The sequence below is a fragment of the Schistocerca americana genome, chromosome 7 (genome assembly GCF_021461395.2).
Source record: "Schistocerca americana isolate TAMUIC-IGC-003095 chromosome 7, iqSchAmer2.1, whole genome shotgun sequence".
NCBI lineage: Eukaryota > Metazoa > Arthropoda > Insecta > Orthoptera > Acrididae > Schistocerca > Schistocerca americana.
The window spans coordinates 283,327,347-283,399,435 of NC_060125.1; positions in this window are offsets into that span (position 1 = coordinate 283,327,347).

Sequence of the window (72,089 nt, forward strand, 5' to 3'; positions counted from 1 at the left end):
ACATTTGGTAATTGTACCAAAATATTTCTTCCTTTGAGCCATATGGCGTACCTCGTCTGGCAGCCACTAGTCGCGGTTCCCCTTGCACATTTTACTGGATCTGCTTTTATCCTGTTTGAAGCGTAAAACGAAAAACTGAGGATATAAACCTGTTACCATTTCTATAAATTAACTGATGAAAAATATCCGGGCAAAACCTTGAAATGAAGCATTAACTACTACATGTCATGATAGATTGACCCGACAGTATGAAAGGAGGAGGGGAGTACTGTGTTGTCAGTAGTAGCGGAATGTTCCGCTAAGGAGAAATCGGAGACTTCTTTTTGGACATCATCTACGTAACAGGTACATTTTGGACACTGCAGTCCTGTAAAGCTAGCCAAGTCGACTGTTTGTAACGCTATTCTGTAGGAAGAACACCAGCTAAGTCAAGACCAGCCTGAACTCTGGTTCCGAAGGAAGGGGTCCGTCAAGCACTGTGGAGGGTGGTTGTTAAAATTCGTGTGTAATCACTGAAAGGAACCTCTCGTGCTACCAACAGACTCACTAGATCAATTACTGTGTGGAAGGAGTTGAGAAAAGAATGAGATACAATAGTCAGTTTCTGTAGTTGCCGATAAACGATGATTGAGGCGGTGTAAAGAGCGAAACCCCCGGACAGTGAATGACTTGAAATTAGTGTTTTGTAGTCATGAAACGAGTTATATGTGGTGGCAATCTGATGGACGGGTTTGGGCTTGATGAATGATCGGAGAACGTAACCTGCCACTGCTATAGTGCCAGGTAACAACGGGATGGTGTTACTTTTGGGGGTGTCTTTCATTGTTAGGATGTAGTACCCTTATCGCGATTTAGAAAACATTAAATGCATTTGGATATGAACAAATTTTACAGCATTGTTTGGTGCGTACAACATAAGAGAAATTCTTAGAAGATGACTATATCAGCATGACAGGACACGCTGCCATCAAGCAACAGCAGTATTTTTCTTCCAAGTGGCCGCTAACGCCCCACTTACCAGCCATGGAGAGTAGCGTATTTTCGCGTCAGTGTACTTTACCTCGCCTTGATCCTGCTGTCTGGTTAGGTGTGTAGTTCGACAACCTCCTTGATTGTGGTTCTAGTATTTGTTTCTTTTAGACTACTTTCGTCGTGGTGGGTCCTTCTCCTTCTGGAGGTTCTAACATCGGATTCTCAAGATTCAATGATGTCCGCCTGTTCCGCCGTGCCTGGGTTATTCCATCGTTATGTTGATTATCTGGTGTTAGGTAGAAGTTGCAAGAGTGTTGGGTGGCGTTTAAACTGTCACTAGTCTGAGTTGCCATCCAGTTAAGTGATTACTGCTCTTGGCTGCCTGTATCATCGATTACGCAATTGAGCGGCTTTCCCAGGTCGATCCTTGGAGCACTGCCTGAGCCTCACTTCTCTCTTGATTTTATCAGATTCTGATATTTGTCGATAAGGCCTTCAGACGTGAATGCAGTTTGTCTTAAGAATTTTTAATTCGATATTGTCTTTTAATATGATTGTCCTTTTTTATAATATTTTAGTAAGAATTTGCTTTCTAGGGCTTCAGCCGTCAAATGTTTTTTGAGATATTACTATTGGGGCTTTCAGCCGACAAATAATTTGAATTTCTGGTCAATGAGACCTTCAGCCATGAATGCAATTAAAGAATTTTTAATTAGATATTGTTCAAATGGTTCAAATGACTCTGAGCACTATGGGACTTAATTTGTGAGGTCATCAGTCCCCTAGAACGTAGAACTACTTAAACTTCACTAACGTAAGGACGACACACACGCATCCATGCCCGAGGCAGGATTCGTTCCTGCCACCGCAGCCGTTGCGCGGTTCCAAACTGTAGCCCCTAGAACCACTCGGCCACAACGATCGGCTTAGATATTGTCTTAACAGTCAAATTTTATAATTGTTCCTTATTGTCAACCTTATATGTAATTCGTTCCAAATCAAGTGTACGTGATTAAAACAAAAAGAAAAAAAGGAAAAGAACTGAGCAACCAACGATAACTGAGTAGGGCCCCATCCACACCGAAATTTTCCTTTTCCCCAAGTAAACATGTTTCAGAAAGGTTTTGAAAAGCATTGGATCGTGGTTGGATCTAACCAAGTGAGCTGTCTGACAGTGAGAAATTTGTTAGACCGTCATTCTTAAATATCTTGGCAGATTAAAAGCATGTAGCGGCATAGGCTAGAATCAGGGACCTTTTCCTCTTTCGGAATATGCTCTACCGAGATAGCTATCAAAATACGACTGACAATTCGCCGTCACAGTCTTAGATATTGCCATATCGAATTATGGTTTACTTATTAAGTGTTGTGCGACCGCAACTGTAAGATTTAAAACAAGTCAATATTTTTAAGCTGGCATCATCAAATTTTTCATTGACCACTAGATCATGGGAGATGCGAACCCATCAGTGTAAAAGGAGACGGGGAGTGTTATCAGCAGAGAAGCAGTTCCAGCAGAAAGGATCGGTCAGGAGAGCTCAGTGATTTAGAATGAGGGCCATTAATTAGGTGTCGCCTGAGTAACAAGTCTATCAGTAACGTGCCCACCGTTCTAAAGTTGCCCCGGTCGCATGTTGGTGATGTGACTGTCAAGGAACAACGACAGATAAACCAAAACCAGACAGTCCTCATGGACTGACCGAAGGGGATCGCGTGTAATCAGTGGAAGGAGTTACTCCTGAGTTCTGAAGTGCTACCAGCAGTCAAACATAATGACTGAGCGTAGGGCGTCCAAAAGAATTTCACAGTGGTCATATAGCTCCTCATAAGCTTCAATTTGCACAGTCAATGTTACGTGAAGCTTGAGGTGATCTAAAGAGCGACACCACTGGACAATGTTGATTTCCCTAAATTTCGTAAGGAAAATTCCAGAATAGTTTCTTTGACAAGGGTATGACCGATTTCCCTAATCCGAGCTAGTACTCAGTTTCTAATGACCTCGTTGTCGACGGGACGTTAAGCACTAATTCCTCCTCCTCCGCAACTGGACCGTGGACGAGATGAATCGCGATTAATTTTATGGAAGAGTTTGGGTTTGATGAATGTCTGGAGAACGTTACCAGCCAGCAGTGTGGTACGGAGATGACGATTCTTGTATTAGCAAGAGACTGCGTCCCAACATAAAGCAGCATTTGTGACGCAATATTTTGTGATCAATAACATCCCTGAAATGGGCTGCCTACCTGGAGTTCTGATCTGAGTCCAACAGAATATATTTGGGGTGAGGTAGAACACTGACTTCGCTCCAGACTATAACATCCTACATAACTAATTTCTATCGTTTCAGCTCTTGAGCAGGCAATGGCTGCCATACCTTCAAAGACATTCAGACACCTGAAAGTGTCCCCCGTGGAGATCAGGTAGCCATAAAGGCAAACTGTCGACACACTCGTTATTGATTTTCACTAATGAATGTAAGGCTACTTTTATTACGTTGGCTTCACCAAAACCGAAAACGTCCAACAAACGAACAAAAATCAGCTTTAGATTTTCTCTCTTATACTATTTGTTCTTGTACCCCAAAAATTAGAGCAGGCTGCGCGAGATCTCACTGCAGATCACCGTTATCAGGAAATGAGTTGGCAGCTGGGTAGAGGGAATCAAAATGGGGAATACCTGCGAGAATATTTGCATTTGAGGCAACTGCATTATAGCCTTAGTGGGAACGGTGCAAATGGAGGTGGTTTTAATTTATTACCGGATCACAGAAAAATGTGTGAAGGCCAAGTGCATGCTTCAGTCTCTATGGTGTGTGTACTGTATACTCGATGAAATGCCCACGCAGTGGATCCACCGATATAAGTGCATCAGCTACGGAGTCATCTTTGAAATGATCTAAACTGATAATTATAAGAAGCTGATTGTTACTAATTACATAACATAATGTCCCATTGTTTCACTAAAAGGCGGAATGGAGCTCTGAAAATTTCAAAATAGAAGAAACCTCTGGATAGTCAAGCATATTTCATAGGACAGTCTTTATATCCCTGTAGGTATTCATTTACTAATTATTTCTATTAGAATGTCAAGAAACGCTATCTGATTACACAGTAAATCTCAAACGACGGTGCGTAAGAGCTGTACAAATACGAAATGAGTATCTACAGTTAGTTTATTAAGCGTATATTCCAGGTATTCAACTGAAAATCATATTCATTTTGCCCCTAAAAAAGAAACAGATTTCTTTCCCAATCTGTTATTTGACAGACTTGTCTCCTGCGTACTTATTTTCCCCTAAAATGGGCAATAAACCGGGATGATCTCGAAATTATATATCACTGCTCGTCGGTTAGTACAAAAAACTCTAGGTACCCTAATCCAGTGACATGCCTTGTTCCTTATTTCCGAGGGCATTCGATACAGTTTCTCACTCTCCTGTAACGAAACCCGTACTAATCTGCGATACATAATGTATGGATTCAAGCGTTTCTACTAAACAAAGCGCGAAATTTCATTATTACCGGAGAGAAATTGTCAGAGATAAAATTAAACGGTATAGACACATTAATGTTACCACCACCTGCTGCTTAAGTTCGTCCTCAACGTGCAATAATCACTCACTAATGGCAGGTGGCAGCACTAGCAGTTCTCGTAATGTGGAAACGGAGGGATTTATTTGACGTCCAAAAGAGCCATAATTGGTGGACACATTTCCGAAACACCTACGTATGTAAACAGTTTCTCGGTCGCCATGGTTAAAGTTTACTGTCAATGGCAAAATGGTGCTATCCAAAACCGATGCCGAGCCAAATATGGTGCAACATGGGCCATAGATGACAGGGGTGAGTGGACATGCGTACAGGCAAATAGACATGCAACTATTGCTGAACTGACTGCCCGGATGAAGCGAGGGGCTACCAACACTGTCTCCTCGACGACTGTTCGGGGAACATTACTGTGAAAGGCCGTCTGCAGCAGTAACCTTGTTGTTGCAGCCATTTTGAGTACTGTTCATTCGTGATGAAGGCTTGAATTTACACGCCCGTACCTCGACTGGATGTCCTCTGAGTGACGAAAAGTGGCCTTTTCAGGTGACACACGTTTTATGCTCTATCAGGCAGATGGCCTTTGGCGTGTACAATATTCAATGTAAACCAAGCAGAAAACGTCGGAAGGGTCCATGATGCGGAGGATATGTTCTGGGGAATGTTTCGGTGCCATTACCTTGGTGGTCTATTCAGTTTGAGAAGCACAATGGATCAAAAAAGGTGTGTAGATGTGCTCTGGGACCATGTCCACCCCCAAATACAGTTTGTCTCGCTCCGCACGACGGCATCGGTCAGCACGACAATACAACTTGTGTCGTAGTTCGCAGTAGATAAGAGTGGTTCGACGAGCACCAGAATGAGTCCACCGTACTACCATTGCCGCCAGAGTCTGTGGACCTAAACCAAATCGGAAATCTATGGGAGCACCCCAATTGGCCTCTTCGTACCATGGATCATATCCCCGAGGTGCCTAGTGCCGCTGGACATTGGCACTCTAATCAGCATTGGTCTACATCCCTGTCGGTACCTTCCAGAGTCTTAGTACTCTATTCCTGGACGTCCCACAAAAAGATGCTCAAATGTGTGTGAATTCCTAAGGGACCAAACTGCTGAGGTCATCGGTCCTTAGACTTACGCATTACTTAAACTAACTTAACTTAGGCTACGGACAACGCACACACCCTTGCCCGAGGGAGGACTGGAACCTCCGGCGGGAGGGGCCGCGCTATCCGTGACGTAGCGCCTCAAACCGCACGGCACTCCGCACGTCTCGTAAGCCTCCGCGCTGCAAACTTAGTTTCAGGATTCTGACAGATCTTCACACTAATACGACTGGGTAATGTAGTTAGGGCATACATTAACGGAGTGTCAAAGGCCACTGTCTTTCATAGAATATGTAAAAGACATAGTGGATAATGACGTAAGGTTCATGAGGCATTTCTCGGAAGATGCTGTTGCGTACAGAGTAGTCGTAACATTAGGAAACTGAAGCGAAATGCAGGAAGACCTACAGATGTTCAACGCTTGGTGCACCGACTGACAGTTGACCCTCAGATACATATTTTCATATAAATAAGCAGAAAACCCCTTATTTTGTAATTACACTATAGCACAACACTCATTAGTACAAACACATGCATTAAATACCTAGGAGTGCTGTAACGCCCCCTCTCCCGTGTACTTTGTTGTTCAGCACCTTTTGGCCAACCATAAACTGCTCCCCACAGACATCTCAGGCCGTAGCGACTGATTCTGCCTCTTGGGCGGAAATCCGGAAACCAACCGGAATTTCAGCGGATATACTAATTGGTATTTGATGTCTTGGCTGGATATTAAAAAAAATAAAGTGTTTCAATGTTTTAGTAAGCTCAGCCCCTTAGGAGTTGAACCGTGGATTAAAGTTTTTAAGAGAATATTTCGTTGTACTACAAAAAATTTTAAAGCTAAACACACGAAAACTGGTATTTCCACTTCTAGGTCAGACAAAGGAAAATGTGTTAAGGGATGAAAGTTTCTGTGGAGACAACACCACAAACAGCAAAGTGCATAGTTAATAAAAATCTTGGACTTCAGCTACCAGAATGGCTTCTTGGTCACAAGTACATTCGGGGAAGACCATAGTATTATGACTTTAATTATAGTGATAAGTTTACAAGGCATTGGAATTCTTGAACAGCGTAAAAGTTCGATTAAAGAAAAACGAGAGAAATCTGTACAGACCGCACAGTCTACGAGAGCGAAGCAGAGGGCGCTAATCTTGTCAGAACATACGAATGTTAAACAATAAGATATATTGCTCTGAAATTTAGAAACATATAGCCTACAGAGGACATCATTGACAATTTTAAATACTGTCATACAGTGAATGCGTGAACCAACATATATAACAATTAGAAGAACTTGCGCAATCTATGGAGTTCGGATGCAGTGCAGCGCTGAATTCGCGTAAGGATCCTGACGTATTTCAGAGAAGGCTGTTACTACTGAACTGGAATCCAACCCACAAATCCCCAGAACCGAAACTGCGAAGAGAAGAGCAAGAAGAGAGTAATGACCTCACTATATCACTCAGTATGGAAGAGTACTGGAGAAGGCTTTCAAACAAAGCAAGAATACAAAATCAGCTCCCTTGGATCACATACAAGTATGTATCGAGAAAAATCAAACATTTTGGCGTTACAGCAAAGCAATGGGTTCTCCAACTTTTCAACAACTGTGTGAGCAGAGGCCAAACTCAAAGATATGGTGGAAGAGACGAATAATTGCTTTTCTGAAACTTGACAGAGAAGGACATAATCCAAAGAACTTTGGATCAGTCGCGGTACTATGTGACGTTTACAAATTGCTGGAAAGACTGATTTTAAATCACCTACTGCCCGTAACTGACTCTCTGCTCATATATCAGCAGTCCGGATTTCGACCTGGAAGAAGCTGTATCGGAAACCTTCTGAATTTCACAGTATATATTAGTGGGGTTTATAGTTCTTAAGGTAACAGAAGTGGTATTCCTCGAAATTATCGGCAGCGCATGACACTGTCAATCACCAGTAAATACTAGTTACGGTCTACAACTTAACTGAGGATTTGAGCCTACCCAGACTTATCGCCACTCTCTCGTAGAATCCAAGGTTCTCAGTCGTCTAACAAGATTACCGTAGATGTTGCAGACTACAGACACATGGGCTCTTGCAGGGAAATGTCCTGCCTTCAATTCTTGTCAATCTATACTCGAATGACCAACCTGTAGCACCCAATAGCAGGTGCTTCTTGTGTGCCGATAACTTTGCTCTAGCTGCCCAGAGCACAGATTTTGAATCAGTAGAGAGCGCCCTCGCGGATGCATTTACGCAACTTTCTAGATACTACAGCACAAACCAACTTAGATCAAATCCCACCAAAGACACAAGCATTTGGTTTTCATCTGATAAACAGAGACGCTGGTCGTAGATTAAAGATAATACAGTCGAGTGTTGCACCGGAACACTGTGAGGTACCCAAATATCTAGGAGTGACGCTTGGTAGATCACTTATCTTCAAGAAACACTTAATCATCTGCAGGTCAAAATATCCTACCAAGAAGAATATTTTAAAGAAAACGGCCAGGTAAAAGAGTGGGGAAGGGGGGGGGGCGTCTCCAGGGTTTGGAGGCAAAGAGAGAGAGAATCGTCCACCTGAAACTATACGAGCTCCTATGATGGCACTGAGTTATTCTGAGGCAGAGTATGTTTGTTCTGTTTGGTGCAGTTCAGTACATGCCAAACAGATGGACATAGCTCTCAATGACAACTACAAAATGATAACAGGTTGCGTGAAATCCACTCCATGCGAATGACTGTACCATGCCACAGAATTAGCCCCAACTGCTGTTCTAAAATTGCTATGAATAAGGAAATAAAGTGGAGTGGAAAGAGATCATCATCTTTATGGGCACCAACGACACCCGCAGTGTCTGAGATCAAGTAAGAGTTCCCGTAGAACGTCGATGGACTTAGAACCACAGTTGAAAAAACTAGGTTGCAGTTATGGAGGACTACAATCTACATTCCCCCTGGCTAGATAAGAGTTATTGAGATTTAATCTCCTGGATACGTGAGTAATGGATAAATTAGAAACCTCTGAATAGATTGAGATTTGGAGTTGGACGATCAAAGGTTAATTAGGCACTCTGAGGCTACACTGATCAACACAATATGTAGTATGAGAGTGGCGAGGACCAGACTGTTCGTCATATGCTTCAATGCCGACTGTGTCCAGCCTCCTCGACATAAGATGAACTTCGTCAATCAAAAGGAAATGTAATGGAAGTGGCAAAGTTTTGAGAAAAAGAACTATGGTCATAACAGTGGGTAATATGTGTGTTAATGATAAGAGAAACAAAAGAACAGAGAAAACTGAAACCGTGAGGTCGAAATATAAGTGACATAAACGATGACTCAGCACATGGCGCTGTTTGTCATCTCACAGCTGAAGCGCTATATAGTCATGTCCACAGACTGTAAACAGTGATGGCCATCTGCGATTGCAGTTCCTACATTCAAGTATGTTGAAGATAATGAATAGGCCAACACTGCTCTGACTCACGGTGGCAAGTTCAAAGAGTTGATCGTGTACCAATATGAGTCGTATTGCAGCAGCCATTGGTCTGAAGAGAATCTGGCAAACTGATGGAAGGACGACTGCGCTCTGACGTTTTATTGGTTGTCAGCTTCCACACACCGGTGTGCATCCGATCTCAGAAAATAGGGATGCTGCCAGCCACTGGGACGGGCTATGGTTAAGGAATGGCTGCTGGGACCTAGAGAAGACACTGTTTCTTGTTGACGGAGGTTGTTCCCACTTCACTACCCCCTCAAGATTCTGGGTTAGAATAGACCCAAGGTATTCCTGCCTGTCATAAGAGGAGACCAGAAGAAGTCTCCTACTCTTTGGCTTAACCAGTTATGGTCCCATTCTAGGATTTGACTTCAACCTTTCCAAATTCTACAGAAATATGGCCATTTGGGGAAGGACGATTATTGGTATACCATGTACCCATCACGTGCTGTGCAACTCCACCCATCATCCGGCTATATGGGCCAGGACGCCTTTCATGGTGTGTAATTTTTATCAGTTGCCCACTTCTGCACCCATGATGATAATGGATCTTTGTGCAGCCAGTATCCTGCGCAGTAACCAGTCTGTTGTGGAGGAGTCTTGGTGTGGCCTCTTGGTTGTAGCCCCCAGGCAACACAAGGATTGCATTGCTGATGCCTGAGCTGCCAAGGAGTAAATGCCAATCATCTTGGGGCTTCATGACTCCCAAAAAAGGTCATCATGCGTGCTGGCCTTTGCTGTGGCTGGGTGGCGCCCACAGGGAGAGCTCCTGATCTCAGCGGTTGGCACCAGGGCAGATGACCTGCAATAAAGTGGACCAAGTATCTTTTGCTGGTGGCCAAATGACCAGAGCAGTCGCTGAGAAAGGAATGCTAGAGGTCAGTGCAGCGAAGTATGATCCAAAATCGTTCCCACCCTAGGTACACCATGGGTGGAATGTAAAGCTACAGGATGTTTTCTGACCACAAAGAATCTGTTTTTTGTTGAACACCTGAAGGATAAGTTTGGGGAAGTGGTGATGCTGTCCAAAATAAGAAATGGGTGGGTCCTGGTTAAAACAGTATCCCCAGCCCAGTGATAGGTGATGCTCGCCTGTGGCAAGCTGGGTGACATTTCCATTTCATTCACTCGCCATAAAAGCCTAAACCTGGTCCAGGGAAATGTTTTTCATCCAGACCTCCTACTGCAAATTGGAAATTTGTCGTAAAATCTTAAGAGACAAAACTCTTGAGGTCATCGGTCCCTAAGCTTACACACTACTTCATGTACCTTAAACTAACTTATGCTAAGGGCAACAAACACACCCCAATGCCGGAGAGAGGATTCGAACCTTCGGTAACGGGGAGCCACGCAGATCGTGACAAGACGCCTCAGAGCACACGGCCAGCCCTCGTGGCTCTCCTATCGAAGGATGACGAGGAGCTATGTGCCATCACATTGTCTAATGTGTCTATAGGGGACTGAAACATAATAGGGTAGCTACTAGTTCCTTCATCTTGGCGATTCGTTACCTAAGAGGGTCAAGGTGATGGTATGCTAATATTACGTAAAAACATACATCCCTCCCCCTGTGCAGTATTTTAAGTGCTAGAATATCAGGTACAAGTCATCCCAGTGCCATTCCAGTCCCCCTGCTCGCCAGACTGCATGGTTCTTCAACAGAGGGAAGTTATGGGCTACAAGACCCTGTATAGACTTACTTACCAAGAGGCTAAAATGAAGTTTGACCAGCAGAATCCCGTTCCATTTATTTCCTCCTATGCTTCAGCTACAATGACGTCGTCTTACTGGCGGCGGTTGCCCCCCATCTGTGCCTCCTACAGTGTACTGGCAGCACTAATTTCCCAACTCCCTCCTCCCCCTACCTTTCTAGGTTTTGCCACTGTCTGTGGCAATGATATCGATAATCTACTAACTCAATTCGACCTCTGATTCCTCAATAAAGGTGTCCCTACTCATTTCAGTGTGACTCTTTGCACATACTCGGCCATTGATCTCAGTTTGCAATCCTAGCCTTCTACCTGTATCCTTTGGACAGCTCATGACGACTTGTGTGCTAGTTTTCTTGTCACTTCCCTAGTGTCACTCACCTGTATACATGCCTAGATGGCCTCTTACCAAGGCTGACCGGGATGCTTTCATTGCTGCTACCACCACTGGCTCTTGATTGCCTGGTAACATCGACATGGTGATACAGAATGTTACTACAGCCATTGTTTTGCAGCTGAATCGGCCATTCCTCAGGTTGGCCCCAGCGAAAGACAGTGCCTTCGTGGTCGTCAGATATCGCTGCAGTCATTAGAGATCGTAGGCTGGCCGTCTAATGCCGTCTATCAATCGAGCACCTCACTGCCGTCAAATGGCCCCCTGACCAGTTCTGTCAACTAGTTAAAAGACAGGAGCAGAGTGCGTGAAATACTACGTCTTCACTACTGGTACACGAACCTCTCTTTCACAGGTTTACAGTAAGATCAGATCCATTAACAGATATTAGACCCTGCAGGTGTACCTGGGATTTCTATGCATGTAGCTGCTTATAACTAACACAGCCAAAATCACAGAACGATTTGTTGAGCATTATGCTTGAACCTCTGTGTCTGAGAACTACCACCCAACCTTTTGTACCCCAAAGCAGCATGTGGAATGACAATGCCTATCATTTACTACATGCCACGCTCAGCCATATAATGCTCCATTCAGTGAGTGGGAAGTTCTCAGTGCCCTTGCACACTGACGCAACACAATCCCTGGGACAGGTCGCATCCATTCCCTAATGTTTATCAGCGAATTACAAGCGCCATACCCTTGCCGTCTTCCACTGCATCTGGAGCGATAGCGAATTCCCGTCGCAATGGCGAGAACGTATCACCATTCCTATGGTGAAACCTGGTAGGAATCCCCTAGAGATGGACAGCTACCACCCAAGTAGCCTCGCCAACGTTCTGTGTAATCTGCTCAAATGTATGGTGAGATGGCGGTTGTGTTCCTTTTTTGAGTCTCGGGCCCTTATGGCTCCATCCCAGGGCCGTTTTCGGCTTGGTCGTTCCACCACTGGAAACTTGGTCCACCTGGAGTCTACCACCTAACCGCCTTTTCTCGACGTCATCACCTTATTGCCATCTTTTCTGACCTGACAGAAGTCTATAGAGAATGGGGTTCCACAGGGGTCTGTAGTGAGAGTCTTTCTATTTGGTGGCCATTAAGGGTCTCACATCAACTGTTGGATCCTCAGTATCACGCTTCTTGTATGCTGACGCCTTTAGCATTTTCTTTTGCTCATCTATTGGTGTGGCTGAACGTTGGCTGATGAGCTGATGAGATACGTATGAAAGGCGCAGTCGTGGATCCTCAACCACAACTTTAAGTTTTCAGCAGCCAAGACTTCCATCACCATCATAAACTTCGCCCACACCCACAAGTTTATCTTGGTGACCATTTCCTTATGTAGTTGACTCCCATCGCTTTTTAGCACTTTAAGTGTGTTTTCGACGCCAACTGCACTTGGAATCCCAAACTTTATCAGATTAAGCAAATTTTCTGGCAGACCATTAACATTCTTCGATGTCTGAGTCACACTGTTGCAGCTGTGCAAAGCCATTGTACAGTCCCATTTCGGTTGTGGAAGCCTGGGGTGTGACAAAATCGCCTTCAGCATTTCGAATGCTGGGCCATATATATCGCTGTGGAGATCGACTTGCCGTGGGAAATTTCTGAACATGCCCTGTGAATGACCTGCTTATGGAATCAGGGGTGCTGCTGGTCCTGGCGGAGATTCGAGTCCTCCCTCGGGCATGGGTGAGTGTGTTTGTCCTTAGGATGATTTAGGTTAAGTAGGGTGTGAGCTTAGGGACTGATGACCTTAGCAGTTAAGTCCCATAAGATTTCATACACATTTGAACATTTTTTTTTTTAATTAGGGTTTCCTCTATTGCAGATCAGGCGACATCAACTAATTACCAGTTTTACCGTGCAAATTTACAGCTTGCCTCAACAGCCAAATTACTACCTCCTTTTTCCTAACACAGAGACACATCTACTTCGATGGCGGCCTAGATAGGGAATTACAATTGCAGTCTGTGTCCGGTCCCTTCTCAGTTTTCCCTCTACCACTTCTCCTCTGGGTCCACTTACATAGACCTCCCTCGAGTATACCTTGACCACAGCTTAGTCTGGACCTGTCATAAGCCCCAAGAGACTCAGTTCATCCTGCGGCCCCCTGTCGCATTTTCTCTTTGATCTTGACTCTTCCAAGTGTTCAGAGATGGTTTACACTGATGGTTAAGACAGTTGGTGGTCACATTGGGTTCGCTTATGCTGATGCAGGACGTACGGAACATTGCTCCTTGCCAGATGGCTGCAGTGTTTTCACTGCAGATCTGGCAGCAATTTCTCGCGCTCATGATCATATCCATTCCTTTATCAATTGGAGCGATATCGTGAGTGCCTTCCAAGCTCTCGACCAGTGTTATCCTCACCATCCTTTGCTAAGGGACATCTAAGAGTCCTTTTACTTTCTCAAACAATATGGACGGTCAGTGGTCTCTGTATGGATTGCAGGACACGTCGGAATCTCGGGAAATGAACTTGACCACAGGCTTGCCAGAATGGCTACTCATGAACCGGGTCTGGAGATCGGCATACCGGAATCTGATCTTGAATCTGTATTACGCTGCAAGGTTTTTGTGCTCTGGAAAACGTAATGGCGTTCCCTGACTTTCCCACTAAGATATTAACGGCAAAGGAGACGACAAATGTATGTAGGTCCTCCACGCAAGCCTCTCACAAGGACTCCACTGTCCTTTGCCAGATCTGCATCGTCCATACTTCGCTGACTCACCGTCACCTCCTCTGTAGTGAAGGCTCACCTCAATGTCACTGTGTTTCACACTCGTAAGTGGTCCACATCTTTTTGGATTGTCCAAATTTTACCGCCCTGAGGTATAATTTTAACAATACTGAAATACCACGTGTTTTGTTAGTTGACAACAATGGTTGATCTAGTTTTAAGTTTCATTCAAGAGGGTTTTTCTTTCACCCAATGCAGGATGGTCGTCTGGCTTTCTCCCCCAGATCTTCAATGTACATGCATTTTAACTCTTCCTCGCTCCCTCTGGTGTAGTCTGTTCGACTTCGTGGTCGTCTTTTCACTTGGCTTGCGTTTTTAGGATGGAGATTTTAGTGTGTTGCAGAGTGGCTGGCTCATCACTCTGTTTCTTGTTATCAGCCAGTCGTGGCCGTCTGCTATATTATTTTAACGTATTCTACCGTATTGCCTTCAGATAATGTTTTCAGTTTTGGATTGTTATTTTTGTTTTCTCCTTCACTGTGGTTACACCCTTAGTTTCACTCATTTGGTCCCTTTCCCGAATTTAAGGTGATAGCATTATTTTGGGGAATGGTTTTAATCAGAGAGCTGTGTGACTAAGGAAAAAGGTGCTGATAACAATGCAGTTTAGTCCCATTTATTTGCACACCCATCAGCCAACCAAGCCTATCCAACAGTCGAAACATTGTCGTTTCAGTAGCACAGCGCCTCCTCTGAGAAGATGTACGGTCATTTGAATTCTGATCTGACTTTATTGATGTACCATCTTCAGTAAATAATCAGTTCCTGCCTGAATTATCGCATCCGAATTATATACTGGTATACTGTTCCTCAGTATGTCCGGAATTTATCGGTTACAGTCTCTCATCTCTCTGAAACTTTAATCATATGTAAATTCATATTTAATATTAGGAGAACTTGGAAATAGAATTGATAACTTCATAATTACCGATGAGTCAGTCGTTTAGAAAGAGTCTGGAATCTGCATTGACATGTATTTGTTTTAATTATCTGCGGTCATCTGCAGATAACTCAGACAAGCGCGTCGCATCACGGTACGAGACTTTTCAGGACTGAGGTAGTGCTGTATGTAACGTATTGCGAATAAACAGACAGAAAAATCAATCATTGTATGAATACACTATTGGAAATCAGTCACTGGACTTAGCCACATTCGTAAAATATCTCGTATTATGCGCACGTAGTGATCTGAAGTGGAGAACCACATAAAATTAATCTGAGGTGAGACAGCTGCCAGAGTGAGGTTCATTCGAGGAATCCTCATAATGCAAAGTCCAGCCACAAGAACCGATAATTACAAAAGCTTATTTCCACGAATACTTCAATACTGCACGTCATTCTGGGGTCCTTACGAAATACGTTTCATAGAGAAAATGAAGGAAATTATTAAAAGAGCATCGCGTATCAATACAGCTTTATTTATGAAGTGTACAAAACGGCACTGAAGTTCTCAGCAAATTCCAGTGTAGACAACAGGTGAGATGCGTTGTGGTTTACTGTTAAGATTTCATGGCGGAATCTTACTAGAAGAATCAACCCACGTAGTATATCTTGCAAAAAGACCAAAGAGAAATCCGAGGTCATACAGAGACTTATCACTCATCATTTTTCCTGAGGATCCTTCGAGGCTGGAACAGGAGAGGGGAGAAGTGACAGTGTTACACATAGTGTCTCTGCAATTGCGCAGAATGGATGTAAATGTACACTAAGATAATAAAAATTATCGGATAGCGATATGCAGACAGACAGATGGCCGTAGTATAGCGTACCCAAGGTATTAAAGGGCAATGAATTCGAGGAGCAGTCATTTGGGCTGAAGTGACGCAGTTGAAAGAATTTTCGACGTGGTTACGGCCGCACTAGGGGAATTAACGGACTTTGAACGCGGAATGGTAGTTAGAGCGAGGCGCATGGAATATCCTATTTCGGAAATCATTGCGGAATTCAGTATTCCGATATCCATAGTGTCAAGAGTCTGTCGGCAGTACCATCTATCAGGCATTACCTGTCACCACGAACAGCGCAGTGGCCGTCAATGTCCAATTAACGACCGAGAGCTGCAGCGTTTCGTGGAGTTGTCGGTGCTAACAGACGAGTACACTACATGAAACAACTGCAGAAATAGATGTGAAACGAACGACGAACGTATCCGTTAGGGCAGTGCGGCGAAATTTAGTGCCAATGGGCTATGACTGCGGACTACCGATGTGAGTACCATTGCAAACACACGGCGTCTCCTTCACCGCCTCTTGTGGGCTCGTGACAATATCTGTTGTACCCTACCTGATTGGAGGGCCGTGGCCTGGTCAGATGAGTCCCGATTGCTGTTGGTAAGAGTTGATGGTAGGGTTAGAGTGTGGTGCAGACCCGACAAAGCCGTGGACCCAAGTTATCAACAAGGCACTGTGCAAGAAGGTGGTCGCTCCATAATGGTGTGGGATGTACTGGCATATACTGGATCCTCTGCAAGTTCGACTATTGGCGACCAGTTGCAGTAATATACGGGCCTCATGTAGCCAAGCAACTATAGCATTTTGATGGATGGCCACGCGCATTGTTACTGGGCCACAATTGTTCGAATTCGGTTTGAAGAACATTTGTGGCAGTTGGAGCGAATGGACTGACCACCCAGGTCGCGTGACGTGATTCCCATCGAACTTTATGGGACATAATCGAGGCAACACTTTCGCAAATATGGACGGCTACACAGGTAACATGGCCCGATATTTCTGCAGGGAACTTCCAGCTACGTGTTGAGTCCATGCCACGTGGAGCAGCTGCACTACTCTATGCAAAAGGGAGTCTGGCACCATGTTCGGGGGTATCCCATGACTTTTGTGACCACACTGTAGACAGCACTGCAGTTTCAACAACTTTACTAAGGTGTATTGATTCAGACTTAGGCCATATGGAAAAGGCAGTTTCTAAAATTACTATTAGGTTAGTATTATTACGCATACAGTCAAAATGTAGAAATATAGTGCCAATGGAAACAAAAATAGTGACAATGTAATGGAATTTGGTGCGGAAATGTAATAGCCGTGTAATGACGAATGCAACAGCAGCGTGAAACTGGCAGACAGCCCCGAACTGCAGCGCCAGCAGATCAGCTGCAGACGTAACGCCACGGAACAGGGCGGCGATGGCAACTGCTGGCTGCGCAGAGCAGCTAAATCCAATTTGCATTCATACGGCAGAGGCGCCGTGCTGCGGGGTCGTGCACGGAGGTAGCCAAGGGGAAGGGAACAGGGCGGCTGGCGGTTGCTGGCAACACTGTCGACCTTGAAGCACGGTCTACTAGAACAGAGCGTGTTGCTCTCGCGAATTCAATTTGGGAGCAAGACAGCCGGGGAACTAGACTGGCAGCACAGCCGAGCCGCAGCGCAGGGTGGGAGGGGGTGGCTGACTGGTGGTGCTGTGCTGCGACGCCCACGCGATCGCGCGTGCCGACAGCTTAGCGAATTCAGCGTCATTGCCCTGGTTTTCGCTACACTGTACTTTTTACGCTCCTTCTGTTTATGATACCTATCAAAATACACAACGTCTAGTGGCTTCTTTCTTTTCGGAAGGACTGTTTTCTATGTGAATTACCTGCATAGTAAGAGCTACTGTATGAACAAATATCATAGATTCGCCCTCATGAAGATAACATACCTAAGGGATATGAAACTGGTCCATTCTTTTCCTGCAAGAATGTCAGAGTGTAATGCCACTTCCTCAGACGAAGAATGAAAAAGGAAAAAAATAGCAACCAATACCCCAAAAATTTCCCCAAAACAAGTTCCAAATTCCATGAAGGGTGAACAAGTAACCAAAGTTCCATTTAACACTATTACAGTAACACTATTATAATAACCAGCAATTGAAGCAGGAACATTATACTTGGTAATTTATCAACTTACAAAAGGAAGATGGAATCTCGGTAAGCACAAACTCAAAGTCATAGTAAATCGCTAAATCATTATAATTAAAACTGGCAAGGTGGAACCAACGATCTCGTGTGAGTACTCTTTGAGAATCGTGAGTGGTGGCTGAGGAGAGTTCGATCCATTGTCGCTACGTTCCGAGAGTTAGCCGAAGCTGGTCAGACTTGTTTGAATACTCTCATATGTAGGCCCGGTTCGATTGTTTTTCGAGGATTGATAAATGCGATCTACAGTGACGCAGTGAAACGAAGCATTGACTTCAACTATAATATCGTTTAGAGTTCAGATAGAGGACTACCTTGTATTAGACCGAAGTGAACTTTTTTATTAGATAACCTGAACTCACCATTAGTTAGGCATTCAACAGTGATAGACAATTCAATTAACTGCATTCGAAATTGCAAGCGGACTCTGGAACTTGGCAATAGTTTTAAAGTAGATAATTTATAAATTTTCTCCCCCCCCCTCCCCCCACCCACCACCCGGGAAAGCTTCTTCCTCTCGGCCTTGTTAGGAAGTGATTGTTATTGTGAAATAAACCACCCTTTCGTGCCAATTTACGCATCTGTGATTCCAAATTGCAAAATTGTTTAGAGAAATAACTGCGATCTTTTGCGTGCTGCGATATTATTTGACTGCAGCGCTCGGCGCATATGTAGAAACTCTTTCACGTTAGGAAGCAATCGCAATGTGGCGACTTATTAGAGATTTGAAATTACAAGCAAACTATGGGGAGGTTGCTGTCGGTGGAACTAAATTGAACTTATCATTAATATTTTTATAGCAACTGTTAAACCATCGGCCGACCGTGGTGGCCGAGCGGTTCTAGGCGCTACAGTCTGGAACCACGCGACCGCTACGGTCGCAGGTTCGAATCCTGCCTCGGGGATGGATGTGTGTGATGTCCTTAGGTTAGTTAGGTTTAAGTAGTTCTAAGTTCTAGGGGACTGATGACCGCGGAAGTTAAGTCCCATAGTGCTCAGAGCCATTTGAACCATTTTTGTTAAACCATCGAATATAAACGACTCAATTAAGATGAGTGGCGTAATATTGGTCACTAATTGGTGAAGTAAATATCACGCACACGTCGAGAGTTCAGTTCAGCACTGTTTTTTGTAACGTCATCTTTACCTAATAACAATATCATCGCTCTACCGACTTCGCCGAGATTCAGCCAGGTCCGATCAATACTAATCTATCAACTACCAACTAGAAAAACCGGTGACGTTACGAGAGATGGAGGCGATCGGTTTTACTTTACGAAAAAAAGTTCTGACGAACGCCTTGATAAAGCAAGAAAGAAAATTGGAAACACGTTAGTTGTAGCTGTTGGTAAACAATAAGCGTTCGGTAATCTGACACGGTACATCCTCTTCTATTGCTTTTCCCTTTGTGTCCAATCGGCGCAGAGGTGGCATGGCTATGGTACCAATTTGGCATGATTGATTTAAGGAGTGGCAAGATGCCTGTCATGTCACCACCCTCTTACCACCCTGGTAAGGAATATGCGCACCTCTACTTTCTGCACACAGTGTTATTCATAAGAAAAGTGAGCGAAAGTTTTCGTAATATCTGCGAGTCGTGTAACTGAAGCGGGGTTAGGATTCCGACCAAGTATTCACTTTGTGAGATGTGTGAAACCACCTAAAAACTACATCCAAGGTGGCTGACACACTGGCGCACGTCGTTAACACGCTGCTTGGATTAGATCGGGAGCCAGCATACCTCTCCATCCCAACTTTAACACACATGAGTAGCTGGGTGGGTAATCGGCAGTAGTATATATTGATCGAAATGCTCAGGACAATAAGTAATAGCTTGGAGAAAGATGAGTAATGTAAAACATGCACAAGACTCAAGATGGAGAAATAAGGCTGGAGGGTGAAGAACGTAGAGCTCAGGACTGGGATTATTAACAGGGTCAAACGATATCAATGATAGGACTCATTCTGTACGTTGCAATTACCAGTGAGAGTGAGGAAGAACTGCCGGACTATTTGACTGGAGAGCCTAAAGAATACTCACTGTAGATTCCGAGTAAATTGGAGGAAGGCGAAAGTAGTGAGAGTAGGAGACACGAGATGGGCGATAAACACAAAAATATGACTTCACGAAAGAGGTGAAGGGATGAAATTCTGCTACGGTGGAAGCAAAACAAAACATGATGAACGAAACGGACACAGGAAGCTGATTACCATAGGCAAAGTGGACATACCAGCCTGTGACTCAGAGATAAACTAATTACAATAACGTGGCATTTTGTTGTTGAACAAGTCAGTGAAAAGTTCTATTTAATGGAAAAAATTGTAAACTGTTGTCAGGAGTTCGGTTGTCCAATATACAGCAAGAGTGAATTTGCTCTGTGCTGGAATTTGTGCCTGTATAGCATAGTGTGCAGACGGGTTCCATCCAGTACAGGCATCTTTCCCTGCAGCTTTTGCAGGTCATGGGTAAGATAATGCAGTTCACTGAAATACAGCACAAGTACATGAGTAGTTCCATCAGTGTCACAATTTGGACACTCTGGTGCTATGAAGCAGTGGAGCAGTTCTTGCTCAGACAATATCCTTCATGAGGACGCTTTCCTAGGCTACATCACAGAAGGTCTGAGTACTTGCAGTGTGGTCTCTGTTTGTCAGTAGTATTGTCGTTACGACTGCTTACAACGAGAGGTTAGGGAGTCAGGTGCTGTCAACACTGGCCTGGACACAACCGTATGGGCTGGCAACACCGTCGACTACTTTCTGAACAAATGTCATAGGGTCGCCCTCATGAAGATCATGTACCTCAGGGATATGAAACTGGTCCACTCTTAGTCTGCAAGTATGTTAGATATGGACTAATTTAGCTGAATGTTCGTATTTCAGCGAAGTCATACAGGTGTTCGCCTATGGCAAAGCGAAAAAATATCTCTTTTATAAAGTAGATGTGTAAACAATATCGGTCGGCCATTATCTTTACTTTTGTTTATTCATACACGTCGTGCTTTCTCATTCATTTACTTAATAAATTTTGTAGGGTAGGCCTACATTTGTTTTTTTATTGGTGCAATAGACAGCCAAATGTCACCTGCCTCTGCAGACCCATTCCTTCGTTTTTTCTTATTCCGTGAGACCCATAGTTCTTCTCGGTATTCGTTGACTTAACCAGTTACGTTTCACGTAGTTCGCGATTTCTGTCGACGCATACGATCTACCACTGTTGAGGGCTGTAGTGAACAGTCGTTTAGTGCGCAGTTAAGAGGTGTGCCTTTGTTTCTTTGTCTTTGTGGTGTGCTACGAATATGTATCACATGTGCTGATAGACGACTCACGAAACCTGGCTCCTCTGGTCCTCTTCGTCTTTTACACGACAGCAAGTAGCCGGTACGAAGCGCAAACCATGAATGCTTATCAGTTGTAAAGCATAGCCGTGTTCGTTGGCACCGATACAGTAACAGAACTTAGTCACAAATGGTTTCTTGATAGTATCAGAAACTGAAATAAAATTATTGAGCAAATGATAATAGCAGTATCTGCAGAGACTCATACATCCCATTGGTTTTCTAAATTTGAACGCCCGTATGAAATTGAATTCCTTTCAACACTCTAATGAGGCTTCTCATAGATCGGCAAGACTACGGTTCCAGAAGACTGCCTCACCTAATTCACTGCCACCTTTCTGCGGAGAACCGCGCCTCATTTACAAGTCAGCAGTTTCCTTATGAAACCTTTTTCTCGCTAAATATATCACCGTTTATGGAGATAAGCTGTGAATATGAATTCGTCTGCCGAACTTTAGTATATTGCTACCATGCAGATACACACACTTCTTACGATCATACTCAGACGTATGTTTCAACCTCCTTCATCACAAACATTTCATTCACACAGTATCTTTCTGTACAATGCGATCATATAAACATAACTGATGAGCATTATGGGCACAGACAAGAGCAACTTGAATGACAGAATGATTACAAACTTTATTTAGCAGAGAGAGCCGTATGTGCTTCTTTTCCACCTTTTTGTATCTCATTGACTACAATGTAGAGAGTTTGAGAGCGTTTTTCGATATGGCACAGTTTGAATTTGGTGATTTTATTCAAATCCACAGAGAGACTCTCATTGGCAGCCACTTTCATAATTATTATTTCTTAACATTTGGCAAAAACGCACACATCCTCTCATCCACCTACCAACCTATCACCCAACCACATCCAGCAACCCAACCACATACACACACACACACACACACACACACACACACACACACAAACACCAACACATACACACACACACAAACATATCCTTGTACGTCTACTCAGCCATGTGACAGAAATTAAATATATTTCTAATCCGTTTTTGCATGAAAGCATTTACTTTTTATGTCGTGCAGTCATTTTCTGAAGTAACAAAAATTATTCGCGAAAATTATGGATACTCCAAATGTAATTTTAATTTAACACTTAAAAGTGTTGCAGCCAAGAAAATCTTTCATTATATTTGACAATCTGTCTGTTACAATATTATACTACTACACACCATTAATCAGTGAGTGTAATCAAATGAAGCAAAAGAATTATTGAAAAACAGTTATATGTTAAATGGAGCTATAAATAGAAACTACTAAAACTGTAAAAAAGTGTTGAGACATTAATAAAACACAGGTCATTTGCGGGTAATACATGTTCTGTGGTAAAAGACCTTCTGCTTCAACTTACAAGGTGGTACATAGCTGAAAAAATATGGATTAATTGTCCACATGTTACAGAAAGGCTTCTATAGCATGTATAGCATTTTCCATAACACCAAATTCTGTTTCAGAAAAATTAACAACAAATTCCAATTAACTTTAAAATATTATATGTCTCTTAAATGTGGAGAATGCGAAATATTTACGAATGCTTCTAAAAACTACCTCATGCCTAACAACAACATATGCTGTGGAAACTGGTTGAAACTGCCTTGTAGGTGTCTAGTATGTATTCTTTCAAGTGATCCTAATATCGACATTAAACTGAAGTTCCGAACAAAAGGCCTAGGAACGCTATTCTCTAGTACCACCACCAGCGCTGATGTTTTTCTGATTATTACGTCACACCATATTTAATTTTGGTGTAAGTTATTTTATAAATTCATAATCTACAAATATGCTGAAAACTTATTTATTTCCACTTTTTTTTAAGTATATTTCATTTCATACCACAGAATTTTCTAAATAGCCTCTTCTTGTGTCCCTTTCTCCATGGTACTTTGGAGCACCCATTCTGGGGCATTGAGTACCTTATTCCCGAATTTCATAGTGTTGCAGTGTAACACAGGGCCCTGCAATGTGGTAATTGGACATGGAATACCGTGGCTATCAGATGCGCAGGCAGCAGGGCATGCATGGGGAGAGTGGTAGTGGTGGGGGCTGTGGTGGGCAGGAGGGGAAGTTCCCTCCTAAGCTGAAGCACACAGATTTTTTGTAAATATTAAGCAGGGCCCTTTAACTCCCATACTTGGATAGTGACAATTCAAAAAAATATGTCATCTCTTCTTTGGTTAGTATCTAACTACTATGCTGTCATAGTAGGAGGAGAGATGATACTCCTACGTGGCGCGTCCCAGGTGGCGGCTAGGGAAGTCCTCACCGGTTTACTGGCGGACTTGAGTGAAATAAAATAGCTCTCGCGGACCAAACACACCCTCTGCGGTTAACAACCGGAGTTGTAAATCGGAGCTTGCTCCAACTAAGGTTGACAACCTTCGACAGTCAAAAATGGAAAGGTCTTTTACGAAAAAATTCCACCGTCCTGCTCAAAAAGGCAGGAAAAGGCTACATCAGATTCGGTGGGTAGTCAACTAGAAGACAGCAACGAATCGGAGCGTTTGCAACCATCCAAATGCACACTAAAACACAAAAAGAAGATTAAACATTAGCAAATAAAGTCTATAGCAACACACAACATAAATTCACTACTTCCGACCGGAAAACTCAAGGAGCTCACAGATGAACTAAATAAACAAAAAATTTTAATAACAGGGATCCAAGAAATGAGAAACACCACAGAGGACCCATTCGAATCACAAGGATACAGACTTTATAATGGGAAACTAGGACCGAGGGCAATGAAACAATGTCCCCAGTTTGGAACAGGGTTTTTAGTAAACATAAAAATAATAGATTCAGTAACGGATTTCCAAGCAGTGTCACCAAGAATTGCGACTCTAAGCTTTAAAACAATGAATAAAATCTATAAAATAATAAATGCTCATGCCCCAACAAATGGAAAAAACTGTCTAACAAAAACAAGGGAAGAGGTAGATAAATTTTGGGACCTTCTAGGACAAACTGTGAACAGATTAAATAAAAAGAATGTAAAATTCATATTGGGAGATTTCAATGCTCAGTTGGGAAAAGAAAAGAAATATAAAGATATGATTGGAAAGCGGAGTCCACATAAATTTACAAACAAAAACGGTCAAAGACTTGTAGAACTCTGCAGAGAACACAACCTTATATCTAAATCAACATACTTTAAGAGGAAGCCAAGTCAACTTAAAACATGGAAACATCCAGACTGGAGGAAGGGCGAGTGGCAGCTAGACCATGTCTCTATGGACCAAAATTTTCATAAGGAGATCCACAATGTTAAAGTACTGAGAGGAGTAGACACAGGCTCAGACCATTATATGGTTAAAATTAAAATCAAATTCACACCGTTAAAGAAGAGGACCGGAAAAACTAATAAAATAAAAAGGAGGTTTGACCCACATCAGCTAATTAAAAATAATAAGTACCAACAAATAACACAAACCATCAAATTAACAGATGATCTAGAACAACTAGTGCCTAATCTTACAAAAGAAGCAGAGAATCTAGCTCCCTTGAACCCACGAAGGAAACATGCATGGTGGACATCAGAATGTGACAAATTCCATGAAGATAGACACCAAGCATGGTTAAAGTTTCAAACACATAAAACTGAAGAAAATGCCATCAACCTAAAAAATGAAAGAAAAAAATTCACTTAAAATATTAGAAGAATCAAGAGAGGATTTCATAAAGATATTATGAAGTCTATAGAAGGTACTTATCATGAAACCAACTCCAGGAACTACTACAAAATCTTTGGGAAACAACTACAACAATATGAGGCCCCTACACTAATACTGAAAGATGAAGATGGAAGAATGACACACAGTAACAAGGAAAATGCAGAAATCATGGCAAAAGCATTTTACAAACTTCTGAATTGCGAGGAACCCAAAGAACCCTTACAAATCTACATAAATACCCCAATAAAAACCAAACCTAGCAAACTAGACCCTCCAACTTTCCAAGAAGTAGAAGAAATTCTTAAAGAACAAAATAATTATAAGGCATGTGGAGAAGATCAGGTTTTTGTTGAAATGTGGATATATGCAAGTGACACAGTCAAGACCTCCTTACACATGGCTCTAACAAAAATTTGGGTAACAGAACAATTTCCCGAACATTGGACCACAGCTATCATCCACCCACTACACAAAAAGGGAGATAAGAGCAACCCAGACAACTACAGAGGAATCTCTCTCCTAGATTGCACATATAAAATTCTATCCAAGATCCTATATGAAAGAATCAAGGAGCAATTAGAACAGGAGTTAGGGGAATATCAGGGAGGTTTCAGACCATGGAGAAGCTGTGCAGAGCAGATAATTAGTTTAAAATTGATTATGGCATACTACAAGAAACTGAACAAACCTCTGGCAATAACATTTGTAGATTTTAAGAAGGCGTATGACTGTCTCCACAGACCCTCAGTATTAAAAATTTTAAGAAATCTAGGATTCCATACAAAACTAATTAAAATAATACAACTCACTCTAACCAACACCAAATCAAAAGTGAAGTTTAGAGGAGAAATTTCGGAACCATTCCTCATAAAAACAGGCTTAAGACAAGGTGACTGCCTATCACCATTACTTTTCAACTGTGAACTGGAATACATAATGAGAGAATGGTACAAGGACAATCCAAAGAGGATAAGAATTAGAAGTGCAAAAGATGATATTAGCTTAAACTGCTTGGGATTCGCTGATGATCTTGCTCTCCTAGCCTACACCGACCAATAAGCCAGGCATCAATTGAAATCACTACAAGAAATAGCAGAGAAAGTAGCCCTTAGAATATCATTTGAATAAACGGAGATTATGCTAACTGATCCATCACTTGCAAACAAAATTACAATAGGAGAACAGGAAATCAAAATTGTTGATAAATTTAAATATTTAGGTGAAATAATAACATACAATCTAAATGAGAAGCCATCATGGCAAAATAGAATAAAAAAACTGAGCTATGCAAATAACATTACCAAAACTACATACAACAAAAAAAGCCTATCTATAGATGCAAAATTAAAACACTATAAAACAGTTACACAACCAGAAATAACGTATGCAGCTGAAAGTATCTTCAAAGCAACTAATACAGCAGAAATTGACAGAATACTAAAAATAGAAAGAAGAATAATTAGGACATGTATAAATAAACAGTATAAAATAAATGGACATTGGAGAATAGCATCAAATGAAACAGTATATAAGAAAATAGAACCAGTCATGAGCACAATCAGGAAGAAACGCATCTCATTCTTTGGACATCTGATGAGAACTCCAGAAAACAGAAGTAGTAAAAAAATAATACAAAAATTGTGGAATAGCAAGAGCGACATTAAATGATTACAGAAATTAAGGAAGATATAAAAGAACTTCAAATTACAGTAGATGACCTAAAAAACAAGACAGAGAAAACCAGAATACTGCAAGACCCGCAAACCAGACTACAAATGAAAATCAATAAAAGGAGTACAGGAAGAGTTGTCTCAGATGAAGAAAGAAAGAAAATATATGAAAGAATGAATAAATATTGGGCAGACAGAAGACCAAAACACCTTTCATATAAGAATAGCCGCTAATAATTACATTACCTAAATATATTAAGTTATTGTAGAACCAAATTGTATCCATGTGTAACAACTTGTTTAGAACTTTGTATTTTTGACTACAGTGGTCCAATGAAGGCCATAAAATAAATAATAATAATAATCTAACAAGAATTCCGTCTAAAATATAGCGAAGTGTCATGAATGGGCAATTCTGAATAAAACCTACATAATTCTCTTATTGTGATGTTAAAATTTGCTTCTTTTGCCTAAATTCAGGAGTTTATGCAGTATCATCGCACTAGCATGTGTGGTGCTGACGCAATTGTGAGAGAATTCTGAAACTGCTCCCGTTATTATGTGAGGAACTGAGGAAAAGTAAGGTCAGTAGCTTGTGGGAAAGCTCATCGTCGGTGCAAAATAAACGTGTAATGACTTCACTTTCGTTGTTCCAAAACCCACTATATTTCTCGTTTCACCATCGGTCGATGGCCCTTGAAAACTACATTCTTTCACTTGAAAAGTTTTTACTTCGTGGAATAACACGGTTGATAATGGAGTTTGGCATACTGTCATACGGAAAAGTCCTCTCCTGATAACCCTCTAGCATTAAATGGACACATTGAAAATATTCCATTGCCCCCATACTCTATTTTTAAGGATTCCATCATATTTATTATTAATAACATCATAATTAATTAAATTATGTCTAATTATCTTAGTGTGATGTCATCTGGAAAAATCTCATTTCTATATCTCGAACCGTTTAAGAAATATGAGGAATGTTCTGGATACTTCATTCCGGCTTGATCGCTGGCGCTGTGCGATCGTAAATGAGTGTACTACGCCGCCTGAACTTTCGCGACATTCGTAGCAGATGGACACCTCCACCAAAGTCTAAAGAAAAATTCAATATCTTTACTAAATTTCATATGGACCAACGTTCGTTGAAGAGTCGAAGAAACTGGTACACCTGCCTAATATTCTATAGGACCCCTGCGATCACGCAGAAATGCCGAAATATGATGTGGCATGAACTCGGCTAATGTCTGAAGTAGTGCTGGAGGGAACTGACACCATGAATCCTAAAGGGCTTTCCGTAAGTCCGTAAGCGTACGAGGGAGTAGAGATCTCTCTTCTGAAAAGTACGTTCCAAGGCATCCAAGATATGCTCCACAATGTTCATGTCTGCGGAGTCTGGTGGCCAACGGAAGTGTTTAAACTTAGAAGAGTGTTCCTGGAGCCACTCTGTAGCAGTTTTGGACGTCAGGATGTCGCATTGTCCTGCTGCAATTTCCCAAGTCAGTCGGAGTGCTCAGTGGACATGAATGGTTGCAGGTGATCAGACAGGATGCTTATGTACGTGTCGCCTGTCACAGTCGCATCTGGACATATCACGGGTCCCGTATTACTCCAATTGCACACGCCCCATCCCATTACATGGCCTCTAATAGCTTGATCAGTCCCCTGCTGACATGCAGGGTCCATGGAGTCATAAGGTTGTCTCCATATCCGTACACGTCCATTGGCTCGACACAATTTGAAACGAGACTCGTTCGATCAGGCAACATGTTTCCAGTCATCAACAGTCCAATGTCAATGTTGACGGGCGCAGACGAGGCGTAAAGCTTTTTGTCGTGCAGTCATCAAAGGTACAGACGTGGGCCTTCGGCTCCGAAAGTCCGTATCTACGATGTTTCGTTGAATGGTTCGGACGCTGACACTTGTTGACGGCCCAGCACTGAAATCTGCAGAACTTCGAGAAGGGTTGCACTTCTGTCACGTTGAACCATTCTCTTCAGTCGTCGTTGGTCCCGTTCTTGCAGGATCTTTTTACGGCTACAGCGACGTCGGAGATTTGATATTTTACCGGATTCCTGATATTAACGGTACACTCGTGAAATGGTCGTGCAATAAAATCCCCACTTCATCACTATCTCGGAAAAGCTGTGTCCCATCGCTTTTGCGCCGACTATAACATCACGTTCAAACTCACTCAAATCGTAACCTGCCATTGTAGCAGCAGTAGTTCTCACAAGTACACCAGACACTTGTCTCATATAGGCGTTGCCGACAGCGATATTCTGACTGTTTACATGTCTCTGTATTTGAATATGCATGCCTATACCAGATTCTTTGGCACTTTAGTGTATCACGTAATGTGCACCAAACGCTAAATCATAACGACCCATATTTTTCATTGCAAACTTTTTCGAATTCGGCACAGTGTTTTACATCCACGTAAGTATCACAATAACTATGAACATATACGAAATAATGGGCACGTCATAATGAACATGACATACGAACCTACAAGTAATCCAAAAATTATTATTTTTCACGAACGTTTTCTTAGTATCGTTTGAGAAAGACTGCAGGTGTGAGAGTCGTTTCTGTCATAGCTGACCGACCGAAAGGTGGCAAATATTTGTCGGTCTCCCATTCTGAACAAACCAGCGAAATTGCTCAGCGCTTTGTACGAAAACTGGTAACTGAATATCGGCCACCGTATCGTTCCCGACTTATAGCTGTAGTTATTTGTTCACGTGACCCTCCCCCTTCCCTTCCCTCACTCCTTCCCGCTACCCTCCCTCGACTTTACTATGTTGTTTCGCAAGGAAAACGTTGGTGGAGAACCTCTTACCCTGCTCGCCGCTCGTATTATACTTGCTTTATTCCGACAATTTTCAACGTGTGTGCCATTTTCACTTTAGCTATGCAAATGATTCAACTGTAAAAATACCTTTTCACGACATTATTTATTACAAAAAACTAAAAACATGTAAGTAAATTTTTTCTGTATTTTTCACGATGTAAGTGTCGCTAGCCATCTGTGTTTTTTGTCTATTTGTTTCTTGGTCCAAGGATTTTATAAATGTTGAGAACATACCTGATTACCTTCAAGATTAAATCTTGTTGATTTAGCTGAAAGAGAAGGTTATCTGAATGACGAAAAAATTCTTTTTAGGGACCAGGACCATGAAACTAGTTCCGGGCATAAAGACGAAACTGAGAGAGAGGAAGAAAGTAGATCAGAAATTTCAGTTTTATTAGGAAAAGGCAAGTTTTCAAAGTGGAGTAAAAAACAGGTCTCTGACACAAAGTTCAGAAATTGATGTGAAAGATGTGATAGTGCCTCGTACCAAAAAAATATATTGACAACACTAGAACAATCTATAAATTTACAAGAGATTGTAAAGTTATGGATAGCTGTGACCTTATGACACTATTCAGCATTTTATTTTTGATAGGTATAAATAAAGGTCTACACATAAATGTAAAAGATCTTTGGGAGTCAGGCAGTACCAGTATGGATATCCTGAAGCCACACTGAGCTATACAGAATTTATATTTGTATTTCGTTGTATGAGATCGATAACGATTCCATTCGAAGTGCAAGAAGAAAAAATTCACAAGTTAGCTGCTGTCAAAAAGATTTTACATTAATTTACGATCAACGTGAAACGATCCCATAAACCTACTGAATACACTATGCGATCAAAAGTATCCGGACACCTCCAAAAACACGTTTTTCATATTAGGTGCATTCTGCTGCCACCTACTGCCAGGTACTTCATATTAGCGACCTCATTACTCGTTAGACATCGGGGGAGAGCAGAATGGGCCGCTCACGGACTTAGAGCGTCGTCAGGTGATTGGATGCCACTTGTATCATACGTCTGTACGCGAGATTTCCACACCCCTAAACATCCCTAGGTCTGCTGTTTACGATCTGATAGTGAAGTGGAAACATGAAGGGACACGAACAGCACCGAAACCTACTTGCCGACCTTGTCTGTTGACTGACAGAGACCGCCGACAGTTGAAGAGGGTCGTAATGGGTAATAGGTAGACACTTGTCAAGATCGTCACACAGGAATTCCAAACTACGTAAGGACCCACTGGAAGTACTACGACAGTTAAGCGGGAGATGAGAAAACTTGGATTCCATGGTCAAGCGGCTGCTCGTAAGCTGCATATGACGATGGTAAATACCAAATGACGCCTCACTTGGTTCAAGGAGCGTAAAATTTGGGCAATTGAACAGTGGAAAAACGTTGTGTGGAGTGACGTATCACGGTACACAATGTGGTAATCCAAAGGCAGAGTGTGGGTTTGGCGAATGTCTGGTGAACGTCGTCTGCAAACGTGCGTAGTGCCAACAGTAAAATTCGGAGGCGGTGGTGTTATGTTATGGTCGTGTGTTTCATGGAGGGGATTGCACCCCTTTTTGTTTTGCGTGGCACTATGACAGCACAGGCCTACATTGATGTTTTAAGCATCCCACTGTTGAAGAGCAGTTCGTGGATTGTGATCGCATCTTTCAACACGATCCAGCACCTGTTCATAATGCACGGCCTGTGCCGGAATGGATAACCGACAATAAGATCGCTGTACTGGACTGGCCTGCGCAGAGTCCTGACCTGAATCCTATAGAACACCTGTGGGGATGTTTCGGTACGCCGACATCGTGTCTGGCCTCTCCGACTACATCGATATCTTTCTTCAGTGCAGCACTCAGTGAAGAATGAGCCGCACTGCACTGCAGTGCACTGCAAATCTCTGGTTTCATTTACCAGGAGGTAGACAGGCTAAGCAGCGATGCTGCTGTTCCTGTGTGGACCTCAAGAACTATTGTACGGCCTCACTGTTAGGTTTGGCCTATGCGTCAAGAATGAGTCGCCATTCCACCAAGAAACTTTGCTGCACCAGATTGAACTTATGCCTGCGAGAGTGGAAGTTGGCATCAAGGCTAAGGGTGGGCCAATACCGTATTGAATTTCAGCAGTACCGATGGCGGGCCCCACTAACTTGTACGTTGTTTTCAGCCAAGTGTCCGGACATTTTTGATCACATAGTCTATGTGACAACCAATGAAATACTGATTGTATTTAGGGACGTTGTTCCGACATCCCGTACATACCATTAAAAATGCCAAGTACTGGGTAAAAATGTTTATCATTACTGACGCATAGGTTTTTAAACCAGTAATGTAGAAGTATATGTGGGAAGGCAGACAGATGGATGATTTCAAGTATCAATCAACCCGTATCATTGCTGCTGATAATTCTTTACTTCCCTTCGCTAGTGCTATGCTGAACGAAGAAACCGTTTGTGGATTGTTAGATTCCGGTAGCGCCGTTTCTTTTTTTAATCGCAGGTGGTATTTCGAGTTAGTGTTTATTTGTAAATTTCGTCCCCAACCCCTTCTATATCCTTCGCAATGGGCAAAAGCCACCTCTGCTTTGGGAAATAAAGGGGAAATTAATTATTTGTGGATTTTCGTGGCCGGTGACCATTATTCTCGCGAGAAGTTTGTCTGTAACGTTAATTTCATACAGTGGACAGGCCTGGCGCTAGATTTCGGCCGTGACACCTTTTATTTTAAATTATGCCCCTTGCAGAAATTTTTTCGATTGCGTTAATTCTGTTCAGCGTCATGATCCGCAGTTTGACTTTCGCCATCTGGCTGTCAATGAAGGGCGAGAATTGCTAAATATTTTGCACGAGTTTTATGATGTGTTACCTAATAGACTCGTTAATACTAATTTGATGCAACATAAGATCTGGCTCACTGACAACGTTCCGGTACGCCTTACCGCTTATCTCCAATCAAGATGTCTGTCCTTCCCCAGAAGATAAATCTTATGCTTTGCCAGGACGTCATTCGATCATCTACTTCGCAAAATGCCTCCCCGATCTTTTTGATCCTAAAGGGTCGAGACAGTGATTGTAGGCCAGGAATTTATTATCGTCCCCTCAGTAAGAAAGTAGTGTTAGAGTCAGTGCCACTTCCTGACCTTTATAATGGCTTTATGTGGTTTTCCGAAGCTTCTTATTTTATGATGTTAGATTTAAATAAAGCATATTATCTGATATCTGTTACGGAGGATTCCAAGCCTTTAAGCACTTTCTATACCGACTGGAATCTGTAAGAATTCAATAGGTTTTATATCGGTCTATCCGCTGGTGCGGCTGTCCTGTCTCTGTTACTGGACCATGTGCTGGGGGATTTGAAGGTCCACAGTGTCTGTAAGTATCTGGATGACTTTCTCATTTGTAGTCGGTCGCTCAGTCAACATCTTGACCTCCTCAATAAAGTTTTTATGAGGTTACGGAAGACTGGTCTCACCGCTAAACCCTCAAAGGTCACCGTAGCTTGCCGCTAACTTCCCTTTTTGGAGCACTTAGTACCCGGAAACGAGATCAGGTACCTCCAGGAACGCACGGTTAGAGTAAGTAACCCCTGCGGTAAATAAGAAGGCTGTTTCCGGGTTTGTTGGCATGGCAAATTATTTTCGTAAGTAAGTTCCTAATTTTGCTCAGATCACTGCTCGTCTTAGCAACTGTTTGTGAGGGGTGGGGGGGTGGGGAGGGGGGGATGCCAGCAGGCGGCCTTCGACCCTATCAAACTGTCTTAACTAACCCTCCGGCCTTATCCATCCCCGCCTTTGAGAAAACATTTATTGTCAGTGCCAGTGTGACCGCGATGCTGCTTCCGGGAGATGGAGGAGAGAGACGTCCCCTTACTTGTATCTCTAGAAGATCGACCGACCCCGAACTTAAATACTGCATTTACCACTGCGACGCACTGGCTGTGTTGTCCGCTCCCGAAAATTTTGAATTTTACTTAGAACACCTGGAGTTCCATCTCGAGACCGACAACCAACCTTTTAATTTGGTCCTTGATCGGCCTAGAAAGACAGGAAGAGTTGCTAGGTGGGCTGTCCATATCTCCGCCTTCCGTTTCAAGAGTGACGTATTAGAGCGTCTGATGACTTAATTGCTGACGCACAAATCGGGGAAGACAATGAGCCAGTTACGCGGCCTTCTTTCCAGGCAGAGGTTCCTGTTGGTAGCATTCTTACTAAGGTTCCTCAGCTTTTTGATGATTTAAAGTGTAAACAAGATCAAGACCCGACCTGTCCCTTATTCGTAGGCAGCTATGGCTGGTATTTCGGTTCCAGGCTATATCTTGCAAAAGGGCACACTTTCTGAGCTGTGGGTTGGCTCTTGCAACTCAAAATTTGTTTATTTATCGAGCTCGTCCCATCTATTTTTCATTGCGACCATGGTTTTTTTGGTGGGAAGGCATATACAAAACTTGCCCCATTCTCTCCAGCGATGTTCGTCATCTAGTGGGGGAGTGTGAACTTAGTAAAATCGTCAAAACTAACCCCAGTTCACGCCAAGGCCTACTTTGTCCAGGGCGACAACAGTACCCCATAGATAAGCTTTTTATTGGTTGTGATGGTGCCCTACCCCGTGCTAAGGTTGGGAACCGTTACATTCTGGTCGTTTTGGACGCCTTCACCCGTTATCTCTGACTTCTTCCTGCTCAGGCGATGACGGCACCTTTAACTATCGACCATTTCCTGTATTTGACCTTCCTAGGGCGCTAGTGAGTGATAACACCCCTACCATTGTTTCCAGGGATTTTAAGCGGTTTTGTTTCGGCAGTGGCATCAAGGATATCATCACCACTCCCCATTATCCCCAGCCCTCCTTTGTGGAAAAGGTAGTTAGAAGCCCTAAGACAGCCCTTATAATTTAACATGTTAGGCCTCAAACTAAGTGGGGTAGTTATATTCCCTGGATCAATGTTTGCTTTTCATTCCGCTCAACACGAAACACCTGGGGTCGCCCTGGGCTCCTTGATGCTTGCTTAGCCTTAATTCCCCCTTGTCCAATCGCTGGAACATCAGTAATCTTTCGTCCGAAAATAGCGATTTGAGTGTCATTAGGCAGAGTTTGGGGTGGGCCAGGAGGAATATACAAATAGCTCATAATCTGTTGAAGTAGCATTATAATCAAGGGAGGAGACCCTTATAGGTCAAGCCAGGAGAGAGGATCTTCGTTCGAAAATTTCACCCAATTAGGGGCTCGACTGGAGCTGGCTCCAATCTCAATCCACGACATCTAGGTCCTTGTACTGTTTTAAGGACTTTGGGTGTGGAAAAACTTCTGGTGTGTCACCTCCAGACCGGGACAACTTCGAGGGTCCAAAGTAGCCAAGTCAAGAACGCTAATTAACTTCATTTGTTAAGCACCTGGCATAATGTGGCAGTGTGTTTGTCTTTAGTGGGGAAGGCTGAGCCGTGTTGGCTCGTCTTGTGTTTTTACGCCTTTGCCTACTGGTGTAGTGTGTCTCTGTCTGGGTGACGCTTCACTCACCAGTTAGTTGAATCTTTGCTCGTAGTTCCTTTTAGCAGCTTGTTATCACATGGGCAGTTAGTCGGTCACAGTCAGCAAGAGAGATACAAGAGGCACACGTGACGTACGGTGAGCTGTTTACGGAGTATACGGGCGCACTATTTTCTAAGTGGCCGGTGGTCGATAGAGCGGTTTGGTCGGCAATGCATGGGCACAATGTCGACGAAGCCGGCTTACCCAAGATTAACCACGCGTAGTTGCTGATGTGCGTGTTGGACTGCTGTTCATTTTCTGGTGCCGTCTGTTCTCCCGTTTGGGGGTAAGGTAACTGCTACTTGACTAACACAAGTGCTCTCATTTTGAAGTTGCTCTCGCTACGCTTCATTGCCTGTGTTTCTCCAACACACTGACTCAAGTTTAAATTCACCCTTTGGTACCTCCGGTTGAAATTACCTCAGCGCCATATCTGTGTGTTTTAAAATTTCTATTAATTACGGCTTATTCTGTGTTTGAACATTTTGTAAGCTACGCCTGAAGTTGTCATATGTTCTAGGCCGCCACATGAGTTTGTGACCACTGAGGCCGAAAACGAGTCTCATCTCTGATGGAAATTCTGGCGTCCCTGACGGATGTAGCTGTTATGAAATTCCCTATGGCTGTGGTAAGAAAAACCACAGCGCCCCGTGAATCTTGGATTATTTGGGTGATCAGTTTCCATAACTCCGGTGAGAACTAGCCCCTTTCAAGAAAATGAATGTTTAGTGTTTAAAATATAATTACTATTGTAGTTGTTTGAGTGTTAGTCCTCAATATTTGCTTGTTATGTTTACAGAGCCTACATGCGGTACATGTCATCAAAAGGAGACTGACTGATACTGAATTTTTAATATTTGTGCAGCTGAATTATGTTAGGTAAAATATATTTGTAGTGAGTTAGCGCAAAACACTGAAAATGAGAATGTGTACACATTTTTATATTATTTACAAATTAATTGTCTGTCGTATATAAATTAGAGTATTTTTCCATTTCTTACGTATTTGTATTGTTAGTTCCTTGTATCAGATGCTGATTAAAGCCTTTGAAACAAATATATAATAGTATAAGGTAACAAATTACACATTCCCTCTTCGTTCTTTTGTGATGGAAACTACGAACTCGAATGCATTCGAACATTTAATCTCCGTTTGATTAAAATGTTTATTTGACATCATGAACGGTCGACAAGCCAGAGTCACTAAAACAGGTTACATAACTAGTTGCAGTCGTCATTTTCAAATGCGATTAGAAACATGGACAACTGCATCAATAACTGCCACCACACTTCTGTGAAATATTACAAAATATGCATCAAAACCAGTAGACTGAAGCAAAGACAGCAGAAACGGGTCACAAGAGGTCCTGACGATTTCTCGTTGATCGGCCATTTCACACCTTAATGCAGTGTAGATGAACGCTGCATAGCAATGAAAGTTATTATATATTCTTGCATTCTGTTCTACTGAACGATCATTTTGCAAAGGAAGGCTCGTACTATGATAATCAAAAAATTCGCGCATTTAACTAACTTCGTTGAGAAATCTCCCATGAGATAAGCAATTATCGTTGCCTCACGGTAAGCCCAAAACTAGAATACAGCATGTAATGCTACAGTCTTTTGCTGATGAAATCTTAAAAAGACGACGCACTTCCATTTGGGGCTAACCCAAGATTAATCTGCAAGTAAGTCATCGCTTCAGTTGCCTGGTTGCATATCAAATCACTAGGGAACATTAGGGTACCATACAAAACAGAAGACAAAAAGCGATATTCATATAGTTTACAATAACAGGCGCTAGTAGGAGCCACTGTCAAAATTTTGAAAATGTCTCTTACTAAAAGGTAAATACTAACCAGAAGGAGCTGTTCATTATCTACAACCTTTAAAGACGGTTAACAGAGTCCATGATCGTAGTGCATGAATTGTAACAGCTTACAGCAAGAAGTTTCATTACAGTGCAGCATTATGGCAACTTAAATATTGTTATACAATACAGTATAATGCTTTAATCCTATGTTTACTGTTATAATGCCATCTGTTAGTCATTATCACATAGATGCGTACGGAATAAGCAATAAATACAAATTAACCGCATCTGAAATGTACTGTGTTTATACAGAAATACCACCGTCACATGTAGTAGGAGGGGAAGCGTTGGTTGGGGGGTGGGGTGGGGGGAGGGGCGAGTAAACAACTGATTCGTACCCTACTTTTTGTCTTTGACTACACAGTGAAAAATGTATAGCCAGCACCTGACATTGGCATGTGACATTTTCTCACAGTGCAGCGCTTTAGCAATCTAAATATTGTAGTAAATACTGTATAAAGTGATAGTCCTATGCTAAGCATTACAGTACTATTTATTAATCACGGTTACATAGTTAGGCACAGAATAGGCAACCAGTGCAAATTTATTACATCTGTAACGCAATATTGCGATACAAAAGTACAATCGTTTTAGGGAGTGAGAAAGGAAGGGTTCGGGGTGTGGGGTTGGGAGAGTGGAGGTTTAACAAGTGATTCACATTTGATTTTTTTGTACCTTGACCTAAGGTGCAACAAATGTGCTGCCAGAATTGCTCTCCTATGCAAACCTTTCCATCTCCCAGTATCACCTGCAACCCACGTCCTCAGTTATTCGCTACGTGTATCTCAATATCTGTCTTCCTCTACATTTTTACCATCTACATCTCCCTGTAGAATCTTGGAAGGTATTCCCTGATGTCTTTCAAGATGTCCTATCATCCTGCCCCTCCTTCATGTCAGTGTTTTCCATATACTGCTTTTCTCGCCAATTCTGTGAAGAATCGCCTCTTGCTTTAGTTATCAGGCTACCTAACTTTCAACATTCATCTGTAGCACCACTTCTCCAATGCTTCGTTTCTCTTCCTTTCCGTTTTTCCCACCGTCCACACAAAGCTGTGCTCCAAACATGTATTCTCATAAATTTTTTCCTGAATTTAAGACTTACATTTGACACTAGTAGACTCCTCTGGACCAGGAAAGTCCTTTTTTACCACAGCTTTTTTTTATATCCTCCTTGCTCCATAGTCATGGGTTATTTTTCTCCCTAGCTAGCAGAATTCCTTAAGTTCATCTACTTCGTGATCACTAGTTGTGATGTTGAGATTGTCACTGTTCTCATTTCTGCTATTTCTCATTACTTTCATCGTCCTTCGATTTACTCTTCGTCCAGTTTCTGTACGCACTAGTCTCTTCATTCCATTCAACAGATCCTGTAATTATTCTTCATGTGCCCTGAGGATAGCAATGACATCAGCGAATATAAATATTGTGGTCCTTTCACCTAGAACTTTAATCCCACTATTGAACCTTTCCTGCATTTCCGTCATTGCTTCTTCGACATATAGATTGAGTGGCACGGGCGAAAGTCTGCAGTCCTGCCTTAAACCATTTTGAATCTGTGCACTTCGTTCTTGCTATTCCACTAATACTGTTCCCTTTTGATTCTTGTACACACTGTGTATTCCTCGTCTTTCCCTACAGTTTATCCCAATAATTTCTCCGTATTTCGAACATCTTGCACCATTTTACATGACAAACGCTTTTTCCGGGTCAACAAACTCTATGAACGTGCTGTCATTTTACTTCGGTCATGCTTCCATTAGAAACAGTGAAGTCAGAACTGCCACTCTCTTGCCTTTTTCTTGTTTTGGAGTCATCAGTCTTCTGACTGGTTTGATGGGGCCCCCCACGAATTCCTCTCCCGTGCCAACCTCTTCATCTCCGAGTACCACTTGCAACCTGCGTTCTCAATTAATTGCTGGATGTAATCCAATCTCTGTCTTCCCCTACAGTTTTTGCCCTCTACAGTTCCCTCTGCTACCATAGAAATCATTCCCTCGTGTCTAAACAGATGTCCTGTCATCCTGTCCCTTCTCCTCATCACTAATTGCAACATATTCCATTCCCCTCCGATTCTGTGCAGAACCTCCTCATTCCTGACCTTATCAGTCCACCTAATTTTCAACATTCTTTTGTAGTGCCGCATCTCAAGTGTTTCGAATCTCTTCTGTTCCCGTTTTCCCACAGTCCATGTTTCACCACTATACAATGCTGTACTCCAGACGTACGTTCTCAGAAATTTATTCCTGAAATTAAGGCGTTTGATAAATACTAGTAGAAGTCTCTGGGCCAGGGATGCCCATTTTGCTATTGCTAGCCTTTCTTTTGATGTCCCCCTTGCTCCGTCCATGAATGGTTATTTTTCTGCCTAGGTAGATGAATTCCTTAATCCTGATGTTAAGTTTTTCGCTGTTCTCATTTCTGCTACTTCTCATTAGTTTCGTCTTTCCTCGATTTACCCACTGTCCATATTCTGCACTCATCAGATTGTTCATTCTGTTCAGCAGATCATGTAATTCTTCGTCACATTCATCAGCGAATGGTCTCATTGATATCCTTTAACGTTGAATTTTAATTCCACTCCTGAACCTTTTTTTATACCCATGATTGCTTCTTCGGTGTAGAGATTGAACAGTAGTGGGGAAAGACTACATCGCGGTCATACAACCTTTTTAATCCCAGCACTTCTTCTTGGTCGTCTACTCCTATTATTCCGTCTTGGCTATTGAACATATTGTTTATTACCCGTCTCTGCCTATAACTAACCCCTATTTTACTCAGAATTTCGAACATCTTGCACCATTTTACACTGTCTAAGACTTATTCCCGGTCGAAAAATCGTATGAACGTGTCTTGATTTTTTCTTTAGTCTTGCCTCCATTATCATCCGCAACGTCAGAATTGCCGCGAAAGTGCCTCTACCTTTTCTAAAGCCAAACTGATAGTCATCTAGCACATCTTCAATTTAATTTTCCATTCTTCTGTGTATTATTCCTGTCAGCAAGTTGGATGCACGAGCTGTTAAGCTGATTATGCAATAATTCTCGTACTTGTCAGCTCTTGCAGTCTTCGGTACTGAGTGGAAGATATTTATCCGAAAGACAGTTGGTATGTCGCCAGACTCATACATTCCTCACACCAACGCGAATAGTCGTTATGTTGCCACATCCTCTAACGATTTTAGACATTCTTATGGAATGTTATCTATCTCTTCTGCCTTAATCGATATGAAGGTCTCGAAAGCTCTTTTAAATTCTGATTCTTTTACTGGATCCCCCATCTCCTCTTAATCGACTCCTGTTTCCTATCACATCATACAAATCCTCCCCTCATAGAGGCTTTCAATGGGCTTTCAATGTATTCGTTCCACCTATCCGCCCTCTCCTCTGCATTTAGCAGTGGAATGCTTGTTGCACTCTTATTGTTACCACACTTTCTTTTAATGTTACCGAAGGTTGTTTTGACTTTCCTGTGTGCTGAGTCTCTCCTTGCAACAACCATTTCTTTTTTGATTTCTTCACATTTTTGCTGTTACCATTTCGTCTTAGCTTTCCTGCACTTCCTATTTATTCCATTTCTATGCGACTTGTATTTCTGCGTTCCTGAGTTTCCTGGAAACTTTTTGCACTTCCTCCTTACATCGATCAAATTAAGTGTATCTTGTGTTACCCATGGTTTTTTCGCAGCTACCTTCTTCCTATCTATGCTTTCCTTTCCAACTTCTGTGAAGGGCCTTTTTAGAGATGTTCATTCCTCTTCAACTACACTGCCTATTGAGAGATTCCTTGTTGCTGTATCTATAGCCTTAGAAAACTTCAAACGTATCTTTCCATTCCTTACTAGTTGTGTATCCCACTTCTTTGAGTGTTGAATCTTCCTGACTAATCTCTTAAACTTGAGCCTACTCTTCATCACTACTATATTGTGATCTGAGTCTATATCGGCTCCTGGGTAGGCCTTACAGTCCAGTATCTGATTTCGGAATCATCAATTTTCTTTTCCATTCCTCTGTAAATTATTCTTGTCAGCAACTTGGATGATCCTTTACCTGATTGTGCGAGCATTTTGGCGCTTGTCAGCTCTTGCAGTCTTCGTAAACGCGTGAATGATGTTTTTCCGAAACTCTGATGGTATATTGCCAGTGTCATACATTCTACGCATAAAAGTGAATAATCGCTTTGTTGCCACTTCCCTAATGATTGTATAAATTCCGATGGAATGTTATCTTTCCCTTCCGCCTTATTTGATTTATAGCCTTACACAGCTGTTATAAATTCTGATTACAATACTGGATCCCCTATATAGACTCATGTTTCTTCTTGTATCACGTCATCGCGTCGTCAAAGAAGTCATCCCCCTCACAGAGAACTTCAATGTGCTACTTCCATCTATCCACTCTCCCCTGAGAATTCAACAGTGGAATTCCCACGTTACTCTTAAAGTTACCATCCTTCTTTTTAATTTCCCCGAAAGTTGATTGACAGTTCTGTATGCTCAGGCTGTCGCTCCGACAATAATTTGTTTTTCAATTCACGTTTTTGAAACAGCCATTTCGTCTTAGCTTCCCTGTACATCCTATTTATTTCATTCCTATATGACTTGTATTTCTCTATTCCAAAATTTCCATTATCATATTTGCGCTTATTTCTTTCACGGATCAACTAAAGTATTTCTCCAATTACCTATGGTTTCTTTGTAATTATCTTCTTTCTCCTTACGTTTTTCTGTCCACGTTCTGTCGTTTCCATTTCATTCCTCTTCAACTGAACTACCAACTGAGCTGTACCTTATCAAAATATCTCTAGCCTCAGATAACTTCAATATCATCTCTTTATTCCTTAGTACTTCCGTATCCCACATATTTGTGCCCTGATTCTTCCTGACTAGTCTCTTCAATTTCAGCCTACTCTTTTATCACCACTGAATTGGATCTGAGTCTGCATCTGCTCCTGAGTACGCCTTGCAAATCCAGTATCAGACTTTGGGATCTCTGCCTGACCATGATGCAATCTAACCAACGGTCTTTTCCCAGGATACCACCTCCTCTTGTGATTCTTGAACAGAGTATTCGCCACTACTAGCTGAAATTTATTACAGAGCTCAATTAGTCTTTCTCATTCCTAATATCAAGTCCACATTCTCCTGCAACCCTCTCTTCTTTTCCTCCCCCTACAACCGCATTCCAATGCCCCATGACTATTAGATTTTCGTTACTCGTTGAGTATCCTCATATACTTTCTCTGCTTCTTCACCTTCGGCTTGCGACGTCGGTACGGATGCCTGATCTATCGTTGTCGGTGCAGGTTTGCTGTAGTTTCTGATACGAAGAACACTATATTAAATTTTGAAATCACTAGAGATGCATGTCATTCGCTATAAGTGTTTTTCGTTAAGTCACAAATAAAAAACCGCAATGGACGATCCTGAACTTTATATTGCTCAACAATGGCTTCTCTACTATAGGAATTGAGCAAGTTTTCTTGGACAAACCTTTAACTTACGTTGCCCTGTGGTATTTGAAGAGGACTAAGGAAGACAGATGCTTATCTCAGCACGCATTCATTCCGTTTAAGTTAGTTTTAATTTAAATGGTGGACGAATTTGTTGCATTTGCTGCAGTCTGGATTGGTGGGCTCATGAGAGCATGTAAGAATGCACTCAGTTGCTGATGATTATCCTGTTAAAGACGGTGAGGGGGTATCTTTTGCGCATGTATCTGTTCAAGTTGATTAGGGGAAGGTTAGTGATTGAAACTAAGCCACAAATGGCTGCAAGATGCCAAAAACTTCTGTGAGCTCGTAGTATAACTGCTAACGAGTTGAACTGGGCCGTCCAATGGAACTTTACCTCTTTCAAATGTCAAACACTGGGTGGTACGGGACTTACAATTATAGCCAGTTCTGTTCATAATTTTACTGGTTATACAGTTTCTTTAAGATCTATTGAATATCTACTGTGGGTATTATCTGTTGGTTTATGAATAAGTAATGCGCTTTTGAACATCATAGCACGTGGATGTAGAACCAGTAGCTGCTGAAAGAGAAAGTGTGCTTGCACTTGAGCCACATCGAACGGCGTTAACGCAAACTTTATTCCTCAACCACTGTTGCCGTCACTTTGTTTGATCCTTTATCTTTATGCTTCATGGCTATTCATCATTCCATTTGTTGTCTTTCATGGACAGATAGATAATTAAATCTCAAAAACTTATATCTTTAGTCTAACCCACCATTATTAAGCCTATAGGATTTGTCACGATTATTCATCATTAATATTGTTGTATTTTTGTGGGTATCGTAATATTGCCACACTTAGAAGTCCGACTGCAGGATCGCTAGTGTAACTTACCTAATGTCAGCCAGCATAGGTGCAAGACACCTATCACCACGACAGATAACGTGCAAGCCCTAGCTGTTGTCAAGTACTCGCCCATTCTCCAAGATCAGGTAATCGATCTCTTATTGTCACCCAAGTCGCTCATGTTGTGTGACACTACCTTGCCAGTGTTGTTTGTGTTAGGACGCAGCTCACGATCAACGATAGTTCTTGTGTTATAAGTATTTTTATCTGAAAGTAAAAAAAAAAGGAAATTAATATTACTCTCCAAAGATCAACATTTTCGTTCCTTTGTCTGCTAGTTAGCATAATAAAGGCTCTAATAATTGTACAAGTATTTCAAATCTTCCCAGTGTACATTCACATATTATTGGCTATACATATTTTTAGTTTTAGCACTTCACATGTGTTGCTTTCCAGTTGTTGATCGTAGATAAATTAATCGTGTCAGTGGATTTGAACTTAAAGTTATTTTTAAAAATACGGAAACTCTTCCCTGCTCCATATTTTCCTGCACAAGTAGGTTGCTAATTTATGGCGTACATTTTGAAGTTCATATGACAACGCATCAAGCACACCTACTCCGTATTGAAGACGGAACGAGGTAACCAGTGGTTCGCACACAGGACTCGCAATAGGGAGGACAGAGCTTCAAATCCTTGTCCAGCCATGCATAATTAGGTTTTCCGTCACATCCCTAAATCGCTTCAGGAAAACAGGGCACGACCAATTTCCTTCCTCATCCTTCCGTAGTAAAAGCCTGCACTGCGGCCCCGTCGGCGGGACGTTAAACTCTAATCTTCCATCCTTTGTCGTTATTGCAAGCAGACAAGAACTTCACGAATTTTGTTTCTCTTTCCTCTAACAGTCTGAACCATTGCGTTAACCTGACTCAAACAAGTTCCCCTGTGTATGAATTTTGTTAATAACGACTCCTTTCAAGTGTAAAAGAATGAGGTCTTCACCGTAAGAACGGCTCTCCTCCCATACCTATAATAAGATGAATTTAATCACTGTCGGCAGTTATTCCCACATCACTTCCGTATTTTCTGCTTTTTCAGTTCCACTAATTCATAATTTCCCGTCCTGGTAAGGGTACTCCACGTTGTGTATATCCCCAAACCTCTCAGTGTAACAATACAAACAAAACTGCAAGTAGTTGATAACAGTCCCTTCCGTTCGGTGTCAATGGGATGTGTTTATGGTAGTGGTAGCTGGTGTTGGGAGACTGTGGTGATGGTAGTGGTACAGGTGACCTGCTGGCAAATTTCACTTCTTTGTGCTCTATTTTCCTCATAGGAAATTCTGAGACGACAAGAAAAATTACAGTGCATTTTGTAACTATGCTCGTTCTTCTGTTACTACGTAACCTGAAGAACATTATTACCTCCATGGCAAAGTTGCGAAAGCGCCTTTGCCAGGTTACACTCTTTATATTTGAGTCATATTATAATGTCATATCGGGCATGGATGTGTGTGATGTCCTTAGGTTAGTTAGGTTTAAGTAGTTCTAAGTTCTAGGGCACTGATGACCACAGATGTTAAGTCCCATATTGCTCAGAGCCATTTGAACCATTTTTATAATGTCATATCTTTACCTTGGGTTCAGAAATGTTAACAAAGAAATGAACAACATATTATGCATGCATGTTCCATTGTTATCATTTCAGTAATTATTACTGCAATGAATGACCCATCGTTCTCTCCTTGTAGTATTGAAGGTTATCTTACATGTAGATTTATGTCACAATCAGTTTTTTGCGAGTTATTTATGTTTCGTATTCTTGCTCTGTTCGTATCAGTACAAGTAATCCTGTTTCGAGACGTTTTTGATGAGAATGTCTATGAAAAACACATTACAGATACTTTTTTGATACACCTGACGTCAGTAAAAGTAGACTTCAAACAATCGTCGTATCACATTTTTTAAAAGTACCATATTCAACTTGATTGTCCTTATATACTGGCCATTTGCTCATTTTGACCATCATTCTTTCTGATAACAGATTACAACTGCCATGTATCATGATCTTTAATGTAAGTAACTTACCGATAAAAGCGTAGGACGCAACAAGCAGATCAAAGATACGAAGTCCGCCAAGGATGTTCCCATTCACAGTAGTAGTGAAAAATGGCGCACTGACCATTGAAAAACACCAGAGAAGGCTGTTTAAAACTAAAGAACAGCTGCAGTAACGAAGCGAACGTTGACTGCAGGATAAGTGATTTTATGCGCGGACTTCACTTGACACAAGGAGTTCACTTGTAGTTTCGTAAACGGAAAACAGACTTTATCTTTTTTATTTATTTATTTATTTTTGCCGCTTTCTCTATATGTAAAAGCATGAAATTCCCCTGGAAAGATGCTCCAGTAGGGTCAGTGCTTATAGGTCAGTGCTTATAACCACTTAGTTAGGAGTACACTTCCAGAATTTTGCATGGTCCTATAAAATCAATTTATGGTCTGTTAATCGGTTACCCGAGGGCTTCTATGCGATTTCACTCCTTCCATGGATTTTCCTTTTTTTTTCACCTCTATTGTCTCATATCTTTCCCGCTTGATAATATTGTTCTCTCCTACAGATATTATTGTAGAAATGGTTTGGAATATGTACTCTGATACGTTATAATTCATTGTCATATAAAAATACTTATATTAAATGTATTCGCAATGAATAATGACAACCATCAGCTGTAAAATGGAATTACGACAATGAAAATTTGCGTTGGACTGGGACTCGATCTCGGAGTTCCTGCTAATCGCGAGAGAGATCGCCTTACCATTTGGCAATCCGTGCACGACTCACGGCCTAACCCAAACTTCCATATATCATCAATCTGCACTCGTACATCCATTATGCATATTCCCGTACGGGGCAGACGTTGTACTCGGTATACGATACTGAATTGCCTGTAATATTCTGATTAAGATGCAAAGTTCCATTGGACATGAATGTATATCCAAAGGAACAGGCACTGCGTATACGTATAGTTATGCAGACATCGGTACTGATGATTCACCACTCGATATATTCGTATTTTTTATCAGTTCTGTTACAGAATCACTATTAATGAATGAGAAATATTCAATATATTACAGACAATCGTCCATATCTGTTTGTGAAATCAGTATGATTACTGAGGTATATCAACCTCCACGTACCATTTTGCATAAATGTCTAGCTCTTAAGGAAGATGTGTGTGAAATTCCAACATCCTGAAAAAAACATACAATGTCCATAGTTTTGAAAAAAATATAACTGAATTTGGTCCATTTGTTAAGAAATGTTACGTGCATTCACACATAAGTTTTCGTGATGATTGACAGTATAGTTTTCCACTGCAAAAAATGAAATTTATAGAGCAACGTAGAAACAACCGTTTCTTATTTGAAAAAATCAATCAGAACGAAGTTAATGCATTTTTGTACAAAGCTGACGTACTACTATTACAAATACCCGTGACCGTTGAACAGAATTTCGATATCTTCTTTTGATGGATTTTCACAGCCCTCTCAATAATGTGAAAAAGTTCACCATATTTGGGAGACATTCATTTTCGAAAGAGCTTTAGCATAGTAATAAATGAACATTCCTTCACAGAATGTTTCACTATAGTAATAATCTGCTGTGTGCCTAATTTAAGTACTCTGACGTCCCAGGTTTGTTATGAAAATGAACATAAATCTTTCAAAGTGTTAGTTACAGGAAACTGGAACCAAAGATTTGGCAGTGTTTGTATTAGGCATCGCTTTACTAGGGTGAAACAGAGAAAACTGTATGCATACTTCTTTCAATCTTCAAACAGTGTCTTCTTTGTTTTTCTTCTTCGAATAATCTGAGTTCAACACTAAAGTCAGCTGCAGAAATTCTCCTGTTATCGATTTCTTCCAATATCGACAGTGTGAAAGGTCTTGAATCAATTCCTAGACTCTGAGTTCTTAGACTACCAAGATTATTAAGGTGTAATACTTACACTTTATGGATATGGGGCATGCCGCAGATTGTAATAAAAAGTAAACACGTATCATTCTTAAAAATTACTTCTTTGCAAACACTTGTAAATCTTTGGCATAAACCAAAGAATACGATATTTTTGCAGTGACGCAATTCCAAAGTCTTCTTAACGTACTACACAAATATTCCTTCATTGTCATTGCATGAAACTGGAAGAAAACGCCGTAAGAATAAATAAAAATAAGGAAATACACAACGAGAAACATGTGTAGGTCCTTCCAGTCTTTTGCCAATTATTATTTCCGTCACTCTTGGCAGTGGGATTGGAACGTAATATGCAAAAATTGACATTTCAATACCACAGTATAAATGAATAGTGAATAAAATATTTTTCACAATGCTGGTCCTCCCTTAAGGAACTCCAATATGCTGTCGTATGTCAAGTATTTGAAGAACTTCGTTGTATCACTTACAAAACTCACCAACACATTGGATGGACATACACTTTGGAAGGTAATTTTATAGACGTCTGCTGATCGTGTTTTGTCAGCCTTAGACATATTAATATTCCCTACAGTGTGACTTTTACGATAAATATATTTATATTTCCTAAAACATGATTTATTTTATCTCACATTGCGCATTGGTAAGTGAATGGCAAACAAATTTTTGTTTTATTGAATTATTTTCGCTCCATTTCTCTTCAATATTCAACTGCAATTTTTTGTAAAACAATTAAGTGCAATTTTAGAGCGGCACACATTTTAAATACTATATACTCTACATTTATTTAATTATTTATTTAATTATTTATCCTAATAACACTTTTGCAAGGTACGATACATCAACTTCAGTTTTGCTTCCTTGTATTTAATTTTCCTTGCTCCCAGATTTCCTTCAACCTTCGAGAATGTCGTTCCTTTTCTTCCTAGGCACACTTTGCTCCTATTGAAGACCTCTTTCCTTCCTGAAATCCTGCCATTTGTGTTGGTGTTGCTTCTCTAAAGAGTATTCTGGTATTTATTATGTCCTTTCTAATTCCTGTGTTTTTCATATTTTTGTCAGTTTACACTAACCATAAGGATCTTGATTTGTAGGAGTGTTGTAACCTGACGGTCCACCTGTTTAGTCTGTTATTATCCATTCTGTATCTGTGGCCATAAAACTGTAACCCTCTTCTCCTCACTACAATAGTACACTTCTCCATTTTCAGATAGAGCTCTTTCTTTTTGATCTTAATTTGTATTCGAAATTATTGTTACTTCCACGTCTCAGTATTTTTCTTAAAATATTTTTTCCAGTTTTTCAAGATTCCCAAATCTTGTTACTTGAAATGTTTCTGCTGCATACAATGTTTCAGAACTAACCATTGTTTGATAGTGTCTTAGTGTTGTGTTTCTTTTACACGTTTTTTTTTGTCATTTTAAGTGCCCTTTCCATGTAATGTATTCTATTTTCTGCAACTTTCTTTACTTATGTGTTGCCTGTTATTCATTATCATAGGTATTTAAAACAATTTGTTTTCGATAGTGTGTTCCTATGAATGTTAATATTTGGAGGAACATCACTGACATGTGTCATGAAATGTGTTTTTTGAAACGATATTTTCAGTCATGTTTTGTCTGATTGTTTATGTAGTTCAGTGAATTGTTCTTTGGTGATATCCAGTGAGTCAGTAATTAACGCCATACCATCAGTAAAAGTTAGACAATTTATGGTGATCTTACTTGGGTTTCTCCCTAGATCAACACCCTTAGTATTGATAAATTTTCTCCATTCTCTCTCTGCCCTCTCTAATGCAAATTAAAATGCTGGAGATAGTCACTCGTATACTTGTCATCCTCCAGGTTTTATCTGAGAATGCTATGACAGTTCCCTCATATTTTCTAGTTCTAATGTTGTGTTTGTTAAAGTTTCTTTACTTATTTACGTTGTTTTATTGTCAAGTCTGATTTCCCTTAAAATGTTGATCAGTTCATTTCTATCAAGTGAGTTATACACTTTTTTTTAGATCTATGAAAGGTATCATGTATTTGAGGTTTCTCATTTTTCTTTTTTCTATTATGATCTATGGATGTAATATATCCTCTGCAGTAGTCCTTCCCATCGTAAACCCTGCTTCACACTGTTCTAGTTGTGAGCTGAGCATTCCTTGAGGATTCTTTAAAGGTGCCATGGGCAGGATCTTAGATATCATTGGTAAGAGGGAGGTCACTCTATAACTGTTAAGAGCAGTTGTGTTAATTTTTTATGCAGTGGATGTAGAATGCTGATATCCATTCTGATGGTCTGCCGTTTGTTGTCCAAATTTAATTAATGATTTCTGGCACATTTAGATTAATGTTGTCACTAGTTTCCACAATTCAGAACCTATATTGTCTTCTCCAGATGCTTTCTTATTTTGAAGTCATTTCACGATTTCTTTGATTTCGTCTACTTTTGGTAGCTTTTGGTCTTGTTGTATTTGGATTACATTATCAAAATGATATTCTTCTTTTGGTGAATCACAGTTATGTAGTTCCGTTAAGTATCCACAAGTATTCTGCATTATCTGTTTATTATATAGTCTTTGGTGTTTTTGGATATATAAACTTTAAATTCCATGTTGTATACTTCTTTGAACTATTTCTGAATGTTTAATGAATGTTCCTTGAGTTATTCTGCTTAAAGTGTGTCACAGTTGACGTTAGTTGATTTTTATATTCTCATTGTACTCTTTGTCATGTAATACATCTGATATCAATCGTTTCACGTAAAAACTAACAACATTAACCCCAATGGATTTTATTCTGGCAGCCTATATATGAAGTAAAGTACTCACGAAGAAGTGATCGACGTCTGAGCTAGGTGTCGTGGTTAATGATTTATTCTTCCAAACAATTAGTTAATATGATTTTAAAACAATAGGGATGTTAGCGAATACACAGTATGCAAAGTTGAGTATAGCGAAAAATGGTATTGACTGTATTGTTGTCTAACAGAGAAGGCTACGGTTGGTTTCAATGTCTCATAGAAGCAGGTGTTGTCTGCAGAGTTGCTTGATGAGGTGGTGACGGGGGATGACGTAAGTAATACTAGAGCAGTTACGCCAACACAATCAGTAGCAGCTACAGAGGTAGAGACGTCAGGGAGAACTAGTTGAGGTTCTGTCATTACCATTCCGCTATTGAACAGCCCTCACAATTCCAACTAGCTACCAGAAACAGAAGTAGGAACACAAGGTTCAGTGGTGGGGACCCACAGTGATGGAGATGTCAGACTCAGACGAGATCTGAAGGCAAGTTGCCACGCCTGTGGGACTACCAAATGAGATCCTGAATTGGAAAGCTGAGACGGCTGTGCATTTCGCGAGTTCCGCGAACTCCGAATAATCCAGAGTTTGCTCGAACGACGGAAGGTTGTTTCAGTAGCGGCACGCTGGTATCCATTGCACTCTGCCCACAAGAATATACTAAGTTATCTCCTACAACATTTTACTGGCCATGAACTTTAAAAGACAGTATGTAATATTTAAAATAAGATTTATTAAAAGAGCAAAAAGTTCGGCGTTTTGTCCGGTAGTATATATTCGCAAACTGCACAAGTTGAAAGCCACATACTTAACAAATTAAGTGAGATTCAAGTCCGATATGCCAGACATGTGACTAACAACTGAACATAACGTCGATGCTCCCTACTCAATTCTCTTTGAAAGATATGTACCAAATAAGGCAATAGCGGATAGTAGAAACCTACCTAACAGATGATTTCGAAAAAGACTGAAGATCTTCGTAGTTTTTAGCAAGCAAGAACGCAGAGAGAAAGACACAAAGGAATTTATACCGACTCATCATTCTGTAAGGAAAGCTATGAAGGTCTCAGATATTTTCCACAGTAGCATGCGCAAATAGAATACGTAAATAATAAAACTCTGTATAAATACTTGACATTGTCGCCTGAAAAGCGACAAATGAATTAAATTTTAAATGATTCACTGTACATTCACTCATCTACTGTTACATGTTAGTTTTTTAAGAAAACCAGAAAATCTTTAGTATTATTGATGGGACTGCTGCCATCTGGTGGTATTCCTCAGTATTACTCTGTCAGTCTGATTGGTATCCGGCAGTATGTAGCTGGCAACCAATCCAGATTTTTGCAACACTTCCTGATGTGTCACACTTCTATGACTCTGTCTTGTTTTGAAGACACAGTCATATTTTTAATGTCCTGCACTTTTTGTATTATGAGGTAATGTTACGTTAGGCATATACTGTAATTAGTGTATTTTCTATAATAACCTACGTAAAAGTAATTTTTTTGCATTTGAAATTAACAATTCGTTACCACGGCGTGAAAACAAACGTGAGGTCTACCACACACTATCATTTCGTAACCTATACGGTGAAGGTACGTCAAAGGAAACTTTACGATTACAGCTACTACAATGTAAATAATTTCGCAATTTTCGTAACCTTGCAGATCTGAAGATGGCAGCTTAGTCCTGCCGAAACTAGTAATTCGGTGTACATAAAGGCGGTCAAGATAATTGACAACTTCATATGAGAAGCTTCAATTACATTAAAAACTCGCCTAGCGTCTGACCACCACATAAACTTACGTTAGCGTCGTTTGAACAAGCATACTGATGTGAAACAGCAGAAAATATGACTGTGAACAGGTTTACAAGAAGTGATGAGCTCTATCATAAATAATCGCTACAAATTTTCGGCAGACAACTAATGCAAAACAGCTCTACTCTGACTCGTGATACCTTGATACCTTGCACCCAATCAAAAGAGGCGAAAGGTAGATTTCTTGTACATATATCAATAAAAATATGTATCCATACAGAAACAGGATAATCCTGGATTAATAGGAAGCCTAGAAGAAATACAGGCGGATAAAACAATTGGTAAGCTTGTAACCTCCCCCTCACTTATCGACCTTAATGACAGTGAAAAATTAAACCACGTGCACCTAATGGAGATTTGGGAAAAGCAATCGTCACCGAAGTTAATTTGTCGGTAAAGAGGGAGGAAAGGGTTACATCTAAATGGAAGGAAAAATGCAAATGAAATTGGTTGAAATTAATTTTGAGAAAAGGGTAAAATTAATGAAGAAAGTAAATGTGCGGTCGTTTCGTTAACAATTAATTGGATATTTGAGATTCGGGGAAAATTACGGTCGCCAATCCTATGGACAACTACTATAATAACTGAAAATGAAAGATTAATGGACATATAATTAGCACTAAAAGCTAGGCAACTGAAGGTTGACATGTGTTGTGTGAAAACTGAATGTTTGTCAGAAGTAATAAATTTCGCTACACTCTGACTTAATTTAGCAAAAGAATTAATAAAACCGGAAAATTTAAAGTTAATTTAGTGTCTGAAATTAATAGTGAACTCTATTTCTCAAGCACTACGAAATTCAATAAAATAAGGTTAGTCTTGGGCTACCTCAACAATCATTTCAAAAGCTACTTGAATCTACGCAATTTAGAAATAAGAGATTTAACTTTGAACTTGAATTAAATGATTCTGAACAATTAACAATAGTAAAATGCAGTCACAGGTAAGCTAAAATATGCTAACAAAACTCACACTCTTAATTTGTGCTTGTGTAATCTAAATATTGTAGCCAGCTATGAATACTTTAACTGAATTTTGAAATTAAAGCAGCGAAATAGAATGATATTGCTTTAATGCTGGCGTTTGAATTTCAACGACACTCGGGTTCATTCTGGAAAAGGAAGGGACCCCGCGTGGAAATGCAATTGGGACAATGAGCAACAAAGGTTCATGCTAAGTTGCTGTAATATTGTGAATGGAACAATTTTAAAAGCTCAGGTCTGCCATACAGTTCTAAAACTTTACGTGCTTCCAGTCTTCCTTGTTGGTTGATTGAAGGTTTGAAGTCGTCGGTCTAGGAGGTGGCGACAGTCACTCATTGTCGGCCGTCGCTGTTACGGAAGCCGGATGTTGGCGCGCCTTCTTCTCGACACGGTCACCAGGCGAAACGGGCTCTTGATGTGCGCCAGCTAATGCTTCCCGTCCGCGACACCGTGTCAGAAACTATCATATCAAGTCGAGCGCAATTACATGCTGCCAAACCCCGAAAGCGCGGCAACTAGCGGGAGCGTCACTCAGCACACCTGCTCCACCGCCCTCCTCCAGCCAGACTCCTCTTCCCGCGCTCCACGCGGCGGAGTTAACACTACCAAAGATCCTAAACACTTTGGTTCTCCACACGACCTATCGATGTATTCGTTCGACAGCATAGTTTTCCATAGGCCAGACCCAGCGTAAAAATACAAATAATATTCACAAAACAAACCAATTATACATCGACATGAATGCATATATATACAAATAGTAAAACAATTACAATATACAAAGACACAGAAATGTTATATCTTCAGGTAACAAAATAAGGAAAAATCTATAGCACAATAGATGGAAATAGGAGGATATGCATTTCCGGCATTACACGTGCCCCAAATTGTCTGAGGATGTTCGTGTAACCTAAACAGACTCAGAAAATGTCCCAAAAAGGAAAAAAAAACAGAGGAAATGCATATACTCAAAACATCACGAAAATTTAGCATTATTCTAATTAAGCACAAACCAAATTTTAGACCATAATAATTGAGTAGAGGCACTCCTAACCTTTTTCCACTCTGTCATCTTACACAAAAGAAAACAGGTTGACAATATATTAAAAGTCGTAGAAAACATAGAAGATGGTTTAGCCATTCTGAAATCAGCGAAATTGCTGACACTATCAAGAAATGGAATATTATTTACAAAATTAATCAGAGTACATGGTCATAAAAACAAGTAGATCAAAATACGCAAATTAATAATTTATTACATAGAATACACATTTTATATAACCTTTTCCTAATTAATATTCTCGTCATGAGGGTCCACTTAACACTAATCAAGAAAATAATATACAGCAGATCTAAAAAAAAATATTGACAGTAGAATTCTTTCACATCAGCTGTCCGGGAAGAAAAACAACTCCACCCTATGTACTTGCAAGTACAAAGAATGCCGCCAGCGGCACAAGAGCCGACAGCGGCTCCGCCTCGCCAGTATTATTGCACCCGCCTGTGCGGCACGCTTGATCTCACTCGCCTGTGTAACGGCATTTCCAGAACGTCCGTTTCACTGAATTCTTTGGGTAAAACTCACTCCCGAGTAATCTCAAGGAGTCCATTAATACTGTCACAGTGGATAGCTCAACACTGTCCATCAGCACACGCATGTATTACCCTGAAACTTAAAACAGCGTCTAAGTACATCGGCAATGACTAGTAAACACATATTCATGAAATCTTACAGCTAGTATGAGTACAAGCGATTGCCAGTAATTAATTAACGTAAATCATATTTCCAATAGTTCACCTTAATAAACGGCCCCTATGTGAAAGAAAACTGCACTAGGCTGCTAGCGAGCGGATTAGGTTGGGGAGTAAAGACATAGAGGGAAGCAGACCTAAGCCTTAATACACAGAAAACAAACGGAGGAGGATGCTGCCCATGCTGTCTGACTTGCTACTACTTTGAAGAACCGCTCTGGACCCTGCTTTCCAAGAGTCACCACGCAGATATCAACTCCCGTAGTCCAGGGACACCAATATCTGTTTCAAATGTCCTGTACATGGAGTAGAGGAATTAAAATTCTAGTTGAGACGATATCAATGAGAAGATTCGCTGATTACATTGTTATCCTCACTCCAAGTGAAGAAGGATTGCAGGAACTGTTGAACGGAGTCAACAGTCTAATGGGTACAATATATGCATTGAGAGTAAATGGAAGAAAGACGAAATTACTCAGAAGGAGAGAAAAGAGGACGCTTGGGAACTAAACATTAGGACTGATGATTACAAAGAAGATGGAGTTAAGGAAATCTGCTACCTAGGCAACAAAATAACGCACGAATGGTGGAGCAAGTAGCACATAAGAAGCAGAATAGAACTGACAAAAAAATCTCAAACATACACCGTATTTTGAGAAGACATTTGTGAGAACGTCCGTTTTGAGCACAGCGTTGTCTATCTACCTATCTATATCCGGACCCCCGCTCCAGCTACTGCCGGGTCTGGGTGCTGAAGGGGGCTCTCCATTTGGCTCGGTCCTCCCACCTCCTTTATTCCTCACCTGCTGCCAGGTCACACCTCCCTTTCCACAGTATTCTCACTCCAGTTTTCCACTGTGTTCTTGGGCGCCCTCTAGGTCTATTTCCATCCATATCTAGTTCTTCCGTAATTTTGCGGAGTCTCTGCACACGCATCCTCTTAACATGCCCGTACCATCTTAATCTATTTTTTTCAATTTCTTATCTCATACTTTCTTGTTTAAGGTCCTTTCTAACATCTACATTGCTTTCTCTGTCCATTCTAGTTTTTCCCTTAACTGCTCTGAGAAATTTCATTTCCTCTGCTTGCAGTCTGCTCCAGTCTCTTTCTCTCATTGTTCATGTTTCTCCTGCATGGGTAACAACAGGGAAGTAATAAGTCTTATACATAAGGAGTTTCTCTTTTTCTGAAGCTTCCTTATTCCAAATCAGGTGTTTTATTGTTTGGTAGAAATTGCCTCCCTTCTGTAACCTCCAATTAATTTCGTTGGTTATTCTCCCATCACTAGATATTTCAGTCCCTAAATAAGTGAAACTGTCTACCACTTCGAGGGTTTCTCCATTCAAAGTAATATTTCCGTTGATTCCTCTGTCTCTTTCAAATACCATTGCTTCACTCACATCTTTATTTATTTTTAATCAATACCTTCTTTCGCTTCACATATCAAGTTGTAACTGTACATCTACCTCTTTATCGCCCAATATTACCATATCATCAGCAAAAATCATCTTTTTGTCTTTTTCTTTTACTATGTCTTTAACTGCCCTATTCATTCCCACCATCACAACATTAAAAAGTGCAACAGTTAGAATACTTCCTTGTTTAAGTCCTTGTCTTATTTCGAAGTATTCAGAGTTCCCTAATGGTGTTCTAATTCTACAATTGTTGCCTCTGTACATTGTCTTTATTACATTAATGTATCCACCTTCTCCATCTATCTTCTTCATTTTTTGCACGCTATTTCTCTGTTAACTGAGTCGTATGCCTTCTCTATATCTATAAAAACCATTATCACCCTATTGTTAAACTCCCAACTTTTTTCCCTCATTTGACGGACAGAAAATATCAGGTCGATCGTGCTTCTTCCTTTCCTAAACCCATGCAGTTCTTCACTCAGCTCCTTCTCTGTCTTTTCACTTATTCGATTTAGGAAAATTCTTTAAATAATCTTGGCTGTATGACTCATAAGGGTTATTCCTCTGTTGTTTTTACGAAGTCTTTTGTTGCCTTTTTTGAAACTGGAAACAATATCTCCTCTTCTCCAATCGACTGGCATTGCACTACTTCTCCACACACTTGATAGTACTGTTTACAACCATTGCATTCCCACTGGACCTGCTGCTTTTATCATGTCCACTGGTACTTCATCAGGTCCTGGGGCTTTCTCCCCATTCATCTTCTTCACAGCTATTTCCATTTCTTCCCGTATAATTTATCCTAAATCTGCTTCCCAGCTTCCCTCAATTTCTCCATTATTTGTTGTTTCCTCGTGTACCTGCTCCTCAGCGTATAAGTTTCTTAAAATGTTCTCTCCAGAGATCTTTTATGTTCCCTGGATCTCCAATCACAGTACCATTCTCTGTTTCCATCTTTATTAGTATTTCAGAAGCCTTCCTTTTTTTTGCATCACTATACAACAGTTTATTATGCTCCTCACATATTCTTAAAGATTTTTTGTAAACTCTTCCCATGCCTTTTTCTTTGCCGTTTCCTCTATTTCTGAACTTCCACCGCGTTGTATGGTAGTGAAACATAGACTGTGGGAAAATTAGAAAAGAAGAGCGTCGAAGCATTTGAGAAGAGGTGGTAAATAAGAATGTCAGAAACGATAAAGAATGAGAAAGTCCTCCGTTGAATCAACGAGGTAAGAAATATACAGAAAACACTGACAAGAAGAGGGTACAGTATGGTAGGACATCTGTTAAGACATCAGGGAATAGCTTCCGTGGTACTAGAGGTACTGAAGAAGGTCAAAGCTGTAGAGGAAGACAGAGATAGGAATACCTCCAGAAAATAATTGAGGTCATACTTTGCAAGGGCCACTTTAGGATGTAGCGGTTTGCGCAGGAAACTGTCTTGAGCAGCTAGTTCGGCAGCCAATACGCAATGGGAGTACTTGGACCTTATAGCTACAGGCGGGAGGGACCATATCGATGGCATCCGTATAGAGACAAGGATTATTCATCATGAAGTCATCATAGCGGCTATTGTAACGAAATTTAATAAATCAGTCTAGAGCGCAAGGAGAGCGTTTCTGCCAGAAAGAGCAGAAGAACAGTTGTTAGCATCTCAGACTATGAACCGCAATCATATAGTTCCAGAATGATGGATATAGTGAAATTATGGTCAAAGTTTAAACAGGCTGTAAATTGTGCTCTGGACAAATATGTACCCAGTAAGTGGACTATGGACCGAAAAGACCCACCGTGGTTTAATAACGAAAATCGGAAAAATGCCGAAAGAGGACGCGCAAAGGACGACAGCCAAAAATTAGGAGACATTTGCGTGCCTGTGAAAAGATCCGTGGGCAAAGCGTACAACAGCTACCGTCGTCGTCATACCTTGGCTAAGGATCTGGCGCGTAACTCGAAAAAATTCTGATCCTTTGTAAAATCGCTAAGCGGGTCTAAGGCTTCCATCCAGTCACTCGTTGACCAATCTGGTTTGGCAGTAGATGGTAGCAAAAGGAAGGCCGAAGTTTTAAACTCTGCGCTTAAGAAATAATTCAACCTGGAGTATCGTACAAACGTATCGTCGCTTGACCATCGGACAGAGTGTTGCATGGATGACATAGTAATAAGCAGCCTTGGTGTAGAGAAACATCTGAAAGATTTGAAAACAAGTAAGTGGCCAGGTACGGACAGAATGCCAGTTCGGCTTTACAAAGAGCACTCTACGTCATTGACCCCTTCCTTAGTTTCGATTTATCGTGAATCCATCGACCAGCCAAACGACTAGGAAAAAGCGCAGGTAACTCCTGTATGTAAGAAGGATAAAAGAACGGATCCGTAAAATTACAGACCAATATTCTTAACACCTAAAAGCTCATGTCCTTGAATTAGCACAGCTTTAGAATGCTTAGCTTGCGTGAAACACAGATACTCTTTTCTCACTTGACATACTGTGAACTATGGATTAAGGCAAACAGGCTGATTCCATATTTCTAGATTTCTGAAAAATATTGGACACAGTACCGCACTGCAGACTGTTAACGAAGATACATCAGTAAGAAATAGGATCGAAGACTTTTTAAATAACAGAACTCAGTACGTTGTCCTCGACGGCGAGTGTTCATCGGAGATAGGAGTAACATCAGGAGTGCCAAATGGAAGCATGTAGGATCCTTGCTATTTTCTACATACATAAATGATCTGGTAGACAGTGTGAGCATCAATCTGCGGTTTTTCGCTGATGATGCTGTGGTGTACAGAGACGTGTAGATGATACGTGACTGTAGATTTGCACAAGATGACCTAGACACAATTTCTAGTTCGTGTGATGAATGGCTCTTAACGTAGAAAAATGTAAGTCAATGAGGATGAGTGGGAAAAAAACCCCATAACGTTCCGATAAAGCTATAGTGGTGTCTTTTTGGTACAACCACGACGTTTAAATTTATGGCGTAACGTTGCGGAGCGGTATGAAATCGAGGGAGCATGTGAGGATTGTGGTACGGAAAGCGAACGTTCGACTTCGGTATATTGGGATAATATGAGGAAAGTGTGGTTCGTCTGCAAAGGAGACGGCATACAGGACGGTAGTGCGTCCTATACTTGAGTGCTGGTCGAGTGTCTGGGATCCGCACCTGGTTGGACTGAAGGATGACATCGAAGAACTTCAAACCACTCGGGAGACTGATCCCTAAGGAAGGTTGTGCCGTTTTGGCAAAGACCCAAAAGAACGCTTTTGAGAACAGCAATGCAAAAAGGAGGAAGGCAGAAACCCGAGTCTGCTATATATAACACTTGAAGCTGATGCGAGGAACAGGGAAGTTAGGACTTCTTTAAAATTATGAGATGCCTTCGAGATCAGGCCTTACATCATGAAATTGTTTAACAGAATGGAAAAACCGCACTTATTAGGTAACATGCGTAATTCATAAGGTAGAGAGAGTAACACGGCTGTGCTACAGAGGTCTAGCCTAAACGGCCATAGATAGAGACTGACAGAGAGAGAAAGAGAGAGAGCAGTGTGCATTTTTTCAGTGCCAAGTGCAAAGTTTCTCGTTACTGGTTAACTGGCTAAAATTGTAGTTAGCGAAGGACACCAGCGCCCTATAACACATTATTTCACTGGTCAGCTAATTGGAATGATAAAACGATAAATAAACACAAAGAGATGATTATTCCACTTAGCAATCAGACTGTACAAAAATACTGTTGCTCTTGGGTTCTACTTGGTCAGACTGTCTTCCCTGCATCTTTTGGACGAGCGTCCTGCAACCTGACGCCTCTTCTAGCAGACTAGATGATATGGGGACTTAGAAATTTTGTGCCTGATATGAAATTGGCCACAGATGCTAGATGTTGAAGTTAAACCAATTACTTATTTACAGCTTTTTCAGCCTCTATCTGCAATATGAACTGCTGGGACAGTCGAGTCATTTTCAGTGATATTCAGTAGGTCAAACTTCATTCTGAAATTGTGCTTGCGATTGTACCTTCAATATGTTTTTATCTCCTGCCATTAAATGCAAAAATTAGTTCAAATAGCTCTGAGCACTATGAGACTTAATTTCTGAGGTCAGCAGTCCCCTACAACTTAGAACTACTTAAACCTAAGTAACCTAATGACAGCACACACATCCATGTCCGAGGCAGGATTCGAACCTGCGACCGTAGCGGTCGCGCGGTTCCAGACTGTAGCGCCTAGAACCGCTCGGTCACCCGACCGGCCATAAATGCAAACCTGTACCCCTCTGTAGCACTATGTGCCTTCTAACACTAACCTTTCGACAATAATATCACAAAATTGTTGGATGTGAGGTCCGCCAGTTATGCAAAACACCATTTTTTCTCAGTACCCAAACATGTTTCGACACCACTGTACCATCATCAGTGTGTTTTCGTTTTTGTTTTTTCAGCAATGTGGACATTTTTCTTAAATAATTATAAAATTATGTGCATCTTTAGTTCAAACAACAGATCGTTTCTTTTTGTAAATACCTTTACATTTGGTGTGCACGAATTTTCTGGATCACTTGTGTGTTAATTTACTAACGGTAGTTTGTCATCTGCAACCAAACGATGTTGATGAGGAAGTTTTTTGCTGGGAGTTAACCTATGTTCTAGAATGTAATTTAGTTTGTCGCGATGTTTTCACTCCTATATTCGTTTTTACTTATGCTTTCGTGTGGCAAGCACTTCCATTCTCCGCATCATGCTGAGGTGTTGTGAAGCACATGTAACTATAAAAAGTATTTTACACAAATAATGTAGTAAAACACAGTGTGATTGTGGTTTGTTGTGTGTTACAACCCAGTCAGTGCTCATTTGTTCACCAGAGAGTTCAGCGCCAAATTTGAATTTTGTTTGCATTTTATCTTTGTGTGTGTGTGTGTGTGTGTGTGTGTGTGTGTGTGTTTGTGTTTGTGTGTTTTCTGTGCCCTTCTTAGCTCTGTATGTTGTCTTTTATATGATATTCCTTTTGCGTGTAAATGGTGCGTCTTTGCAGATTTTAGTGTATCTACTTTTCGTGTGAGTGTGTGTGTGTGTGTGTGTGTGTGTGGACTTTACCTGTTTGTGTGTTTTTATTTGTAAAGTTCCTTTAATGTGTTAAATAGTGTGTCCTTGCAGAGTGTAGCGTACTCGTTTACGACCTGTTTTCCTTCTGCTGTTGCCTTCTGTATATGGACGTCTTCCCCAATGGTCCGTTTGCTGCATAGGCTGTGGCTGGGTTTTAGTATTCTTAGGTCTGTTTCTATTGTGGTTGGGAGGTGATTGTTGGCTACAGGGTGGTCAGCAAATGTACCACGTGAGCTGTTGCTTTTTAAAGGTCTGAGATGTTCTGATATCTGGTTTTGAAGTTTCTGCATGTTTTTCCTATGTACACTGACTGGAAAGTGTTGCAGGTGGGTTCATGTATTCCTGATCTGTTCCATTTTTGCATAACTGGCAGACCTCACATCCAACAATTTTAACTGCAATCACGGCCAACACAATGAGCTGCAAACAAAATGATGAATAATATCACACATCGTGAATTTCATGATTTTTCCTGGTGCGTGTTTATTAGAATGAAACCACACATTCAGTGACCAGGCTTCCCATGCTATTAGTTTAGCATTGTCAACTTCTTTCGAAACATCTATCATGCACTTCAATGAACATTCTTAGACAAAAAAGAAAAGATGACGCACCACCAAATAATTATCCAAATTGGATAGAAATTGGTTGTCCTGACGTACATGTACAGACGAACAAGTGATTAGAGTTGCAGAAAATTTCGATGTTTTATGAGAAATGTGGTGCTACAGAAGAATGTTGAAGATTAGATGGGTAGATCACATAACTAATGAGGAAGTATTGAATAGGATTGGGGAGAAGAGAAGTTTGTGGCACAACTTGACCAGAAGAAGGGATCGGTTGGTAGGACATGTTCTGAGGCATCAAGGGATCACCAATTTAGTATTGGAGGGCAGCGTGGAGGGTAAAAATCGGAGACCAAGAGATGAATACACAGCAGATTCAGAAGGATGTAGGTTGCAGTAGGTACTGGGAGATGAAAAAGATTGCACAGGATAGAGTAGCATGGAGAGCTGCATCAAACCAGTCTCAGGACTGAAGACCACCACAACAACATGAGAAAGAGCTTCACCCATAGAGCAAGTCAGTCACACATTACTCTACTTCTGGTCCCTTTGAAAGCAGTTATTAGTTTTCGCATTGCTTGATACAGTGGTTGGATGCCCGCTTAGGCATATCAAGCCAGACGGTTCAATTGGCACGTTAGGCCGTCATCATCCAAAGCTGGTTGGAAGGCCCAGTTCATAATATTCCAAACGTTCTCAATTTCGGAGAGATTCGCTTGCCTTGCTAGCCAAGAAGATAAACTGTAGAACACTTGCTGTAAACCCAGTATGATTTTGCATGAAAGGCAACGTAACAGGTCATAGAATATTGATGACGTACAATTGGGCTATTAGGATGCTGCGAATGGCAAACAAAGGGGTATTGCTATGAAAGGAAATTATATCCCAGACTATCTACTATCCAAGGTATCTGGCTGTATGGCGTGCGGCAGCCAGGTTGGTACCCTACTGCTGACTGGACCATCTCCAGACACGCCTGCCACCTGGAATCTCACTGACTGGGGTAGAATTGTCATCACAGATGAGTCTCGATTTGGATGGAGACCCGATGACCTGCGAAGACCCAGACAGCGGTGGGATACCATCCTGAATTACGCCAGCCATATGGTCTGACAACCATAAACGACGGTCTGGCATACCAATTATTTTCATAGATGGATCACTTTGGTTTTCATTCGCAGCAACTCTACTGCACGGCTTTACGTCGACGACATTGTTTGTTTTGTTGTTGGTCCTTAATGGCAAGCCATCCTATGCTTACATTTCAGCACACAACATTGCTTGTCTTCGTGCTTGTCAAACCCTACCTCGGCCAGCATGGTCGCCGGATCTCTCCCCAGTTGAGAAAGTTGGAAGCATTAGAGGCAGGCCCCGCCAACCCGCTTGGATTCGTACTATCTAACGCGTCATTGGGTTTGAATTTGGCTCGATATCCCCCAGGAGGACATCCAGTAACTACTAATCAAACCAAGCCGAATAACTATTTGCAAGACAAAAAGTGTTGGGCCCGTCCTGTAGTGGCTAGCTCAGTATTTTAATAAATCGTCCATTTTCTCTAAAATTGTGATAATTTGTTTGTCTGTAAGTCACATCTACAGATTTTAGGCCTATTCAGCTAATTCCTTCGTGGAGCGCCATTTTTTTTCTTAGAATGTAATACACTGGGTTAACTGTGATTCTAGTCTAATTCTGTAGGTAACAAATTTCTTGTTCGTTATTCTGGAGAGCAGCGACTTAATTATTTGAGATGGGAAAGGTCATTTTATGTGTCTCTGTTTAACATAACACGGCATTATCTTGTCCAGGATTCTTTGACTTACAATGTTCTGAAATCACCTTTAGAACCGTAGGTTCCTATTTAAATTTTAAAGAAGTATTGTCATTTGCATTTAGAAAGTCATTTAACTCACTAAACACAGAAAATTATATTTAGTTTCTAGGGTGTAACCAGTAACGTATTTCGTCAAGTGAGATGGGAAAGGTACGTCCGTCTTTGTCCAGCTGAGGATACATCTTTGTACTTTTGGATGGCATTTTACTTTTCTTGGCATTTTATTTTCATGTGAACTTTGTGCTAGGCAGGGAATTTTACAGTGCATTAGTAGTCATGTCGAAATATACAGTGATCAAACTAGCTCCAGTTGTAGGGAAGACAGAGATAAATTTGAAAGAGCTCAGATGAAATACACATTAACTTGTTTTTACCGTGTTCGTTGTGCACAGTGCTATATAATGGGACATAGCCCTCCATGTAACCAATCATTAACTACGTGATGTTCTATTTGTATGGGCACTTAATAGTTGACTGCACAGAGCCTACACTAGCTCGTACGAGGAATTAATATGTGGCACATTAAGCAGAAAAAACTCGTGTGTGGGTGCAACGTGTAAATTTGACGGACACATTAGATGCAGTGAGCCAAAGGATAAGAATAATAATCACGACACAAGTACAAGACGGCGATTGTAGCGAAAAATTTGGAAAGAGTCAGGTGAAGCATTATGTTGCTATCATATCACATGTGTTCCGTGATATTTCGTGAAGGTTTAGGCAGTTCGGGAACTTAGCTGAGTTGATTATCATGACTGGGAAGAGAACTCTCTTACACGAGGCAGCAACACAGTTGCATTTTGTAGGTATCGGATTCACTCAGACTTTGAAGATCTGTCGGGGAGAATTGAAGAAAATATTAGGATGCGGCTCTTTGCACAGTTGGGGTTCGGCTTACGAAAAGAATGTACCAAAATACATGGTATTTAACAAGGTTTGGTAATATAAACAAAACGAGGCCATTCAATTCGTTGAAACAAGTGAACAGGAGGAAGAAACCTCGAGGTGTGAGGAGAACACGGGAGAGATCCGAAATGATGAGCAGGTAACGAAGGAATTTTAGAAGAACGGAAAGTAACAAGGCAATGGGAAACCATAACTGAATTGGTAGTACCAAATACAAGAAACGGTGGAAGAGAAGCGGAATCTGCACGTGAAACTGAACGAGTTGTAGATTACAGTGACTGAACAATTTGTAGATTACACTGAGCCGCTGGGTGGTACGTTATGGAAGGGCATGAAGGTGAAAGTAGGACAGCATGGGTTGTTAAATGAAAAAGGTGTTGTAGAAGTAGGGTCGTTGGAAGAAGAGAATGTCGAAGTTTCATAAATAACACGAACAGCAGAGAGCATAACCCGCAAGGGATCTTTGCAGAGCACTGGCCATTGTGAAAGAAGCCGACACGACCCGATGAAAGCTGATTTGTCTCAGAAAATAGCGACAAAACTCACGATAGAATACGATTTACGAAGTGATTTTACTGATTATTTTAAAAGGCAACAAAGAATATTGAAGAAAATTCAGAAAAAGGTATCACGGAATACAAGCTGCAGGAAGGATAATTTAGGAATTATGAAGAGACAAACAACGACCAGTGCAAGGAAATGGAAATACAATCGAAACAAAATGAAGGAAATGATGACACACTATTCCAGAAAATGGACGCACTATAGGAGGAAACGGAAAATTTATTGAAGGAGAGAGAGAAAAGTAGACACATAGTCTGAAGAACAGAAGGAACACTTCAAAAGCTGTGAGCAAAAGCTGAAGGAATTGTATAAGGAATGTAAGAAAAGAGTATACGTACAATTTAGCAAGTTCGAAGAACAAACTGAGTTAATATGTAGGGAACCGGAAAGGTCAACTGAGAAACGATTCAGATCATGAATGAAATAAATGAAGAGGCGTAATACTCTGAAGGAGACTAGAAGCGCTGGTGCATGAAATCAAGGTGGACAGAAAACTACTAAACGTCTAGGAGGGGAAGATAAAAGCAAAGAAAGAAATCTTACAGAAATTGAAAAAAGAATTGAAAAGTACATGAAGAAAATTTAAAGAGATTGATCGAACAAGTCGACATACTTAAAGAAAAGGTGAAAAATCTATTACAAAAATCTGATGTGGTAGAGCACACTGTTCCAATAACAAGAGAAGAATACCAGGTTACGGCAAAGTATCTGAAATCTAATGATAACTAAAAGAAACTGTGAGAAAAATGAGGGAGGAATCAAATCAACAGCAACAGATAAGGCCGGGAAATGATTTCCGTTGTGCTGAGGTGGATGAATCAAGAAATCTGTATCAGTCACGAAGTTTTAACTTTTCCACGATTCAGTGCAAGTGCTACATCCCAGGTATTTAATCAGTCACTTTGAAGATATGTTACTTCATCATGGCTCAAAAAGTGTAAGATCCACTTCACATACAGCTATTTGTATGGAAAATTAGTCAGTATGACGCAACATGACGCTAATAAACGTAAAATTGGAATTTTAATAATTTCTAATAAACAGTTAAACCTCGAGCTATGGGCACTTTTAAATACTTTTTAGTAAAAATCAGTTAAAAACAAATTATTTACCCAGTTTTGAAAAACTTTTCATTTTGTCATTAAATGTTATTGATTACATTGGAAAATACAATTAAAAATTTCCAGAGTAAATAATTCTGAAACTCTAAAAACCACATGTAACTAATTTTAAATTTAGCAATTTCTAAGCCATTTAGTTAGAATACAAAATGTTAACATACCACATTTGACTGAGAGTGTTGAGATATGGCAGTACAAATTACAAATGTGTCAGCTGTTTGGAACCAAGGTAGCTTTGGTTTATAAACATCATCAGCCTCATATCAGCTTGTTTTTGATCAGATAACTTTTAGTAACTCACTTCCGTGCGTTGTCTTGATCGACATTATTCTAGCTCTCAACAACGCAACGAAACGCAGTCGTATTACGTCTTCTTTCAGTTTCAAAATTCTGCTTTCACTTTTTGTTTTCTGGAGTAATCTTCATCGTTTATTCCACAGCAGTTCATAGTTTTAGAAAGTTTCTAAAAATGTTACAGTATTATCTAGCCAGCACTTAACGTTCTTTTTAGTACCAGTAGCATTGTTTCTTTTTGAAGAAGACATATCAACTCTTAACACGATAGCACAGCACAACAATCAGTTGATCTAGCACAAAAATAACGGAACAATTCCTCACATCATGCCTGAATCAGGTCTACTGGCGGACACTGCGCTTAAAAATCGTCCAATAATGGCCGCCAGTCGTTATGTGACCTGCTACTAGTCGCCTCACTGATTGCAAAACTCAAACATGTTTGACTTTACTGGCAGCCACTCGCTAATGGCCTTGGAAGGCGCTGTGCCCCAATAAACAAGGCCATAGCACGATAATTGGTGGCGGCCAATATTGTCCAATTGTAGTGGACGTCACTACTGGGCCCATGTATAGCAGCTGTACGAATTCGACAAGTTAACATGTTACTATTTTAAAGTTAACAGTGCAAAAGACAGAGTAGTGGACGTCGACGTCATTATAAAAAGACGATACTTAAAAACTTTTCGTTAAGAAGTGTTGAGAAGGATTCTGTGTCTCCAGGACCGTCAGACTGGTAAATAGTTTATCGATGAGGTGTGAGATAATTTTATAATATTACTTGATAATGACATGATTAGTTAGGGTTACATAAATAGTGTAGGATCGTAGCCTTTATTTGTGATCTGTTTCGTGTTTATCCGTGTCTGTATCTCTTGTTCCTTGGAACGACTTCTTCTTGTTTTATGTTAATAGATGTAGCTACACATAATCCCCGTGTTAATAGTAATGAGAAGCTCAGTATGTGTTGGGATATCGGGAATCATTAGTGGAGCGAAAAATAGTTTCACCAGATGTGTAGGAGCACTGAGAAATGTAGCTGGATGATTTAGTAGCAAATCTGAAGGAACTCTTCACTGATAGGGTTCAACAGATGTGAAAGAATACTGCACCATTTGGATGACCAATGACTAGACACACCGCCAACTTATATGACTGTTTGCTACTTGATGAGAGTGTAGTGTGATAATTATCTGTGACTCCATGTACCGTTGACAGTACCTATTTTCTTTTACAGGTCTTCCAGAAATGAAGCAGCGCTGAGAAACAACCCATGGAGTTGGATGATTTATCTGCAGATGTGAAGGAACTTTGTACTGTTAGCGTTTAGAAAACGTGAAGACTGCTGTGGATATAAAATAATGACTTATAAATCTGCTAGTTGTTAGAGCGTACTATGATAATTTTTGTCCCCTTTTGCTTCTGACTGGACAGATAGCTGAACCTGGACGAAAAGAGAACAGAAGAGAATAGAAAGCTTAAAGTAAACATCACGAATGTTGATGAAGGAATGAGTTAATTTGTCTCATTTACATTACAAGAGACACATCATGTACCATGGTAAATGTACATAAAGGAACCACAGTAGTAAGGGATGTACAAAGTAAAGTAAATGATTGTACTGTGAATTTTAAATATGAAGGGCTTATTTCAATAGTGTTACAAGTCCATTTTAGTTCATCCTGAGATACAGAGTCCTGAACTTAAATGAGTCCTGAAAAATCTGCAGTTGAAATACCAGAAATATTCAATTTAACTTTAGGACTCGGTATCTCAGAATGAACAAAAATAGACTTGTACCACTATTGAAATAATCCCTTCATAAGTGTCAAGAGCTACGTTATGCTGTTGTTTATGTTCTAGATTTGTAAGTGCCACAATTTTAGACAACCCACAGTGTGAGTTGTTGTTGTTGTTGTGGTCTTCAGTCCTGAGACTGGTTTGATGCAGCTCTCCATGGTACTCTATCCTGTGCAAGCTTCTTCATCTCCCAGTACCTACTGCAACCTACATCCTTCTGAATCTGCTTGGTGTATTCATCTCTTGGTCTCCCTCTACGATTTTTACCCTCCACGCTGCCCTCCGATGCTAAATTGGTGATCCCTTGATGCCTCAGAACATGTCCTACCAATCGAAATGGGAAATTAACAAATTAGTGTGGTGAAATGATGATGGATTTGTGGAAGATTTAACTTAATGGAGGAGATGTAATAGCACAGTGGAATGGCGAAGTATGTAGAGTGGCCACAATATTCTCAGGGCACCTGCTAAAAGCAGCAGATCTGTGGGTAACTGAGAGATAGCTACTCGTATTTGATATTGTTTGACCTGTCTGATACAATTTTTTATACGAAATAGTAAATTACCACATGGAAAATTAACCACTGACACAAATATTACCTGAACTCCCCACTAAATGTTGTAAAAAGTGTTTCTGGGGACTATCTGTGATAGGATTGACGTTAATGAAGTAAAGTAAATGTATTGATCTACACTTCAAAGACATAAGATCTAGTAAGCACGTAAATAATTAATGCAAATTAAGTATGTAAATATTAAGTGTTAAAGTCATATGAAAGTGTTAATACAAGGAACCAGTAGCAATTGAGAATTTTTTCTTAAGAAAGCTAATTGTATAAAAGTTGTTAGAAAAGAAAATGTATTTATTTAAATTGTATCACTGATATGAGTTTTGTAAATTGTTTGAGGTTACACCGTTAGCACGTAGGAAGAAGGGATGAGAGCGGTACTGATAGCAGAAGGATGAACTTATGTAAGATATACTATGATCAACAGCTCTGTGAATGCCTGAACTACTGATTTAGAATGTGTTTATATATGACAAAGACAACAGGGAAAACTATGCCACCATCAGACCCATGCACACAAAACGTGGTCAGCCAGTTTGACAGCAGAGACGTGTGCCTGAGGTCTCTGCCTGCTTGCCAGCACATCTATCAGACAATACACTCCTAGTTTACCTGATTTCTGCTGAATGGTAATCCATCATCGTCTACCCAGGCGAACCTAGCTGGTTGTCTGGGGGTCTCACTGTTTCGAGACAGGCATGTACCATCCACTCTGTTTACATACACAAGTGGTGACTTAATGTAGTTTGTAAAAAAACCGCTACATGTTCCCCAGATGAAAAATGTATTGTTGACTTCATACCTAATGAACAGAGAGACGTTTTATGGAGTGAGAGAACGTCAGTGACCGCTTCTGAAATGAGCACTAGTCACAATGCCCAATGTTTAGTGAGTGGGAGAACTACACTAACCACTCAGATTTGATTTACTGTGGGAGACTGTTCAGGAAGGAAGAGACATTGTTTTGAAGTAACAGTATTTCTATTCAAAAACTATCAACAGCTGTGATCAGAACAGAGACACGAACTTATGTAAGATATATTATGATCAACAGCTCTGTGAATGCCTGAACTACTGATTTTGCATGTGTGTATTTATGACAAAGACAACAGGGAAAAACTTTAAGCTGAACGCGATCTCGCACCACAAATCGTTCAATGTGTCGAATCAAGGCAAAAAGTTTGCCAAAAACTGTGGATGTTTCCATGAACCTTGAACAGAGGATCTAAACGTTGCACCTCTCCTAACAAGGCAGTGACATTAACAGTCTTCTACGAGTAAAATGTTTTGTGCCTCCAACTGACAACTACATCGTGTGCTTCTTTATCAGAGACAGTTTTTCTTATTACTTTATGTGTATGACATTTTATGTAACAGAAACTACTTTGTATGTCTTGATATGAATTTTAGTAATATCTGTACGCTTTTGTTGCTTTTTTTTTTAATATGATCATATAGTCAACAGCCATGTATTACATGGTGATTTTTTCCATCATGTAGAAACAGTAGGGATTGATCAATGAGGGGTTATGGAACAAGAGAGGTCTAATGAACTCTTGTCTGGAAATGCATAGTTTCCGTGATAGAGACTATTTATTCAATCAAACGTTGTTACAAAGACTGCGGTCTAATACGCGCTATACCACACAGTCACTGTTACAGTATGCATCGTTTTCATTCAGAAGGTGGTACTGTTCCGATTACATCATGCCCTAGCGCCCTCTCCAGCCATAGCCATTGGTAATGTTTTGTCCGATTCACTTCTCTTGCTGACTCATCTTGTTGTGGATTGATAGCGCGTTGTACACAATGGTTCCATATTCGAATCGAAAGCTTGCCAACATTGTGTCTACTTACAGAAAGGCAAATGACAATGGGTGGTAGGCAGATATGTTGTTTCAGGAGACCTATCCCCACCAACAACAACCACAGCATTCAATGTTTCCAATAATGTTTCACTGTTTGTCTGAGACAGGGTCTCTTCACGAAGCAGGAAATTATGAAGGACGTACCAAAAATGTTTGGACACCAGACTAGGACGAAATTGTGGTTAACACTGTGGGAGGTGACTGCCGTGTCAGTACCAGGCAGTTGGCCCGCTGGTACAGGGTAAGCCAGACGACCTTGTGAAACATTCTTCATGGCAATTGTTAATATCCTTATCCCTTACATGGTGTGCGGGGCTTACTAGCGACAAATTTTCCACATTGAGAACAGTTTTGTCTCTGGTTTCTTTACCAGGCTACTACAATTCAAGGATTTATGTCATCTATCCAATTCACAAATGAGGGCACCTCTACAAGGAGTGGTATCCTAAACTTTCATAACCAGCAATCTGCGGGACAGTATGCAGAACCCCCATAGTATGGTGATAGTGAATCATCAGCATCAGTCCAACTGGAATGTGTCAGCTGTCATAACTGGCGACTGTATTTTGGGACCAGTCTTCCTTCCATATCGCCTAACAGGCCGGAACTATCAGCGTTTCTTGCAGGTGACTTTACCTCCCTTCTGGAAGAAAGTGACAGTTTCAGGACAGTTTTCAAGATAATGTATTACGTCCTGTTTAGCAGAAATAACACTGAACACAACAATATCAATTTTAAATATAATGTTCTCTACAAGATTTTTCTTACTTATAGACAGTGAAGCATTGTCTGCGTTGGGCAATATTACGACAAATAATCCGATTCCGGTTTTAAGTTCACTACTACACTCCTGGAAATTGAAATAAGAACACCGTGAATTCATTGTCCCAGGAAGGGGAAACTTTATTGACACATTCCTGGGGTCAGATACATCACATGATCGCACTGACAGAACCACAGGCACATAGACACAGGCAACAGAGCATGCACAATGTCGGCACTAGTACAGTGTATATCCACCTTTCGCAGCAATGCAGGCTGCTATTCTCCCATGGAGACGATCGTAGAGATGCTGGATGTAGTCCTGTGGAACGGCTTGCCATGCCATTTCCACCTGGCGCCTCAGGTGGACCAGCGTTCGTGCTGGACGTGCAGACCGCGTGAGACGACGCTCCATCCAGTCCCAAACATGCTCAGTGGGGGACAGATCCGGAGATCTTGCTGGCCAGGGTAGTTGACTTACACCTTCTAGAGCTCGTTGGGTGGCACGGGATACATGCGGACGTGCATTGTCCTGTTGGAACAGCAAGTTCCCTTGCCGGTCTAGGAATGGTAGAACGATGGGTTCGATGACGGTTTGGATGTACCGTGCACTATTCAGTGTCCCCTCGACGATCACCAGTGGTGTACGGCCAGTGTAGGAGATCGCTCCCCACACCATGATGCCGGGTGTTGGCCCTGTGTGCCTCGGTCGTATGCAGTCCTGATTGTGGTGCTCACCTGCACGGGGCCAAACACGCATACGACCATCATTGGCACCAAGGCAGAAGCGACTCTCATCGCTGAAGA